Below are 72,089 nucleotides of genomic sequence, written 5' to 3'. Positions count from 1 at the left end.
AATCGCCAGCACCAGCCAAGCCTGGGGAGCCACTCTAAAGCCCAACATTGAGTGCTGAAAAATGCCTAGAAATGTGTCACTCTTTGTGTTAGGTAAAAAAATGACATGGGATACTTGTAGGCACTTTACATTATAGAAAGAATGCCCAGAGATGTACCAAATGTTTTGTTAGGGAAACAATAAATACATGGGAGAACAAATTCTCCATTACCAGCCACGCCCATGGACCCACTCTAAAGCCCAACATTGAGTGCTGAGAAATGCCTAGAAATGTCTCACTCTTTGTGTTAGGTAAAAAAATGACATGGGACACTAGTAGGCACTTTACATTATAGCAAGAATGCCAAGAAATGTCCCAAATGTTTTGTTAGGGAAAAGTACAAAACATGGTAGCAAAAAATCTCCAGCACCAGCCAAGCCCAGGTACCCACTCTAAAGCCCAACCTTGAGTGCTGAAAAATGCCTAGAAATGTCTCACTTTATGTGTTAGACAAAAAAAATAAAATACATGGGTCACTTGAAGGCACTTTACATTATAGCAAGAATGCCTAGAAATGTCCCAATTGTTTTGTTAGGGAAAAATGAAATACATGAGAGAAAAAAATCTCAAGCACCAGCCAAGCCTGAGGAGCCACTCTAAAGCCCAACCCTGAGTGCTGAGAAGTGCCTAGAAATGTCTCACTCTTTGTGTTAGGTAAAGAAAAAAAAATTCATGGGACACTTGTAGGCACTTAACAGTGTAGCAAAAATGCCTCAAAATGTCCCACAAGTTTTATTAGGGAAAAATACAATACATGGAAGAAGTAAATTTCCAGCACCAGCCAAGCCTGGGGAGCCACTCTAAAGCGCAACATTGAGTGCTGAACAATGCCTAGAAATGTGTCACTCTTTGTGTTAGGTAAAAAAATGACATGGGATACTTGTAGGCACTTAACAAATTCAGCAAGAATGCCTAGAAATGTCCCAAATGTTTTGTTAGGGAAAAATACAAAACATGGTAGAAAAAAATCTCCAGCACCAGCCACGCCGAGGGACCCACAGTAAAGACCCACCCTGAGTGCTGAGAAATGCCTAGAAATGTTTCACTCTTTCTGTTAGGTAAAAAGAAAAAATACATGGGACACTTGTAGGCACTTTACATTATAGCAAGAATGCCTAGAGATGTACCAAATGTTTTGTTAGGGAAACATTAAATACATGGGAGAACAAATTCTCCATTACCAGCCACGCCCATGGACCCACTCTAAAGCCCAACATTGAGTGCTGAGAAATGCCTAGAAAGGTCTCACTCTTTGTGTTAGGTAAAAAGAAAAAAATACATGGGACACAGTAGGCACTTTACATTATAGCAAGAATGCCTAGAAATGTCCCAAATGTTTTGTTAGGGAAAAATGAAATACATGGGAGAAAAAAATCTCAAGCACCAGCCAAGCCTGAGGAGACACTCTAAAGCCCAACCCTGAGTGCTGAGAAATGCTTAAATGTCTCACTCTTTGTGTTAGGTAAAAAAATGACATGGGACACTTGTAGGCACTTTACATTATAGCAAGAATACCAAGAGATGTACTAAATGTTTTGTTAGGTAAAAATACAAAACATGGTAGAAAAAAATCGCCAGCACCAGCCAAGCCTGGGGAGCCACTCTAAAGCCCAACATTGAGTGCTGAAAAATGCCTAGAAATGTGTCACTCTTTGTGTTAGGTAAAAAAATGACATGGGATACTTGTAGGCACTTTACATTATAGAAAGAATGCCCAGAGATGTACCAAATGTTTTGTTAGGGAAACATTAAATACATGGGAGAACAAATTCTCCATTACCAGCCACGCCCATGGACCCACTCTAAAGCCCAACATTGAGTGCTGAGAAATGCCTAGAAATGTCTCACTCTTTGTGTTAGGTAAAAAAATGACATGGGACACTAGTAGGCACTTTACATTATAGCAAGAATGCCAAGAAATGTCCCAAATGTTTTGTTAGGGAAAAGTACAAAACATGGTAGCAAAAAATCTCCAGCACCAGCCAAGCCCAGGTACCCACTCTAAAGCCCAACCTTGAGTGCTGAAAAATGCCTAGAAATGTCTCACTTTATGTGTTAGACAAAAAAAATAAAATACATGGGTCACTTGAAGGCACTTTACATTATAGCAAGAATGCCTAGAAATGTCCCAAATGTTTTGTTAGGGAAAAAAGAAATACATGGAAGAAAAAAATCTCAAGCACCAGCCAAGCCTGAGGAGCCACTCTAAAGCCCAACCCTGAGTGCTGAGAAATGCCTAGAAATGTCTCACTCTTTGTGTTAGGTAAAAAAAAAAAAATTCATGGGACACTTGTAGGCACTTAACAGTGTAGCAAAAATGCCTCAAAATGTCCCACAAGTTTTATTAGGGAAAAATACAATACATGGAAGAAGTAAATTTCCAGCACCAGCCAAGCCTGGGGAGCCACTCTAAAGCGCAACATTGAGTGCTGAACAATGCCTAGAAATGTGTCACTCTTTGTGTTAGGTAAAAAAATGACATGGGATACTTGTAGGCACTTAACAAATTCAGCAAGAATGCCTAGAAATGTCCCAAATGTTTTGTTAGGGAAAAATACAAAACATGGTAGAAAAAAATCTCCAGCACCAGCCACGCCGAGGGACCCACAGTAAAGACCCACCCTGAGTGCTGAGAAATGCCTAGAAATGTTTCACTCTTTCTGTTAGGTAAAAAGAAAAAATACATGGGACACTTGTAGGCACTTTACATTATAGCAAGAATGCCTAGAGATGTACCAAATGTTTTGTTAGGGAAACATTAAATACATGGGAGAACAAATTCTCCATTACCAGCCACGCCCATGGACCCACTCTAAAGCCCAACATTGAGTGCTGACAAATGCCTAGAAATGTCTCACTCTTTGTGTTAGGTAAAAAAATGACATGGGACACTAGTAGGCACTTTACATTATAGCAAGAATGCCAAGAAATGTCCCAAATGTTTTGTTAGGGAAAAGTACAAAACATGGTAGCAAAAAATCTCCAGCACCAGCCAAGCCCAGGTACCCACTCTAAAGCCCAACCTTGAGTGCTGAAAAATGCCTAGAAATGTCTCACTTTATGTGTTAGACAAAAAAAATAAAATACATGGGTCACTTGAAGGCACTTTACATTATAGCAAGAATGCCTAGAAATGTCCCAAATGTTTTGTTAGGGAAAAAAGAAATACATGGAAGAAAAAAATCTCAAGCACCAGCCAAGCCTGAGGAGCCACTCTAAAGCCCAACCCTGAGTGCTGAGAAATGCCTAGAAATGTCTCACTCTTTGTGTTAGGTAAAAAAAAAAAAATTCATGGGACACTTGTAGGCACTTAACAGTGTAGCAAAAATGCCTCAAAATGTCCCACAAGTTTTATTAGGGAAAAATACAATACATGGAAGAAGTAAATTTCCAGCACCAGCCAAGCCTGGGGAGCCACTCTAAAGCGCAACATTGAGTGCTGAACAATGCCTAGAAATGTGTCACTCTTTGTGTTAGGTAAAAAAATGACATGGGATACTTGTAGGCACTTAACAAATTCAGCAAGAATGCCTAGAAATGTCCCAAATGTTTTGTTAGGGAAAAATACAAAACATGGTAGAAAAAAATCTCCAGCACCAGCCACGCCGAGGGACCCACAGTAAAGACCCACCCTGAGTGCTGAGAAATGCCTAGAAATGTTTCACTCTTTCTGTTAGGTAAAAAGAAAAAATACATGGGACACTTGTAGGCACTTTACATTATAGCAAGAATGCCTAGAGATGTACCAAATGTTTTGTTAGGGAAACATTAAATACATGGGAGAACAAATTCTCCATTACCAGCCACGCCCATGGACCCACTCTAAAGCCCAACATTGAGTGCTGACAAATGCCTAGAAATGTCTCACTCTTTGTGTTAGGTAAAAAAATGACATGGGACACTAGTAGGCACTTTACATTATAGCAAGAATGCCTAGAAATGTCCCAAATGTTTTGTTAGGGAAAAGTACAAAACATGGTAGCAAAAAATCTCCAGCACCAGCCAAGCCCAGGTAACCACTCTAAAGCCCCACCTTGAGTGCTGAAAAATGCCTAGAAATGTCTCACTTTATGTGTTAGATAAAAAAAATAAAAATACATGGGTCACTTGTAGGCACTTTACATTATAGCAAGAATGCCTAAAAATGTCCCAAATGTTTTGTTCGGGAAAAATGAAATACATGGGAGAAAAAAATCTCAATCACCAGCCAAGCCTGAGGAGTCACTCTAAAGCCCAACCCTGAGTGCTGAGAAATGCCTAGAAATGTCTCACTCTTTGTGTTAGGTAAAAAAAAAAAAATTCATGGGACACTTGTAGGCACTTAACAGTGTAGCAAAAATGCCTCAAAATGTCCCACAAGTTTTATTAGGGAAAAATACAATACATGGAAGAAGTAAATTTCCAGCACCAGCCAAGCCTGGGGAGCCACTCTAAAGCGCAACATTGAGTGCTGAACAATGCCTAGAAATGTGTCACTCTTTGTGTTAGGTAAAAAAATGACATGGGATACTTGTAGGCACTTAACAAATTAAGCAAGAATGCCTAGAAATGTCCCAAATGTTTTGTTAGGGAAAAATACAAAACATGGTAGAAAAAAATCTCCAGCACCAGCCAAGCCGAGGGACCCACAGTAAAGACCCACCCTGAGTGCTGAGAAATGCCTAGACATGTCTCACTCTTTGTGTTAGGTAAAAAAAAAAAAATTCATGGTACACTTGTAGGCACTTAACAGTGTAGCAAAAATGCCTCAAAATGTCCAACAAGTTTTATTAGGGAAAAATACAATACATGGAAGAAGTAAATTTCCAGCACCAGCCAAGCCTGGGGAGCCACTCTAAAGCGCAACATTGAGTGCTGAACAATGCCTAGAAATGTGTCACTCTTTGTGTTAGGTAAAAAAATGACATGGGATACTTGTAGGCACTTAACAAATTAAGCAAGAATGCCTAGAAATGTCCCAAATGTTTTGTTAGGGAAAAATACAAAACATGGTAGAAAAAATCTCCAGCACCAGCCACGCCGAGGGACCCACAGTAAAGACCCACCCTGAGTGCTGAGAAATGCCTAGAAATGTCTCACTCTTTGTGTTAGGTAAAAAGAAAAAATACATGGGACACTTGTAGGCACTTTACATTAAACCAAGAATACCTAGAAATGTCCGAAATGTTTTGTTTGGGAAAAATGAAAAACATGGGAGAAGAAAATCTCCAGCACCAGCCAAGCCTGAGGAAACGCTCTAAAGCCCAACCCTGAGTGCTGAAAAATGCCTAGAAATGTCTCACTCTTTGTGTTAGGTAAAAAAATGACATGGGACACTTGTAGGCACTTTACATTATAGCAAGAATACCAAGAGATGTACCAAATGTTTTGTTAGGGAAAAATACAAAACATGGTAGAAAAAAATCGCCAGCACCAGCCAAGCCTGGGGAGACACTCTAAAGCCCAACATTGAGTGCTGAAAAATGCCTAGAAATGTGTCACTCTTTGTGTTAGGTAAAAAAATGACATGGGACACTTGTAGGCATTTTACATTATAGCAAGAATGCCTAGAGATGTACCAAATGTTTTGTTAGGGAAACATTAAATACATGGGAGAACAAATTCTCCATTACCAGCCACGCCCATGGACCCACTCTAAAGCCCAACATTGAGTGCTGACAAATGCCTAGAAATGTCTCACTCTTTGTGTTAGGTAAAAAAATGACATGGGACACTAGTAGGCACTTTACATTATAGCAAGAATGCCTAGAAATGTCCCAAATGTTTTGTTAGGGAAAAGTACAAAACATGGTAGCAAAAAATCTCCAGCACCAGCCAAGCCCAGGTACCCACTCTAAAGCCCCACCTTGAGTGCTGAAAAATGCCTAGAAATGTCTCACTTTATGTGTTAGATAAAAAACATAAAAATACATGGGTCACTTGTAGGCACTTTACATTATAGCAAGAATGCCTAAAAATGTCCCAAATGTTTTGTTCGGGAAAAATGAAATACATGGGAGAAAAAAATCTCAATCACCAGCCAAGCCTGAGGAGTCACTCTAAAGCCCAACCCTGAGTGCTGAGAAATGCCTAGAAATGTCTCACTCTTTGTGTTAGGTAAAAAAAAAAAAATTCATAGGACACTTGTAGGCACTTAACAGTGTAGCAAATATGCCTCAAAATGTCCCACAAGTTTTATTAGGGAAAAATACAATACATGGAAGAAGTAAATTTCCAGCACCAGCCAAGCCTGGGGAGCCACTCTAAAGCGCAACATTGAGTGCTGAACAATGCCTAGAAATGTGTCACTCTTTGTGTTAGGTAAAAAAATGACATGGGATACTTGTAGGCACTTAACAAATTAAGCAAGAATGCCTAGAAATGTCCCAAATGTTTTGTTAGGGAAAAATACAAAACATGGTAGAAAAAAATCTCCAGCACCAGCCACGCCGAGGGACCCACAGTAAAGACCCACCCTGAGTGCTGAGAAATGCCTAGAAATGTCTCACTCTTTGTGTTAGGTAAAAAAAAAAAAATTCATGGGACACTTGTAGGCACTTAACAGTGTAGCAAAAATGCCTCAAAATGTCCAACAAGTTTTATTAGGGAAAAATACAATACATGGAAGAAGTAAATTTCCAGCACCAGCCAAGCCTGGGGAGCCACTCTAAAGCGCAACATTGAGTGCTGAACAATGCCTAGAAATGTGTCACTCTTTGTGTTAGGTAAAAAAATGACATGGGATACTTGTAGGCACTTAACAAATTAAGCAAGAATGCCTAGAAATGTCCCAAATGTTTTGTTAGGGAAAAATACAAAACATGGTAGAAAAAAATCTCCAGCACCAGCCACGCCGAGGGACCCACAGTGAAGACCCACCCTGAGTGCTGAGAAATGCCTAGAAATGTCTCACTCTTTGTGTTAGGTAAAAAGAAAAAATACATGGGACACTTGTAGGCACTTTACATTATAGCAAGAATGCCTAGAAATGTCCCAAATGTTTTGTTCGGGAAAAATGAAAAACATGGGAGAAGAAAATCTCCAGCACCAGCCAAGCCTGAGGAAACGCTCTAAAGCCCAACCCTGAGTGCTGAAAAATGCCTAGAAATGTCTCACTCTTTGTGTTAGGTAAAAAAATGACATGGGACACTTGTAGGCACTTTACATTATAGCAAGAATACCAAGAGATGTACCAAATGTTTTGTTAGGGAAAAATACAAAACATGGTAGAAAAAAATCGCCAGCACCAGCCAAGCCTGGGGAGCCACTCTAAAGCCCAACATTGAGTGCTGAAAAATTACTAGAAATGTGTCACTCTTTGTGTTAGGTAAAAAAATGACATGGGACACTTGTAGGCACTTTACATTATAGCAAGAATGCCTAGAGATGTACCAAATGTTTTGTTAGGGAAACATTAAATACATGGGAGAACAAATTCTCCATTACCAGCCACGCCCATGGACCCACTCTAAAGCCCAACATTGAGTGCTGACAAATGCCTAGAAATGTCTCACTCTTTGTGTTAGGTAAAAAAATGACATGGGACACTTGTAGGCACTTTACATTATAGCAAGAATGCCTAGAGATGTACCAAATGTTTTGTTAGGGAAACATTAAATACATGGGAGAACAAATTCTCCATTACCAGCCACGCCCATGGACCCACTCTAAAGCCCAACATTGAGTGCTGACAAATGCCTAGAAATGTCTCACTCTTTGTGTTAGGTAAAAAAATGACATGGGACACTAGTAGGCACTTTACATTATAGCAAGAATGCCTAGAAATGTCCCAAATGTTTTGCTAGGGAAAAATTAAATACATGGGAAAAACAATTCTCCATTACCAGCCACGCCCAGGGACCCACTCAAAAAGCCCCACCTTGAGTGCTGAGAAATGCCTAGAAATGTCTCAATCTTTGTGTTAGGTAAAAAAATGACATGGGACACTTGTAGGCACTTTACATTAAAGCAAGAATGCCTAGAAATGTCCCAAAAGTTTTGTTAGCGAAAAATACAAAACATGGTAGAAAAAAATCTCCAGCACCAGCCAAGCCCAGGGACCCACTGTAAAGCCCCGACCTGATTGCTGAACAATGCCTAGAAATGCCTCACTCTTTGTGTTAGGTTAAAAAAAAAAAAAATGACATGGGACACTTGTAGGCACTTTAAATTATAGCAAGAATGCCCAGAAATGTCCCAAATGTTTTGTTAGGGAAAAATGTAATACATGGGAGAAACAATTCTCCAGCACCAGCCACGCCCAGGTACCCACTCAAAAAGCCCCACCTTGAGTGCTGAGAAATGCCTAGAAATGTCTCACTCTTTGTGTTAGGTAAAAAAAATATATGGGACACTTGTAGGCACTTTACATTTTAGCAAGAATGCCTAGAAATGTCCCAAATGTTTTGTTAGGGAAAAATACAATACATGATAGAAAAAATTATCCAACACCAGCCAAGCCCTGGGACCAACTCTAAAGCCCCACCTTGAATGCTGAAAAATGCCTAGAAATGTCTCACTCTTTGTGTTAGGAAAAAAAAACAAATACATGGGACACTTGTAGGCACTTTACATTATAGCAAGAATGCCTAAAAATGTCCCAAATGTTTTGTTCGGGAAAAATGAAATACATGGGAGAAAAAAATCTCAAGCACCAGCCAAGCCTGAGGAGTCACTCTAAAGCCCAACCCTGAGTGCTGAGAAATGCCAAGAAATGTCTCACTCTTTGTGTTAGGTAAAAAAAAAAAAATTCATGGGACACTTGTAGGCACTTAACAGTGTAGCAAAAATGCCTCAAAATGTCCCACAAGTTTTATTAGGGAAAGATAAAATACATGGAAGAAGTAAATTTCCAGCACCAGCCAAGCCTGGGGAGCCACTCTAAAGCGCAACATTGAGTGCTGAGAAATGCCTAGAAATGTCTCACTCTTTGTGTTAGGTAAAAAGAAAAAATACATGGGACACTTGTAGGCACTTTACATTATAGCAAGAATGCCTAGAAATGTCCCAAATGTTTTGTTTGGGAAAAATGAAAAACATGGGAGAAGAAAATCTCTAGCACCAGCCAAGCCTGAGGAAACGCTCTAAAGCGCAACATTGAGTGCTGAACAATGCCTAGAAATGTGTCACTCTTTGTGTTAGGTAAAAAAATGACATGGGATACTTGTAGGCACTTAACAAATTAAGCAAGAATGCCTAGAAATGTCCCAAATGTTTTGCTAGGGAAAAATTAAATACATGGGAAAAACAATTCTCCATTACCAGCCACGCCCAGGGACCCACTCAAAAAGCCCCACCTTGAGTGCTGAGAAATGCCTAGAAATGTCTCAATCTTTGTGTTAGGTAAAAAAATGACATGGGACACTTGTAGGCACTTTACATTAAAGCAAGAATGCCTAGAAATGTCCCAAAAGTTTTGTTAGCGAAAAATACAAAACATGGTAGAAAAAAATCTCCAGCACCAGCCAAGCCCAGGGACCCACTGTAAAGCCCCGACCTGATTGCTGAACAATGCCTAGAAATGCCTCACTCTTTGTGTTAGGTTAAAAAAAAAAAAAATGACATGGGACACTTGTAGGCACTTTAAATTATAGCAAGAATGCCCAGAAATGTCCCAAATGTTTTGTTAGGGAAAAATGTAATACATGGGAGAAACAATTCTCCAGCACCAGCCACGCCCAGGTACCCACTCAAAAAGCCCCACCTTGAGTGCTGAGAAATGCCTAGAAATGTCTCACTCTTTTTGTTAGGTAAAAAAAATATATGGGACACTTGTAGGCACTTTACATTTTAGCAAGAATGCCTAGAAATGTCCCAAATGTTTTGTTAGGGAAAAATACAATACTTGATAGAAAAAATTATCCAACACCAGCCAAGCCCTGGGACCAACTCTAAAGCCCCACCTTGAATGCTGAAAAATGCCTAGAAATGTCTCACTCTTTGTTTTAGGAAAAAAAAAAAATACATGGGACACTTGTAGGCACTTTACATTATAGCAAGAATGCCTAAAAATGTCCCAAATGTTTTGTTCGGGAAAAATGTAATACATGGGAGAAACAATTCTCCAGCACCAGCCACGCCCAGGTACCCACTCAAAAAGCCCCACCTTGAGTGCTGAGAAATGCCTAGAAATGTCTCACTCTTTTTGTTAGGTAAAAAAAATATATGGGACACTTGTAGGCACTTTACATTTTAGCAAGAATGCCTAGAAATGTCCCAAATGTTTTGTTAGGGAAAAATACAATACTTGATAGAAAAAATTATCCAACACCAGCCAAGCCCTGGGACCAACTCTAAAGCCCCACCTTGAATGCTGAAAAATGCCTAGAAATGTCTCACTCTTTGTTTTAGGAAAAAAAAAAAATACATGGGACACTTGTAGGCACTTTACATTATAGCAAGAATGCCTAAAAATGTCCCAAATGTTTTGTTCGGGAAAAATGTAATACATGGGAGAAACAATTCTCCAGCACCAGCCACGCCCAGGTACCCACTCAAAAAGCCCCACCTTGAGTGCTGAGAAATGCCTAGAAATGTCTCACTCTTTTTGTTAGGTAAAAAAAATATATGGGACACTTGTAGGCACTTTACATTTTAGCAAGAATGCCTAGAAATGTCCCAAATGTTTTGTTAGGGAAAAATACAATACTTGATAGAAAAAATTATCCAACACCAGCCAAGCCCTGGGACCAACTCTAAAGCCCCACCTTGAATGCTGAAAAATGCCTAGAAATGTCTCACTCTTTGTGTTAGGAAAAAAAAAAAATACATGGGACACTTGTAGGCACTTTACATTATAGCAAGAATGCCTAAAAATGTCCCAAATGTTTTGTTCGGGAAAAATGAAATACATGGGAGAAAAAAATCTCAAGCACCAGCCAAGCCTGAGGAGTCACTCTAAAGCCCAACCCTGAGTGCTGAGAAATGCCAAGAAATGTCTCACTCTTTGTGTTAGGTAAAAAAAAAAAAATTCATGGGACACTTGTAGGCACTTAACAGTGTAGCAAAAATGCCTCAAAATGTCCCACAAGTTTTATTAGGGAAAGATAAAATACATGGAAGAAGTAAATTTCCAGCACCAGCCAAGCCTGGGGAGCCACTCTAAAGCGCAAAATTGAGTGCTGAGAAATGCCTAGAAATGTCTCACTCTTTGTGTTAGGTAAAAAGAAAAAATACAAGGGACACTTGTAGGCACTTTACATTATAGCAAGAATACCTAGAAATGTCCGAAATGTTTTGTTTGGGAAAAATGAAAAACATGGGAGAAGAAAATCTCCAGCACCAGCCAAGCCTGGGGAGACACTCTAAAGCCCAACATTGAGTGCTGAGAAATGCCTAGAAATGTCTCACTCTTTGTGTTAGGTAAAAAAAAAAAAATTCATGGGACACTTGTAGGCACTTAACAGTGTAGCAAAAATGCCTCAAAATGTCCAACAAGTTTTATTAGGGAAAAATACAATACATGGAAGAAGTAAATTTCCAGCACCAGCCAAGCCTGGGGAGCCACTCTAAAGCGCAACATTGAGTGCTGAACAATGCCTAGAAATGTGTCACTCTTTGTGTTAGGTAAAAAAATGACATGGGATACTTGTAGGCACTTAACAAATTAAGCAAGAATGCCTAGAAATGTCCCAAATGTTTTGTTAGGGAAAAATACAAAACATGGTAGAAAAAATCTCCAGCACCAGCCACGCCGAGGGACCCACATTAAAGACCCACCCTGAGTGCTGAGAAATGCCTAGAAATGTCTCACTCTTTGTGTTAGGTAAAAAGAAAAAATACATGGGACACTTGTAGGCACTTTACATTATAGCAAGAATGCCTAAAAATGTCCCAAATGTTTTGTTCGGGAAAAATGAAATACATGGGAGAAAAAAATCTCAAGCACCAGCCAAGCCTGAGGATTCACTCTAAAGCCCAACCCTGAGTGCTGAGAAATGCCTAGAAATGTCTCACTCTTTGTGTTAGGTAAAAAAAAAAAAATTCATGGGACACTTGTAGGCACTTAACAGTGTAGCAAAAATGCCTCAAAATGTCCCACAAGTTTTATTAGGGAAAGATAAAATACATGGAAGAAGTAAATTTCCAGCACCAGCCAAGCCTGGGGAGCCACTCTAAAGCGCAACATTGAGTGCTGAACAATGCCTAGAAATGTGTCACTCTTTGTGTTAGGTAAAAAAATGACATGGGATACTTGTAGGCACTTAACAAATTAAGCAAGAATGCCTAGAAATGTCCCAAATGTTTTGTTAGGGAAAAATACAAAACATGGTAGAAAAAAATCTCCAGCACCAGCCACGCCGAGGGACCCACAGTAAAGACCCACCCTGAGTGCTGAGAAATGCCTAGAAATGTCTCACTCTTTGTGTTAGGTAAAAAGAAAAAATACATGGGACACTTGTAGAAACTTTACATAAAAGCAAGAATACCTAGAAATGTCCGAAATGTTTTGTTTGGGAAAAATGAAAAACATGGGAGAAGAAAATCTCCAGCACCAGCCAAGCCTGAGGAAACGCTCTAAAGCCCAACCCTGAGTGCTGAAAAATGCCTAGAAATGTCTCACTCTTTGTGTTAGGTAAAAAAATGACATGGGACACTTGTAGGCACTTTACATTATAGCAAGAATACCAAGAGATGTACCAAATGTTTTGTTAGGGAAAAATACAAAACATGGTAGAAAAAAATCGCCAGCACCAGCCAAGCCTGGGGAGACACTCTAAAGCCCAACATTGAGTGCTGAAAAATGCCTAGAAATGTGTCACTCTTTGTGTTAGGTAAAAAAATGACATGGGACACTTGTAGGCATTTTACATTATAGCAAGAATGCCTAGAGATGTACCAAATGTTTTGTTAGGGAAACATTAAATACATGGGAGAACAAATTCTCCATTACCAGCCACGCCCATGGACCCACTCTAAAGCCCAACATTGAGTGCTGACAAATGCCTAGAAATGTCTCACTCTTTGTGTTAGGTAAAAAAATGACATGGGACACTAGTAGGCACTTTACATTATAGCAAGAATGCCTAGAAATGTCCCAAATGTTTTGTTAGGGAAAAGTACAAAACATGGTAGCAAAAAATCTCCAGCACCAGCCAAGCCCAGGTACCCACTCTAAAGCCCCACCTTGAGTGCTGAAAAATGCCTAGAAATGTCTCACTTTATGTGTTAGATAAAAAAAATAAAAATACATGGGTCACTTGTAGGCACTTTACATTATAGCAAGAATGCCTAAAAATGTCCCAAATGTTTTGTTCGGGAAAAATGAAATACATGGGAGAAAAAAATCTCAATCACCAGCCAAGCCTGAGGAGTCACTCTAAAGCCCAACCCTGAGTGCTGAGAAATGCCTAGAAATGTCTCACTCTTTGTGTTAGGTAAAAAAAAAAAATTCATGGGACACTTGTAGGCACTTAACAGTGTAGCAAATATGCCTCAAAATGTCCCACAAGTTTTATTAGGGAAAAATACAATACATGGAAGAAGTAAATTTCCAGCACCAGCCAAGCCTGGGGAGCCACTCTAAAGCGCAACATTGAGTGCTGAACAATGCCTAGAAATGTGTCACTCTTTGTGTTAGGTAAAAAAATGACATGGGATACTTGTAGGCACTTAACAAATTAAGCAAGAATGCCTAGAAATGTCCCAAATGTTTTGTTAGGGAAAAATACAAAACATGGTAGAAAAAAATCTCCAGCACCAGCCACGCCGAGGGACCCACAGTAAAGACCCACCCTGAGTGCTGAGAAATGCCTAGAAATGTCTCACTCTTTGTGTTAGGTAAAAAGAAAAAATACATGGGACACTTGTAGGCACTTTACATTATAGCAAGAATGCCTAGAAATGTCCCAAATGTTTTGTTTGGGAAAAATGAAAAACATGGAAGAAGAAAATCTCTAGCACCAGCCAAGCCTGAGGAAACGCTCTAAAGCCCAACCCTGAGTGCTGAAAAATGCCTAGAAATGTCTCACTCTTTGTGTTAGGTAAAAAAATGACATGGGACACTTGTAGGCACTTTACATTATAGCAAGAATACCAAGAGATGTACCAAATGTTTTGTTAGGGAAAAATACAAAACATGGTAGAAAAAAATCGCCAGCACCAGCCAAGCCTGGGGAGCCACTCTAAAGCCCAACATTGAGTGCTGAAAAATGCCTAGAAATGTGTCACTCTTTGTGTTAGGTAAAAAAATGACATGGGACACTTGTAGGCACTTTACATTATAGCAAGAATGCCTAGAGATGTACCAAATGTTTTGTTAGGGAAACATTAAATACATGGGAGAACAAATTCTCCATTACCAGCCACGCCCATGGACCCACTCTAAAGCCCAACATTGAGTGCTGACAAATGCCTAGAAATGTCTCACTCTTTGTGTTAGGTAAAAAAATGACATGGGACACTAGTAGGCACTTTACATTATAGCAAGAATGCCTAGAAATGTCCCAAATGTTTTGCTAGGGAAAAATTAAATACATGGGAAAAACAATTCTCCATTACCAGCCACGCCCAGGGACCCACTCAAAAAGCCCCACCTTGAGTGCTGAGAAATGCCTAGAAATGTCTCAATCTTTGTGTTAGGTAAAAAAATGACATGGGACACTTGTAGGCACTTTACATTAAAGCAAGAATGCCTAGAAATGTCCCAAAAGTTTTGTTAGCGAAAAATACAAAACATGGTAGAAAAAAATCTCCAGCACCAGCCAAGCCCAGGGACCCACTGTAAAGCCCCGACCTGATTGCTGAACAATGCCTAGAAATGCCTCACTCTTTGTGTTAGGTTAAAAAAAAAAAAATGACATGGGACACTTGTAGGCACTTTAAATTATAGCAAGAATGCCCAGAAATGTCCCAAATGTTTTGTTAGGGAAAAATGTAATACATGGGAGAAACAATTCTCCAGCACCAGCCACGCCCAGGTACCCACTCAAAAAGCCCCACCTTGAGTGCTGAGAAATGCCTAGAAATGTCTCACTCTTTGTGTTAGGTAAAAAAAATATATGGGACACTTGTAGGCACTTTACATTTTAGCAAGAATGCCTAGAAATGTCCCAAATGTTTTGTTAGGGAAAAATACAATACATGATAGAAAAAATTATCCAACACCAGCCAAGCCCTGGGACCAACTCTAAAGCCCCACCTTGAATGCTGAAAAATGCCTAGAAATGTCTCACTCTTTGTGTTAGGAAAAAAAAAAAATACATGGGACACTTGTAGGCACTTTACATTATAGCAAGAATGCCAAGTAATGTCCGAAATGTTTTGGTGGGGAAAAATGAAATACATGGGAGAAAAAATGTTCCAGCACCAGTCAAGCCTGGGGAGCCACTCTAAAGCCCAACATTGAGTGCTGAAAAATGCCTAGAAATGTCTCAATCTTTGTGTTATGTAAAATTGACATGGGACACTTGTAGGCACTTTGCATTATAACAAGATTGACTAGAAATGCCCCAAATGTTTTGTTAGGGAAAAATACAATACATGGTAAAAAAAAATTCTCCAGCACCAGCCAAGCACGGGGACCTACTCTAAAGCCCCACCTTCAATGCTGAAAAAAAAGGCCTAGAAATGTCTCACTTTTTGTGTTGATTAAAAAAAAAAAAAATGACATGGGACACTTGTAGGCACTTTAAATTATAGCAAGAATGCCTAGAAATGTCCCAAATGTTTTGTTAGGGAAAAGTACAAAACCTGGTAGCAAAAAATCTCCAGCACCAGCCAAGCCCAGGTACCCACTCTAAAGCCCCACCTTGAGTGCTGAAAAATGCCTAGAAATGTCTCACTTTATGTGTTAGATAAAAAAAATAAAAGTACATGGGTCACTTGTCGGCACTTTACATTCTTGCTATAATGTAAAGTGCCTACAAGTGACCCATGTATTTTTATTATGCCTAGAAATGTCCCAAATGTTTTGTTCGGGAAAAATGAAATACATGGGAGAAAAAATTCTCAAGCACCAGCCAAGCCTGAGGAGCCACTCTAAAGCCCAACCCTGAGTGCTGAGAAATGCCTAGAAATGTCTCACTCTTTGTGTTAGGTAAAACAATTATATTGGACACTTTTAGGCACTTTACATTATAGCAAGAATGCCTAGAAATGTCCCAAATGTTTTGTTAGGGAAAAATACAAAACATGGTAGAAAAAAATCGCCAGCAGCAGCCACGCCGAGGGACCCACAGTAAAGCCCCACCTTGAATGCTGAAAAATGCCTAGAAATGTCTCACTCTTTGTGTTAGGAAAAAAAAAAAAATACATGGGACACTTGTAGGCACTTTACATTATAGCAAGAATGCCAAGTAATGTCCGAAATGTTTTGTCGGGGAAAAATGAAATACATGGGAGAAAAAATGTTCCAGCACCAGTCAAGCCTGGGGAGCCACTCTAAAGCCCAACATTGAGTGCTGAAAAATGCCTAGAAATGTCTCACTCTTTGTGTTATGTAAAAAATGACATGGGACACTTGTAGGCACTTTGCATTATAACAAGATTGACTAGAAATGTCCCAAATGTTTTGTTAGGGAAAATATAATACATGTTAAAAAAAAATTCTCCAGCACCATTCAAGCACGGGGACCTACTCTAAAGCCCCACCTTCAATGCTGAAAAAAAAGGCCTAGAAATGTCTCACTTTTTGTGTTGATTAAAACAAAAAAAAATACATGGGACACTTGTAGGCACTTTACATTATAGCAAGAATGCCTAGAAATGTCCCATACGTTTTATTAGGGAAAAATGACATACATGGGAGAAAAAAATCTCCAGCACCAGCCAAGCCTGAGGAGCCAGTCTAAAGCCCGACCCTGAGTGCTTAAAAATGACTAGAAATGTCTTACGCTTTGTGTTAGGTAAAAAAATAACATGGGACACTTGTAGGCACTTTACATTATACCAAGAATGCCTAGAGATGTCCCAAATGTTAAGTTAGGGAAAAATGAAATACATGGGAGAAAAAATTCTCCAGCACCAGCCACGCCCAGGGACCCACTCTAAAGCCCCACCTTGAGTGCTGAGAACTGCCTAGAAATGTCTCACTCTTTGTGTTAGGTAAAACAATTACATGGGACACTTGTAGGCACTTTACATTATAGCAAGAATTCCTAGAGATGTCCCAAATGTTTTGTTATAGAAAAATTTAATACATGGGAGTAAAAGTTCTCCAGCACCAGCCACGCCCAGGGACCCAGTGTAAAGCCCCACCCTGAGTGCTGAGAAATGCCTAGAAATGTCTCACTCTTTGTGTTAGATAAAAAAAATATAAATACATGGGTCACTTGTAGGCACTTTACATTATAGCAAGAATGCCAAGTAATGTCCGAAATGTTTTGTTGGGGAAAAATGAAATACATGGGAGAAAAAATGTTCCAGCACCAGTCAAGCCTGGGGAGCCACTCTAAAGCCCAACATTGAGTGCTGAAAAATGCCTAGAAATGTCTCACTCTTTGTGTTATGTAAAGAATTACATGGGACACTTGTAGGCACTTTGCATTATAACAAGATTGACTAGAAATATCCAAAATGTTTTGTTAGGGAATAATACAAAACATGGTAGAAAAAAATCTCCAGCACCAGCCAAGTCCAGGGACCCACTCTAAAGCCCCACCTTGAGTGCTTAAAAATGCCTAGAAATGCCTCACTTTATATGTTAGCTAAAAAAATAAAAATACATGGGACACTTGTAGGCACTTTACATTATAGCAAGAATGCCTAGAAATGTCCAAAATGTTTTGTTAGGGAAAAATTACAATACATGTTAGAAAAATTTCTCCATTACCAGCCAAGCCCGGGGACCCACTCTAAAGCCCCACCCTGAGTGCTGAAAAATGCCTAGAAATGTATCACTCTTTGTGTTATGTAAAGACAAAAAAATATACATGAGACACTTGTAGGCACTTTACATTAAAGCAAGAATGCCTAGAAATGTCCAACACGTTTTATTTGGGAAAAATACAATACATTGGAGAAAACATTTTCAAACCCCGGCCAATCCCGGTGACCCACTCTAAAGCCCCACCCTTAGTGCTGAAAAATGCCTAGGAATGTCTCACTCTTTGATTTAGGTAAAGAAAATAGATGGGACACTTTTAGGCACTTTACATTATAGCATAAATGCCTAGAAATGTCCCAAATGTTTTGTCAGGGAAAAATACAATACATGGTAGAAAAAATTCTCCAGCACCAGCCAAGCCCGGGGACCCACTCTAAAGCCGCACCCTGAGTCCTGAAAAATGCCTAGAAATGTCTCACTCTTTGTGTTAGGTAAAAACAAAACAAAAAATGCATGGGACACTTGTAGGCACTTTACATTATAGCAAGACAGCCTACAAATGTCCCAAATGTTTTGTAATGGAAAAGTACAATACATGTTATATAAAATTCTCCAGCACCAGCCAAGCCTGTTGACCCTCTCTGAAGCCCCACCCTGAGTGCTAAAAAAGGCCTAGAAATGTCTCACTCTTTGTGTTATGTAAAAAAAATAATAAATACATGGGACACTTGTAGGCACTTTACAGTGTAGCAAAAATGCCTTGAAATGTCCCACACGTTTTATTAGGGAAAAATACAATACATTGGAGAAAAAATGTCCAGCACCAGCCAAGCCCGGGAACACACACTGAAGGCCCACCATGAGTGATAAAAAATGCCTAGAAATTATCTCAGTCTTTGTGTTAGGTAAAAACAAAAAAAAAATACATGGGACACTTGTAGGCACTTTACATTATAGCAAGAATGCCTAGAAATGTCCCCAATGTTTTGTTGGGGAAAAATGACATACATGGGAGAAACAATTCTCCACCACCAGCCAAGCCTTGGGAGCCACTCTAAGGCCCAACGCTGAGTGCTGAAAAATGCCTTCAAATGTCTCACTCTTTGTGTTGTGAAAAAAAAACGATATGGGACACTTGTAGGCACTTTAAATTACAGCAAGAATGCTTAGAAATATCCCAAACGTTTTATTAGGGAAAAATACAATACATGGGAGAAAAAATTCTCCAGCACCAGCCAAGCCTGGGGCGCCACTCTAAAGCCCAACCCTGAGTGCTGAAAAATGCCTAGAAAAGTCTCACAGCTGAGTTCTTTTTTTAATTTCTTCCAAACTAGGCCCACACATGTATTTTGTTCTCCAACTCAATAGAGTTATAAAATAGCAGTTAAATGCCAACAGTTTTTTGTATTGTCGTTCTATTATTTAATAAATGCAACAAATTATAGTTTTTATATATATTGTATAACTATATATATAACTTTACAACCTGTGTTATCAAATATGTTGTGCGGCTCCAGACAGATTTAAATTGGGGGAAGAAGCGACGAAATGGCTCTTTTAATAGTCACAATTTGTGCCTTGGTCAAACCATGGTCTGACACTGCCCTCTGGTGACTTAATATTGCCGGTACAGGTGTAACGGCAATATTAATTCACTAGAGAGCAGTGTAAGACCATGAAACACAGACATGGTTTTTTCATTTTGTTTATCAAACTTAAAAGCCTGACCACGGTCACACGGATTGATGAAAACTTTAAATTTTGATAACTTTAGAACTTCATCTTGTTTTGTAGAGACTCATCTAATTATTAAGTTGGTCTGATGAAAGCTCTCCGACAAATACATCAAAGCGCAAGACATACCAAAAACAAGACATTTCCTGCTGCCTCCAGGGGGCGCTGTGATTTAAAGTCAATATTTTTGGGGTGATGTCTTCAGATCGCGACTCTTGTCTTACATGTCTAGTTTGGAGTCGATGGGACTAAATATGTATAAGATATAGAAGCTTGTGTTTTCATGGCGTTCATTCCAGTTTGCCGCCACGCCACAGTCAGACGGTGTGTCAGAAAGTTGTTTCTTTGATAACTTTTAATCTCCATCTTGTTGTGATGACACTCATCTAAATTTTTAGTTGATCTGATGCAAGCTCTCCGAGAAGTACATCAAAGTAAAACACGTACCAAAAACAAGACATTTCCTGTTGCCACCAGGGGGCGCTTTGATTTTAAGTCACGATTGCTGTGTAGATGTCTTCAGGTCGGGACTCTTGTCTTACATGTTTAGTTTGGAGTCGATTGTACCAAATATGTCTGAAATACAGATGCTCGTGTTTTCATGGCGTTTCATCAAATTTTAAGGCCACGCCACAGTCAGACGGTGTGTCAAAAAGTTGTTTCTTTGATACCTTTAGATCTCCATCTTGTTGTGATGACACTCGTCTAAATTTTCAGTTGATCTGATGAAAGCTCTCCAAGAAGTACATCAAAGTAAAAAACATGGAATATGGTCCAAATCAAAAATGGCGGGCTTCCTGTTGCGTTTTTCATAATGCTCCGGTGGCTTTTTTGTGCATCTGGTGATCATACACAACTGTCTTCAATTTCGTGAGGATCAGTGAATGCTAAATGAGGTGCTTCTCCGTAAATGAGGGGAAGCTCCATTTGTTGAGCCATTTTGCCACGCCCATTTCCAAATACCCCAGAATACGTACATTTTCACGATTTTCTAACCAACTGCAAACTTTTACAACTTTCTGAGCATTTTAAAGCCCTCAAAAAGGCAATTCACTATCGAAAAAAAAAATTATAACAACTAGGGCTACGTTGTAGCACTAACGAGCCCGAGCACAGGCAATTTCAAGTCTGTTGCGGTCGGGGGAGAGAGAATGTTTGATGACCAAGCGCTCGTCTCTACGTTGCCTGTGTTTGTGCACTGCGGCAAGGATTATCGCTTCACTTCCTGTAGCCAGCAGGTGGCTCTATGAACTAGAGGTAAGTAACCTTGAAACTATACAACAACAAAACCTATTGCTCTATCTATCATCATATGCTTACATGACTCAAGACTTTTTTAATTAGGGCCCGAGCACCGAATGGTGAGAGGCCCTATTGAAATTGAAAGGATTATTGTAACTGTTGCCACTATATTAATGTAATATGTTACAAAGGTTTGTAATGTTTATTTTGTATTTGTATATATCATTGCTGTAATTAGAAATAAGACTTTTATTTTGAAGCCTCCGCTGAGCTGCATGTTTTGAGAAGAACCATCTAGAAGAAACTCTGAGAAGTAACACGAAGAAGAGACACAGAGAAGCAGGCAGATGGAGTTACACACCTGTCTAACAGTTTGTTAAGTAAGAGAAGATAAGAGGATTCCTTTTCAGAACATGCAGCCAACGAGGTATTTTGTTTGTTATTTATTTTAACTTTAACTGTAATTAATGATACTGTGTTTGCTAGTTAGCTAACGCTGTATGTTGTGTCTTTTGTTGCCGTGTGTGGCGCAGTTTTCACGGTCTGATGTGGAGTACAAGACTTTATTAAAGACCTGTGGAGGAAACCATTTGCTGTTTGACTGTGGTTGGGAGGGAGTCACAATTGTTAGGGCCCGAACACCGAAATCGGTGGGAGGCCCTATTGAAATTGAAATGATTATTATTATTATTTATTTATTTTTTTCTCCTGCGTAAATGAATTGGCTTTTCGAGGGCTTTAACATGCTCAAAAAGTTGTAGGAGTTTGCAGTAAGTTAGAAAGTCGTGAAACTTTACGTATTCTGGGGTATTTGGAAGTGAGCGTGCCAAAATGGCTCAACAGCGCCACCAACGGGGCTTCGTCTCATTTACGGAGAGCCCCTCATTCAGCATTCACTGATCCTCACGAAAATGAAGACAGTTGTGTATCATGACCGGATGCACAAAAAAGCCTCAAGGAGCATTGTGAAAAACTCAACAGGAAGCCCGCCATTTTTGATTTAGTGGCCATTTTGGGCATATTCCATGTTTTTTACTTTGATATACTTCACGTACACCTTTCATCAGATCAACAAAAAATGTAGACAAGTGTCATCACAACAAGATGAAGATCTAAAGTTATCAACGAAACAAGCGTGGCCTCAAAGTTTGATGAAACGCCATCAAAATACGAGCTTCTCTATCTCAGACATATTTGGTCCAATCGACTCCAAACTACACATGTAAGACAAGAGTCGCGACCTGAAGACATCTACACAGAAATCGTGACTTAAAAACACAGCGCCTCCTGGTGGCAGCAGGAAATGTCTTGTTTTTGGTACATTTTACACTTGGATGTATTTGTCCTCATCCACTTTGTGAAAAACTGTGTCAAACTGTGTCAAATGGGTCTCAAGACATTGATAATATAGGCTTACGATTACTGTGACTTTTCATCATGCGGATTATTAATGGCGTGTCATCAAAGTTCAACTTGCTATGACACACGAAATTGCTGTAACTTCCGTGTTCACTGGTCCAGCTCCCTCAAACTACATGTGTGTATCTACATCCCACCCCTGAAGATATACAGATAGTTTTAAGGAATGGGCGTGTCAAAATAAAGGGCAGCACTAAGATTGGTCTACATCTACAAAAATCAATAGGGACATCTGTCTTTTCATGACAAGAAATAAGTATCTTGGACAGATATGCTAAACCACAAAGGAGGCCGCCATTTTGGATTTGGTAGCCATTTTGGCCATATTCCACACTTTTACTTTGATGTACTTGTTGTAGAGCTTTCATCAGAGCAACGTGAAATTTAGTTGAGTGTCATCACAACAAGATGGAGATGAAAAGTTATTAAAAGATCGATTTCTTGTCTCACGGTGTGACCTTGGCGTGACGTCAAAGTTTGATTACACGCCATTAAAACATGAGCTTCTGTATCTTGGACATATTTGGGCCAATCCAGTCCAAACCAGACATGTAAGACAAGAGTCGCGACCTGATGACATCTACAAAGACACCATGATTTAAAACGATAGCACCATCTGCTGGCTACAGAAAGAGAAGCGCCTGTCCTTGCTGCAGAGCTTAAAACGAACGCACGGCAGAGACCTGCGCTTGGTCATCGATCGCTCTCTCTTCCCCGACCGCAACAGACTTGAAATCGCCTGTGCTCGGGCCCGTTAGTGTTACAACGTAGCCCTAGTATGTAATTGTTATAAAAGTTACAGTTTATTTAACACGTCTAATGAACAGATTGAAGCAAGTTACCTGCAGAGTCGTGTGTGTGGTTGTGACTTTATGTTTTATTTTAATACGTTAATATCAATACGCTACACGTGTAAGTTGCATGTGATAGTAACTACATTTCACCATTATTCTGGTACAGGCTGGTATATCCACCATTACTTTTCCCACCTCATTTATTTAGCCTGTCATGGAGTTTTACAGTGAATTAGACAGTTTAGATATGATTATAATCTCCACACATCAGTGTTGTAAACAGTTCTGTTATGTTTTCACACTGAGGGAAGTGGAAAGACTTGATGTGGACTGTTATCAATAGCTCTGTGGGAGATTATCACCTTGAATATTACAGATGAGGTAGAAAGACATTTTATGTATTTGTACAATGTTGTATTTCTTTCAGTACTTTTGTCAAAATCGACTTAAAATTGTACATTTAACCATGATGATACAAACCCAGACCACAGTACATCGGTTCTATCTGAAATCTGTTGTGCTTCATACACAACACAAAACATTCTTTAACAGTGCGTTTCTTCTCTTCATAGATGAGGAACTGCAGCACCTGATGTCCTCAGCAGCAACATGGTGGAGATCTGCAGCTTCATGCTGGTAAACACGTGGACGACTGCATCATCATCATAATCTACACAACACTTCTAAATTCCTCCCTTAACTAAAGATGGCCTGCAGCTGTTTAGTGGAGGCAGTCATTGCTAAGTGTCATGGAGAAGAGTTAATTTCTATCTTCCTTATGGTTGGTTAAAAAAATAAACACTCATTAGAACATTGTGTGTCTTTTTCTCTGATTTGATACACTTTAGATAAGAACCCCATGTTTAATATTTCTTATTTGCCATAAGAGACAGAACATGGTCATCACAGCTGTGTCCTTCAGGCTCGTCTGTCCCTATTTAAATGATAGGAAACATAAAATATATCATTATTGTACAGGAAGTGTTACTTTTGAATAAGTGTGTATTCTCATTTTCTGTGGATATTCAACTATGTATTTGAATATGCTTTTGGATTAAAATGTGCACTAGCATGACAATGAATGTACAGTATGGAGTTATTTCACATTAAAAGTATTGCATTATAATGTAATGCATTATGTATTATGTGCAATACTTTGATTGTTTGTAAGTAATGAAAACAGGTCTGTACCTGGAGTCAGTGTTCAGTCTGGTTGGATTCAAGTTGTGTCTCAGAATGGACATCCTAGAGGAACATTGAACACAAATACACAGATATGTAAAGTCATACATGTGCCAGGTTAACTGCTTAACAGACTTTTACATGGTAAAAATAAAATATTACTTCAAAGTTAATCAGATCATAATCATTTCAGCTTAGGAAATAGGTAGTGCATATTAGCCTACAATTCTGTATGACACTGTCTGTTCTAGTAAAGTTACAAGGCTATGATTTATTCATATTTAACAAAAGAATTCAGTGAAGTCTGTCTGAGATTAACGATTTAAACACTAAAGGTGACAGACACGGTTACTTTTCACTGTAACGCGTTACAACACTACTCTGAAGAAAGAGCTTTAGGACACGTAATGCTCCTTTGAACAGCTGCTCTTGCAATGCAGATGTGACTTTAAACACTCAGGTTTCTCAGGTTTCAGTTAGCTTTGCTAGCCCGGGGGCTAAATAGCCTCCGGGCTAGCGAAGCTAACTAACAAGCCAACACACAGTCTCCTGTCTCAGAGTCATCCTCATAAAGTAACGCTTATATCTGCTGGGTGGACCCGCTCATGTCGTTTCATGTCGGTGTTTGTCGGTAATAGCCCCAATCGGATCGAAGGACAGTTACTGTCTTGAAGATATTGTTTAGCCTCGGGGCTAGCGCAGCTATGCTAACAAGTTGCTTTAACACAAGCTGTGAATCACTTCTAACACATCGAAATAAAATAGTTCACTTCACTTACCACGGAAACGGGAGCGCAGTCGCCGTTAACGTGTCCGTCAGATCAACAAGCAGAACACCGAAATCGGTGGTAGGCCCTATTGAAATTGAAATGATTATTAGGGCAAAAGCACCTCCGGTGGGAGGCCCTATTGAAATTGAAATGATTATTAGGGCAAGAGCACCTCCGGTGGGAGGCCCTATTGAAATTGAAAGGATATTCCTGAGAATTTTTAAACATGCTCAAAAAGTTGTAAAAGTTTGCAGTAAATTAGAAAATGGTTTAAATTTACGTATTCTGGGGTATTTGGAAATGGGCGTGGCAAAATGGCTCAACAGCACCACCTACGGAAAACCCCCTCATTTAGCATTCACCGATCCTCACGAAAATGAAAAACAGTTGTGTATCATGACCAGATGCACAAAAAAGCCTCAAGGACCATTAGGAAAAAATTTACAGGAAGCCCGCCATTTTGGATTAAGTGGCCATTTTGATCATTTTCCATATTTTTACTTTGATGTACTTCTCGTAGAGTTTTCACCATATCAACTTAAAATTTAGACGAGTGTCATCACAACTAAATGGAGATCAAAAGTTATTGAAAGATCAACTTTTCGTCATACCGTCTGACCGTGTGGCGGCGTCAAAGTTTGATGAAACGCCATCAAAACACAAGCTTCTCTATCTCAGACATATTTGGTCCAATCGACTCCAAACTACACATGTAAGACAAAAGTCACGACTTGAAGACATCTACACAGAAATTGTGACTTAAAATCACAGCGCCTCCTGGTTGCAGCAGGAAATGTCTTGTTTTTGGTACATTTTACACTTGGATGTATTTCTCCTCATCCACTTTGTGAAACCATGTCAAACTGTGTCAAATGGGTCTCAAGACATTGATAATGTAGGCTTACGATTACTGTGACTTTTCATCGTGCGGATTATTAATGGAGTGTCATCAAATTTCAACTCGCCATGACACACAAAATTGCTGTAACTTCCGTGTTCATGGGTCCAGCTCCCTCAAACTACATGTGTGTATCAACAGCCCACCCCTGAAAATATACAGATAGTTTTAAGGAATGGGCGTGTCAAAATAACTGACTAGCGCCCCCTAAAGGGCAGCCCTGGCACTACGATTGGTCTACATCTACAAAAATCGATAAGGACATGTGTCTTTTCATGACAAAGAAATAAGTCTCTTAGACAGATATGCTAAACCACACACCAAGCCCACCATTTGGGATTTGGTTGCCATTTTGGCCAAATTCCACACTTTTACTTTGATGTACTTGTTGTAGAGCTTTCATCAGATCAACGTGAAATTTAGTTGAGTGTAATCACAATAAGATGGAGATGATAAGTTATTAACAGATCGATTTCTTGTCTCATGGTGTGACCTTGGCGTGACATCAAAGTTTGATTACACGCCATTAAAACATGAGCTTCTGTATCTTGGACATATTTGGTCCAATCCAGTCCAAACCAGACATGTAAGACAAAGAGTCGCGACCTGATGACAGAAAGTCACGCATTTATCCTTGCCGCAGTGCGCAAATGCATGTAACACGGAGAACAGCGCTTGGTCATCGAACGTTCTCTCTTCATCGACCGCAACACAATGGAAATTGCCTTAGCTCGGGCCTGTTAGTGCTACAACGTAGCCCTAGTTATAAGGGCCCGAGCACCGAAATCGGAGGGAGGCCCTATTGAAATTGAAAGGATTATTATTAGGGCCCCAGCACCGAAATCGGTGGGAGGCCCTATTGAAATTGAAATGATTATTATTATTATTATTATTATTATTATTATTATTATTATTATTTTTCTCCCGCTTACTAGAATTGGCTTTTTGAGGGCTTTAACATGCTCAAAAAGTTTTAAAAGTTTGCAGTAAGTTAGAAAGTCGTGAAAATGGACGTATTTGGGGTATTTGGAAGTGGGCGTGCCAAAATGGCTCAACAGCGCAACCAACGGAGCTTCCCCTCATTTACGGAGAGCCCCTCATTTAGCATTCACTGATCCTCACGAAAATGAAGACAGTTGTGAATCAGTTCTTTCACATGATGAACGTGAGTGAACGTAGCGTTCACGTTCATTTTTTAAATAATCATCATATCAGGCCATCATGAAATACCAGGAGCGGGTGAATGTGTGTGTGTGTACGGGCAGAGCCGGGGCTCCGCCCCCCGCTCGTTTTCCTATTTTGTAACAGGTAAAAATAGCAGTTAAATGTCAACAGTTTTTTGTATTGTCGTTCTATGATTTAATAAATGCAACAAACTATAGTTTTAATATATATTGTATTTTTATATATATATTTAACTTTATAACCTGTGTTATCAAATATGTTGTGCGGCTCCAGACAGATTTAAATGGGGGGAAGAGGGGACGAAATGGCTCTATCAGCAGTCACAGTTTGAGCCTTGATCAAACCATGGTCTCACGATGCCCTCTGGTGCCTTAATATTGGCGCTGCAGGTGAAATTCAATATTAAGTCACTAGCGAGCAGTGTAGGACCATGAAATACAGACATGGTGTTTTCATTTTGTTTATCAAACTTATAAGCCTCACCACGGCCACACGGTATGACGGAAAGTTACAATTTTGATAACTTTAGATCTTCATCTTGTTTTGAAGACACGCATCTAAATTTTACGTTGATTTGATGAAGGCCCAACGACAACTGAATCAAACTGTAACACATACCAAAAAGAAGACATTTCCTGTTGTTACCAGGGGGCGCTGTGATTGTAAGTCACAATTTCACAAAGTCACAGGCGTTTCGTCAAACTTTAATGCCACGCCAAGGTCAGACGGTGTGTCAGAAAGTTGTTTCTTTGATAACTTTTTATCTCCATCTTGTTGTGATGGCACTCATCTAAATTTTTAGTTGATCTGATGAAAGCTCTCCGAGAAGTACATAAAAATATAAAACGTACCAAAAACAAGACATTTCCTGTTGCCACCAGGGGGCGCTGTGATTGTAAGTCACAATTTCTGCAACGATGTCTTCTGGTCGCGACTCTTGTCGTATGTGTCTAGTTTGGACTCGATTGTACAAAATATGTCTGAGATAAAGAAGCTTGTGTTTTGATGGCGTTTTCATCACACTTTGCCGCCACGCCACAGGCACACGGTACGACGAAAAGTTGATTTTTTTGATAACTTTCAATCTCCATATTGCTATGATGACAGTCATGTACATTTTAAGCTAATCTGATGAAAGATGTGCGACAAGTACATCAAAGAAAAAATTAAGGAATATGACTAAAATAAGCACTAAATCCAAAATGGCGGGCTTCCTGTTACGTTTTTCATAATGCTCCAAGAGGCTTTTTTGTTCATCTGGTGATGTTACACAACTGTCTTTAATTCCGTGAGGATCACTGAATGTTAAATGAGGTGCTTCTCCGTAAATGAGGGGAAGCTCCGTTGGTGGCGCTGTTGAGCCATTTTGCCACGCCCATTTCCAAATACCCCAGAATACGTACATTTTCACAACTTTCTAACCAACTGCAAACTTTTACAACTTTTTGAGCATGATAAAGCCCTCAAAAAGCCAATTCATTAAAGCAGGAGAAAAAAAATAATAATAATAATAATAATTTCAATTTCAATAGGGCCTCCCACCGATTTCGGTGCTTGGGCCCTAATAATGATCATTTCGATTTCAATAGGGCCTCCCACCGATTTCGGTGCTCGGGCCCTAACTAGGGCTACGTTGTAGGACTACCCAAGCGCTCGTCTCCGCGTTACATGCGTTTGGGCACTGCAGCAAGGATAAACGCCTCACTTTCTGTAGCCAGCAGGTGGTGCTATCGTTTTAAGTCATGGTGTCTTTGTAGATATCAACAGGTCGCGACTCTTGTCTTACATGTCTGGTTTGGACTGGATTGGACCAAATATGTCCAAGATACAGAAGCTCATGTTTTAATGGCGTGTAATCAAACTTTGACGTCACGCCAAGGTCACACCGTGAGACAAGAAATCGATCTTTTAATAACTTTTCATTTCCATCTTGTTGTGATGACACTCAACTAAATTTCACGTTGATCTGATGAAAGCTCTACAACAAGTACATCAAAGTAAAAGTGTGGAATATGGCTAAAATGGCTAACAAATCCAAAAAGATGGGCTCCTTGTGTGGTTTAGCATATCTGTCCAAGAGACTTGTTTCTTTGTCATGAAAAGACACATGTCCCTATCAATTTTTGTAGACGTAGACCAATCGTAGTGCCGGGGCTGCCCTTTAGGGGGCGCTAGTCAGTTATTTTGACACGCCCATTCCTTTAAACTATCTGTATATCTTCAGGGGTGGGCTGTTGATACACACATGTAGTTTGAGGGAGCTGGACCCATGAACACGGAAGTTACAGCAATTTCGTGTGTCATGGCGAGTTGAACTTTGATGACACGCCATTAATAATCCGCACGATGAAAAGTCACAGTAATCGTAAGCCTACATATCAATGTCTTGAGACCCATTTGACACAGTTTGACATGGTTTCACAAAGTGGATGAGGAGAAATACATCCAAGTGTAAAATGTACCAAAAACAAGACATTTCCTGCTGCCACCAGGAGGCGCTGTGATTTTAAGTCACGATTTCTGTGTAGATGTCGTCAGGTCGCAACTCTTGTCTTACATGTGTAGTTTGGTGTCGATTGGACCAAATATGTCTGAGATAGAGAAGCTCGTGTTTTGATGGCGTTTCATCAAACTTTGACGCCATGCCACGGTCAGACGGTATGACGAAAAGTTGATCTTTCAATAACTTTTGATCTCCATTTTGTTGTGATGACACTCGTCTAAATTTTAAGTTGATATGGTGAAAACCTCTATGAGAAGTACATCAAAGTAAAAATATGGAATATGACCAAAATGGCCACTTACTCCAAAATGGCGGGCTTCCTGTTAATTTTTCTCACAATGGTCCTGAGGCTTTTCTGTGCATCTGGTCATGATACACAACTGTCTTGATTTTCGTGAGGATCGGTGAATGCTAAATGAGGGGGTTTTCCGTAGGTGGCGCTGTTGAGCCATTTTGCCACGCCCATTTCCAAATACTCCAGAATTTGTCAATTTAAACCACTTTCTAATTTGCTGCAAACTTTTACAAGTTTTTGAGCATGTTTAAAATTTCTCGAAATAATCCTTTCAATTTCAATAGGGCCTCCCACCTGAGGTGCTCGGACCCTGATAATAATCATTTCAAATTCAATAGGGCCTCCCACCAATTTCGGTGCTCGGGCCCTAATAATCATTTCAATTTCAATAGGGCCTCCCACCGATTTCGGTGCTCGGGCCCTAATAATCATTTCAATTTCAATAGGGCCTCCCACAGATTTCGGTGTTCGGGCCCTAATAATCGTTTCAATTTCAATAGGGCCTCTCACCATTCGGTGCTCGGGCCCTAATTAAAAAAGCCTTGAGCCATTTAAGCATATGATGATAGCTAAAGCAATAGGTTTTGTTGTTGTTTAGTTTCAAGGTTACTTACCTCTAGTTCATAGAGCCACCTGCTGGCTACAGGAAGTGAAGCGATAATCCTTGCCGCAGTGCACAAACACAGACAACGTGGAGACGAGCGCTTGGTCATCGAATGTTCTCTCTTCCCCGACCGCAACAGACTTGAAATTGCTTGTGCTCAATAGGGCCCGAACACCGAAATCGGTGGGAGGCCCTATTGAAATTGAAATGATTATTAGGGCCCGAGCACCAGATCAACGTAAAAATTTGATGAGTGTCTTCAAAATAAGATGAAGATCTAAAGTTATCAAAATTTTAACTTTTCGTCATACCTTGTGACCGTGGTGTGGCTTAAAAACTTGATGTGCGAAATGAAAAGACTTGTTTTCATTTCGACCATGTCTGTGTTTCATGGTCTTACACTGACCTCTAGTGGCTTTATATTGCCGGCACACCTACTTGTACCGCAATATTAAGTCACTAGAGGGCAGTGTAAGACCATGGTTTGCTCAAGGCACAAATTGTGTCGCCTAAGGCAGGGGTAAGCAACCTTTACTATTGAAAGAGCCATTTCATTACATTACATTACATTACATTACATTACATGTCATTTAGCTGACGCTTTTGTCCAAAGCGACTTACATTTTTAGAACACCCATCATTTTATGAGGGGCCATCTAGGGGTTCAGTATCTTGCCAAGGACACTTAGGCATGCAGATGGGATAGAGTGGGATTCGAACCGGCGACCTTCTTGATGCAGAGCACCCGCACCCTTCTTGATGCAGAGCACCCGCTCTATCCCCTAGGCCACGCTCTCCCTATTTCGTCCCCTCTTCCCCCAATTTAAAGCTGTCTGGAGCCCCACAACATATTTGATAACACAGGTAATAAAGTTATACATATATATATATATATATACACTATATATAAAAACTATAGTTTGTTGCATTTATTGAATAATAGAACGACAATAAAGAAAACTGTTTACATTTAACTGCTTTTTTTACCTGCTGCAAAATAGGAAAACACCAAACTCTGACGTGGCGTGGAGTCAAAGTCTGATCACACGCCATCAAAACACGAGCGTCTGTATCTTGGACATATTTGGTCCAATCGACTCCAAACTAGACATGTAAGACAAGAGTCGCGACCTGATGACATCTACAACAACACCATGACTTAACAACATAGCGCCACCTGCTGGCTATAGGAAGTGAAGCATTTATCCTTGCTGCAGAGCTTAAAACCCACGCAAGGCAGAGACATGCGCTTGGTCATCGATCGCTCTCTCTTCCCCCACCGCAACATACTTGAAATCGCCTTTGCTCGGGCCCGTTAGTGCTACAACGTAGCCCTAGTTTTTCTTGTTGCTGTAATGACCAGTTAAATAAAAATGTGGGAAAGAATATTGTACAGTAAATGTATCTAATATTGTGTTGGTCATATTTAAATCAATCATTAAGGTTTTTTTGGGGGGGGAAAAAGAGGATAAAATAAAAAAAATCGCATTTTAAATCGCAATCGCAATATTTGGGGGAAAAAAAGCAATTAGATTGTTTTCCCGAATCATTCAGCCCTACTATTTAAGACAACTGATTGAGTGATTTTATTTTGGAAGTGGTGGTTGTGTTTTTGTTTTTTTTTGTTGAAAGTTTGTCAAACACTTGATGTATTTGTAGTTTCTTTTCCCCGTTAGTGAAAGTCTCTATTATATCTCTAGGATCCAAATGTCAATTAGAATCCGAACTACAAGCAGTGCTGCAGCAAAGGATTTTGTGTCCTGGATGGCGGTATGGGAACCATGATCCAGCAGCAACAACTTGAAGAGGAAGATTTCAGAGGGGACGAAAGACAGAGCTCCAGCTTCCACTGAAGGGCAACAACGACCTTCTCAGCATTACACAGCCCGATATAATTTACAAAATACACAAGGTATTCAGTCAAGGAGAAAAAACGATGGCTCTGCTCGACCAAACTACAGCCATGCAGTTCATTTCCCTTTAATGTGCCAAGAATTGAAGTGAAATTAATCTTTTTGTGTTGTTTAAAAGCAGTATAAAGAAACTTCTGGTTAGAGACCACGCTGTGAACTACAGAAAAAATTATCCACAGCATTAACTGTCCAATGTGAGGTCTGTGGATCCTTGTGAGTAACGGTGACTATGTTTACATGGACGCCAATATTACCATTGAACTTATTCAGTATAGGACATTTTATTTTATTATGGTGTTTTATACCCTTATCCTAAAACAGTTTAATACGATGCTACAATGATGTAGGAAACGATTTCACGATGCTACATTTTGGACGTTTTCTGATTTTGCGAAAGCTTGTTTACACCGAGGGCGTGAATTTTAAAGAAGTTGGTCACTGATGTATGACTCTCACAAAATGCTGTGAAAACCCCAATAGGACTTAAAAAGTGATTAAGACTTGCATATCTACATAAATGTGACTAAGGTCATAATAAGCCACATGTCTTGATTCAGTTATTTCTAATCCCAAATTTGACAAAAGGTAATCAGAAATGGCTGTTTACGTGGCAATCTCTTTTTCAGACTACAGACTTTATTAATATCGGAATATTGGTGTCCATTAGGGATGGGCGTTCGATTAAATAGTCTTCATCGATCGTCGGGAGAATTAATGACGAATTTTCGATTTATCATTCATATTTTCAGGTAAAGAAATTCAATATTTATAGGCTATATTAAAATGAAGTGAAAAAACAAAGCGTGTTTCCTCATTGAGATCTTTATTACAAGATGAACAAAATATGCGCTGCCGTAATCTAAAGCAGCGGAGCCGACAGCTAGAAGCCGGTGCTAAAAAACTCAACTGACCCTCGTCTTTTTTTCTCCAAAATAATATAAAAATAATAATAATATAAAAAAAATCATGTTAAACAACAACTTCTAAATAATAATACTAGGTCTGACTGGTTTTGCCAAATGTAACTCAAAACTATCAAACAAGGCACTGAGTTGAGAAAGCTTCATAAAACTAACCAGTAACTCTCATACAACCTCAGTACCAGCCTACGGATTTGTGTTGAGAAAGATGAGCATGTTAACATTCCCCGAGGTCAGACACGAGCGCAGCCTGGTGACCGTCAGTCCAGCCGCCGAAAAAACTCGCTCTGAGGGTCTGACGTCCCCGTGATACACAGGTAGCTCCGTGCTAACTTGGCTAGCCTTGCCGCGGCTCCGGTTTTTGCGCTCCCCTCATCCGTGTCAGACAACCAGGCTCCTCTTCTCCCCAGTCTCTGGGATAGCTTCGCAGTATTGGCAGTGAACCAAGTCATTTTTTAATTAAAAATGGTCCCACTCTACACTTCTCCATGACCTCTTCATGTTTACTTTGGAAATGGAAATACACGTTAACTCGCAGCCAGTCGCAGGTAACTGAGTAGGACTGTGGTGTTTTTTTCAAACACTGCCCCCCGTGGTCAAATGTGTAATTAGTGAATTTCTCGATGAAAAAATAATTTCCTCGAGGAAATTCTTAATGATCAATTAATCGATCGTCGATTAATTATGCCCATCCCTAGTGTCCATGTAAACATAGTCAGTGCCTTTGTTTAAATAGGATTGTCCTTGAATGTGTGAGTTTTTTAGTTATTTGACCTGTGCTCTCTTCTGTGTGTGAAGGAAGACCTGAATGCTGGTGCGGATATCATAGAGACTAACACATTCAGCAGCACTTCCATCGCTCAGGCAGACTATGGTCTGGAACACATGGTATGATGTTTACCTCTGATGCTTGGCCTGCATAGATGACCGCAGTACAAATAAATGTCAAGTACACAGACTGTGATGTTAACTTATTGACCACTAATGAATCGCTTCTGAAAATGAGACCTGCCCCCGTTACTACAAACAGCTGGCCGCTCTTCACTTGTTCCGTGTCCTTGATCCTCCCAGCATTCAGCAGACACAGCTCAGACAGTTTATCTCCATAAACACTACATCTTTATCATTCACCAGGAAAAACACTTTAAACCATTTTAATGTTTTTCTATTCTCACAACTAGGTTGAATTTGGAAAGGATTAATGTAATATCTAGTTTCATATCATACATATGGTCACACAGAGCCCTAAGGACTTTTTTAACACCTGTAAACATACTAATTCATGGAGCACTGCAATATCCCATCAGCCAATCATGCTGCAGCAGTGCAGTGTAAAGACTCCTGCAGATACACATCAGAATCTTGAGTGAAAGTTCACATCAAGTATCAGAATGATAATGATAAGACAAATGTGACTTTGATTGGTTGTTGATGAGGTAGCTCAGAGGAGAATGGTCTGACCAGTTGGAGTTGATTGAAACTGCCTCAACTGGTTGAGAGCAGAGAAATGGTGGATCAAAGATAAAGCGGGGGTGAGAGAGACCAGGAACAGTTTTGGAAAGTTCTGTTTAGAGAGTTTAAAATTGTGTTCTGAACTTCATATTGGTTGTTATAATGACTACCCCCCCCCCCCCCCCCCTTTTACCAAGGCTCTGGCATGTTAGCTGGGTAAGTGGTGGTGTCTGAGATGTTACCATCAAACCATGTTTCTGTCAAGACAAATATCCAGCGTTCCTTTAAGTATACCTCAGAAGACAAGCAGCGTTTTTTTATTGTCTGTGGCACTTGGCTTAGTGAGCAGGATGGGTAGCAAAGTTAGTCTGTTTGAGTTGGCGCGTACCAAATTAAAATAAATGACAATGAAAGTGTAACACAATACAGTTGTAGTATGCCTTCATAGCATAGTTACACCTTTGGACAAATACTTCACATTCACAAAGTACTACCTGTTTAAATCATGTTTATGAATACAGGGGCATAAAGTAGAGTATAAGTTACATGTGTGATTGAATTACCAGTTTGTCACAGGCTCCTTTATCTCTTTATAATGTAATGTATGTTGTGCGATTGTGGTGCAGGCCTATCGTCTCAACAGGATGTCAGCCGAGCTGGTGAGGAGAGCTGTTGACGATTTCACCAAACAAACTGGTAAACTGAATCTTTAGCACTCTTGGGCAATTTCTCAGATGCGCAACATCAACCGTAATCTGCTTGTGTTATCAGGTTCCAAACGCTATGTGGCCGGTGCGGTGGATCCCACAAATAAAACCCTGTCTGTATCACCGTCTGTGGAGAGAACAGACTTCAGGAACGTCAGTAAGATGATTACGTTTTCTTAAGATCTTGGGATGCAGAAAGACGACTCCTCTCCCTCAGGGAATAGAAGTATTAATTACATTGTTCCCTGTGTGTCACATAAAGAAGGGACATGTTTTCAGGCACATTGCAGCCCCCAACTAGGGTCAAACCTCCAGAAATCTATTGTATTATAGTCTCATTATATGCAACACCATGTCCAAATGGTAAAACCTAATATTCTATTTTAATTCTATTTCTATTTATTTATTTTTTGGTTGTAATTACTTGAGTATTGCTAGAAGAGAGCCTGTAACTCAAGCATTTCATTGCCAGCGACTATTTAATTGTTACCTCTGTTGTTGGAAGCCAGAGCGATGGCCCAAGATGCATGGAACATAACTTCCCCTGCTTCTCTAATGCAAAAAATAGGAGGATAAAAGCTTGACAAAATATTGCAACAATAAGCTTCGGCAAATCCGCCACATATCAGCCTAATGTAACTTTTGAGCCTCCAGAAGTGAACTTGTCACAGAATGGGTGCCCTGACAAAGCAAAGGTCACCCACCTGCTTTGCAGGTGTTTAAAGAAGAACCATAGACTTAATGGGCTCAAAGGAAGGACCTCTAGCACAACTGACAAATCCCATGAGAGAATGCTGGATTTTTTATTTAGATATTTGTCAACTGAGAAAATGTGCTAAGGGTGTATCAGTAATTTGTGTCTGTGTGTGTTTCTTCTTCAGCATTTGATTGGTTAGTAGAAGCCTACACAAAGCAGGTCAGATGTTTACTGTCACACCACGGTGAGGTTTGTCTTGTCTTGGGGTTTCTGTCTCGTAACTTCCTGTTTTATTTTGAAATCCTAACTCTCCTCTCGTTTCAGGTCACTTGCCATTCCTCACGTGTCACTGATTCCGGATTGTTTCCACCTGTTTCCTTCACCCTCATGTGCTTATAGTGTGCGTCTCCCCTTTGTCTTATGCCGAAGTGTTTCGTTCTTGTTCGTGCACCTAAGCCCTTCCACAGCCATAGTCGTATTTACCTTGATCTGTGCTACGCCGCGTAAGTTGTTTTCTGTTTCCTCCATGAGAGTGATTTTTGGTTTGTTAAAGTTTTCTAGTTTAGCTTCTTTTTGTGTTGTTTTGGTAATCTGTTTTTCTTCCTCCCTTTTGGAGTGTTTTATGTTTAGAGAGAGTTAGTTTATTGAGCCTCCTTTTTAGGTGAGCCTTTTCTTTTGTCCCATTTTCATAGTTTGGTTTTCCTCCTTCGGGAGCGTTTTTGATTTCCCGCCCTAGCCTTTTGTTTGACCCTCCGTCTTGAGCGATTTATGTTTTAAGACCTCCTTTTCCTAGAGAGTGTTTTGAATAGATTAAGCAAGTTTTTTCATAGCCTGATCTTTTGTCACTCTGCATAGAGGAACCAATTTCAATAAAGTGTGCTGGCACGTCAACCCTCTGCATCTGAGTCCTCATTCTAGTCCAGGCCTGACATTACACTTTGGCCAGTATGGACTCAGCAGGGATGGACAACTCACGGCGGTCCTGCGAGCCCAAGAAGCCCGGCATCCCAGGAGGAATTCCAGACCGCCATGGCATCCCAGATGGGGCTTCTCGCTACAGAATTTCAGGGCCTGCACGATCTTCTAGTGCAGACGACTACAGCACCCGAGCCTCCGGTAGTAGCGGCTGCTACACCCGTGGTACCCGTCCTGACTGGGCCGGCCGTTGGAGCAGGATGCAAGCTAGCCCCACCAGCACGATTCACTGGGGTTATGCAAGACATTTCTCATAGACTGCTCCATACACTATGAACTAAACCCCCATGCTTTTCCGTCTAACCGATCCAAGATCGCCTTCATGATTTCCCACCTTACCGGAAGAGCCAAGGCATGGGCCTCTGCAGAGTGGGCCCGGGATTTGCCAGTTTGCCACTCCCTCACAGAGTTTGAAGCGGCGCTGCGGAAGACTTTCGACCCGGTAACGACCGACCGGGAGAGGGCTGGGGAGCTGAGCGGGCTGAGACAGGGCAGCGACTCCATGTGTGATTACGCTATCCGTTTCCGAACCTTGCCGGCGGAGAGTGGCTGGAATGCAACGGCCTTATACGACGTGTTTTTGTAGGGGGAGTCGGAGCCTCCAGAGTTTCTGCACACTTTCTTTGTGCGGCCCATTGTATAAAGTCAGCAGAGGTCGTTGTAAGAACAAAGTAGGTGTTCCCAACAGGATTCACCACGAGCGAGTGGAGGGGTTGATGATGCTTCTAACACGCAACATGCCAAAATGAAAAATAAATAAATAATATCTCCGGGTGAAAATGAGGTGCCATAAACATAGGTAACACAGACGAAGATCCAACTCACACTGGAATTGGTGAGCTGTAATCAAAATCACGTGATCCCTGCAGCAAAATAATACCTGCTTTATTATATTGTATTATTAGAGACTTGAAAGTAACACAACTTTGTTTCTATTACGTCTTATTAATCTCTCTGAGGCTCACTGGCTGTTCCTCTCTGTGTTTCAGTATTGGTCTCAACTGTGCCTTAGGAACGACAGAGATGACCATTCATTGAGGCCTCAGTTTCGTTTCTGACCGAAGAAGCACACACACCATTTGGTGTGTAAAAATATATCTCATCATACCGTCTTCTGTTATGCATTATAGAGAGGAACTATGTGGCGACTTTGAGGATTGGAAACGGGAAAAGTCCACAAAGGCCAAAAGGAGCAGCAGGATCAAGCTGATGTATGTCAAGTTTCCTTTAAATATCTGAAACTAAGCTAATTTACCACTGCTGTTATATTTCTGTTTGGTTAGTTTAGTTTGCATATCAACATTGCCGAGTTAAAACAGACGGAATGTTCCAGTGGTCTGTTCCATGGTTGAACACTAAAAATACCTTGGACAATAATATACTCTCTTACCCCAACTCGTCTTGTAATTGTACAACACTATCATCCAAACCATCATGTTCCTTTACCATGCTCTCTGTAACAAACCAGACAAAACTAACGCGCATAACCCGGCTAAGGCAGATGGCCGCCCACACTGAGTCTAGCTCTGGCCGATGTTTCTTCCAGTTAATGAGGGATTTGTTTCTCTCCACAGTTGCCGAAGTGCTGCTCAATTTGGGAACTCTCAAGTTTCTCTATAATATTTAAAGGTCTCGACCTTACTTTGTGCCTTAGATAATGTGTGTTATGATTGACACTATACAAATCTAAATGAAAAATATGTCCCATATTGCTGCCACAATAATCGGTCCTCCCACACCCAACCTCTCTGAACTTACTGTAACTAATTTGTGATTGTAATATAATGCCCTTATATTCTACATTTACATAAGGGAAAAGTATCTCAGACTTGCCTTAGGTAAATGAGCTGTGCTTTACAAGGCTGTGCTGGTTGACATTACATGAGACACTGACTGAGAGGATTTTCGGCTGTAAAAACGTTAGAGGCTGTTTCCAGCCACATCAAGCGACACTTGAGGAATTGGAGTATTTTTCTTGGTTCTATGTATATAAGGTTATCGAGTGGATGTGGATGTTAACCCTCAAACTGAAAGTCACTCACACTGCATGAAAAGAAGAAATTGTGCCAGTTAATGTCATAGGAAATTATTGGTGAAATTTCTGTTATCAGTGTCTTGCCGTTTTACAAGCCTGAAAATGTTTGGAGGTGACCCCCCTTCTCCTAAGCCTAGGGGAGGCTTTCACATGCAAATGCCAAAGCTCTGCACTTTACAAATGCAAATCAGGATAGTTTCCCTCGGAGCAGATAACACCTTTTTCTAAACTGTCTGGCGTTAGTACACCAGGCTTAAAATAGATATAAAACCTGAAATTGTAAATTGATCTTAAGTCAAGTAAGTGTGCTATAATTAATTACATTGTATACCACGAGCAAAATCAATGCTATGAAAAAGCACATTTCAGCATTTCATTATTATCCAAAACACAATCCTAAATCTCAACCACTGTACAGAGTGGCATGATTACAGTCACTTTTCAATTGTGCTGGTTAAATGCACAGTGGATGTGCTAGTTGAACTGGTCAGCTAGTTGTTTCAAGTGTTTGGCTCCTCCTCCATCTCATTTGTGAATATTCTCTTTACCTCAGCTACTGCACCCCAGGCTACTGATTTTACTTTCCCTTTCTCTTTTTTCTTTATGAATCTTTTGAGGGTTGTCTTGTCAGTATTTCTATCCCTTCCAGCTTTTCTTAAGGACTTCTTTCCTTGCATGACCTCAGCAGCTACACTCTCCATCTCTGCGAGGGGTGTATGGCTCCAGGTTGTTTTCCTGGTGTATAGTTTCTTGGCATGATGGCTTTTCTACAGTGTTCATGACATTAAAAATAAAACATTTATAATGTAATATAACACTAAAATACGTTTTAAAATAAACTTAACTTGTGCTTCATGGTGGGGTAAAGTGAGACACTGTCTCAGAGTAACACCCAGTTTTTGAACTTTTTTTGAAAACATCTCTTAGCAATTCAGGTTAGCAATTACATGGTTTTATATGTTGGAGTTTTTCTACCTTATTCAATTTGTTTTGACAGAACAGTTGATTAAGTTCAAAGCAAGATTTTTTTTTTTAAAAACATACTTTCCACAGCACCAGCACCAACCTCTCCTTCACGGCAAGGGGGGGAAACGGGAGGGGCTTTTAAACATAATGGTCAAATGACCACAAATGTGTTCCGTTGCCTAGATACAGGGGTGTCTTACATTACCCCGCTCTCCCCTACTGGCTTTCCATAAAGATGGAACTACTACTGGCTGTCCTCCCAAAATACTGGAAATTCCCTCATAATTTGAACTTCTTATTAAACTTTCTCAGTATTCAATTAAAACACTCAACGACTTACAATATGTGCATTTAACTATGTGGGTACAAACACAGAACAGCAGAAATCATGTAAGTACAATAACTTAAAAGCAGATAACATAAACGGGTCCTCTCAGTCACATACTCATCCCATATAAAATGTAAATTTAAAAGCTGTTTTAACCGCTGCTTTAAGATGAAAAGGACAGTTTTGAAGCTTTACTCTGAAAAGCGGACGTCAGTCGTTTGCGTCATCACCTGATCGGCATGTCCAATCACAGCGACTCGTGAATACAGAGTATGTCTGCCTCAGATATGCGAGGCTGCTGTTGTTTGTTCCGTACAAGTGACTCTGTTTTCGGTTTTAATAACTTGCTGAAGTCGACACGACGCTGTTTCCCTGGAGGAGAAGATGAGTGCGTGGGAAAGCAAAGCCGAGGGCCCGGTGTGGAGGAGTCGAAGCGGAGAAGACGGACGCACAGTCCCTGAACAAAGGTGATACCCAGCCTACGAGCGAAGCCATTGCTAACTGCTAAGCTAACTCAGATTTGAAAAACGTATGAACATTAGCGCGACAGTTGTTAAAAGTGAAATAAAGCATTGGGTGCTTTAGCGGAACTAATGCATGTTTAAATATGTATGAACTACTTGAATCGAACAGTTTGTTGTCTGTAAGATTTTTCATAAATGTGTTTTTTGTTTGTTTGTAGGAAGCTCTCCCTCTTCACAGCTGTGAAAAAAATGGCCGGCGGAGCGAGGGTATGAATAAAGAAGAGCTGTTCTGTTTAAAATACATCCTCCAGGTTTACTTTATCTGATCCATTTCATAGTTTTGTTTTCACTGCCGGATTCCTGAACACAATGACGCAGTCACTGCCCATTACGCCGAGACTCGCTGAAAGTCCGCATTTGCAGTGCGTAAGTATGGGTTTAGGATTTTTGCTGTGGATCTTCCAACGGTGATGCAGCAAGGCTATTTCCGTTTATTAATAATAAACTCATGTTACTCATATTGTTTTACAGCTGCCTGTACTATGACGTCCTAAGACCCACTGTGAGCCGGTATGAAGGAGCTTCCACTGCAACCAACCGGACCTTGCCTCAGCATTGAGGAGTTCAGGAGACGGCAGAGAAGAAAGAGGGTAAGGTTAGATTCATTAAATCATTTTTCAGATGCATGTAGGTGTATGTTGTCATTGAACTGTGCTAATTGTACTGATTGTGTCTACAGCTGATTGAAGCGGGACAGATGACATCGATCCATCCTTCCACAGCCAGGAGCTCAACAACCTGTGTGCCACACTTCAAATAAGACACTGGATCTCACATCTACACACCACAGACGTCTACATACTGGGGGCAGATTCGGACAGAGTCCCACAAAGAACATATGACCCAGAGGCTGCAACGAGACATTTCAAGCTTCACCTGATTAGCTTTTCACTGGCTAGGCCAGTTGTGTTTGTACAATATCTGTGCTGTATGTAAATAAAGCTTTGACTCAAGATATACCTTGTTCATGTTTTTTTTTCCCTGTACAATATGTTCACATACTACATCAAGCATCACATGAATGTCTTAATTAACTGCTTTGCTTTTGGTAAAGGCTTACAAATAAATTATTAAATATTATATATATTATTAGTAACAACTATAAATTAATTTTTATTATAAATGTTGTGTGGGAGGGGTTTACCCCACGTGTGTGCTGCAATGACCCAGGGTGACCAATGGCAACACTTCTACCAACCAATCACGAATGACTTTCCGGGTTGGTTTCCTCCAATGGGGAATCGAGAGCGGCCCAGCAGCGGCTTCGCCCGGAGTCATATGCTAATTAGATAACACCTTCGCTCCTCGGCTCCGCGCACCCCCCCCCCCCCCTTTGTTCTCCAGACCCCCTCTCCGCTTCACTGTAGTTACTGTCGAAGGAGAACTCGGTGCTGACGTGCTATGAATAACTATTAACTTCAGGGGATCATGTAACTTCCATAGGATTTCCCATGACACTAATTCTGCTTTTCGTGTAGTGTCAGTTCATCTTTTGAATCCTACATAGAAGTGATTTAATTTACTATTTTACTTAGAACCTTGATAGAGTGTGGAACACACTGTGTCTGAGTAGCTACAATTTACTATTACATTTCTAGAATGTATAAACAAATGGTTTCCAGCCACTGGAATCTCAGGAATACCTTTTTTCCCAGTTTGATGAAATCCTTTCATGTGCACTTTATGACTAACAGAATGGTGAGGAGGAAGAGGAGGAGGATGAAGCTGAGGAGAGTCTGGTGAGGGTCGATGATGATGAGCTCCTGAAGAACAAGCGCCTGGAGAAGAAATGCAGACTGAAAGAGCGATTTAATGCAGAATACGATGATGAAGACGCAACTTACTTTGATGACCTGAGGGAGGAGCTGCAGAAACAGGCTGAGGTATCATCACTTCAGGTATCATGCTACACTGAGATGCTTTTTATTATCTGTCAGTTACTGTTACTGTCTTAATGTACAGGTATGTGATTTATCATTTAACCATGTGTCTGTTTGTATGTTTTATCTTATTATCTCAGCTGAACAGGGCAGAGTTTGAGTATGTGGACGATGAGTGCAGTACGAAGGCTTCAGGCCAGGAATGTAAATCAGATTAGAAATCTCCTCCCTCCCCCGTGAAATTGTCAACAACTTCGATCCCCATTACCCCATCATCCTCGGAGGTCTGGGCTTCAGTGAAGGCAACATAGGATACCTGCAGGTATGTGCAGTGGTTTGCACATCACTAATTGTGCTATGAAATTGTTGACACTATTAATTAACCAAGTTTGGGTTTATTTAAAGGTGCACTCTTCAATATTAAGGTGATAGTCATGAATTCTCTTCAAAGATTTGAAGTCCCTTAATATATAATTGCTGGTTGTGAAAACATTTGGACCATTTGGACACTTATTCATCAAACAAATTTAAAAAATGGGTCTTATGGGTCATGCATTTTATTTGATACTTTGGAATTATCTGTATTTTTTAAGCCAGTTTGGCTATACATACGTTTCCATTGATCGTCCACCTGTGCTTGTTCGTGTCAGTTGCAACTAAAGAAACAAAGCTGGTATAAGCGCTTCCTGAAGACACGGGACCCCCTCATCCTGTCCCTGGTCTGGAGGCGCTTCCAGACCATCCCCCTCTACCACATTGAAGATCACAACGGATGCAACCGCCTGCTCAAATACACACCGGAGCACATGCACTGTGGAGCCTCCATCTGGGGTGAGATGCAGTTAAAGCACTGGCGACTGTTTGTGTATTGTGATGAGTGAGATTTGAATCTATATGAACCTTAATTTGTTCATGTACTTTCCTGTCTTTATCCATTCACATAACTTCAATCAGCTGAAACGTGTTAGACCTGTGGTTCATTAGAATTAGTTATATCAATTACATGGAAATTCCAGACCCTAAAACAAGTCTTTTATTTTGATTCCTGTTAAAGATTATCCCTTGTATGATAATGACCATGATTTTGTTTTCTTGTGTCTCATTGAAGGTCCCATCACACCACAGAGCACCGGTTTCCTCGCTCCGCAGACAGTAGCAGGAGTTAAAGTAAGTCACTAAATCACTTGGTACAGTTCAAATATTAGAGAATAACCTCATTTAAATTACAGTTGTAACACACGTGAGAACATTGCCACCTTCACTGTGACCTGATGATTATTTTTTGAAAATAGATATCATTCTTCTTAATATCAGAATGTTGTGGTGTTTTTTTATTTGACAAACATCTATACGTATCATTTCTCATAGAATTTATAGAGTTCTATATAGACCCCTGCCTCATTCATTGTAGTATTAATGTGTTTGAATAAGTCAGGCTGCCGATTATCAGCTACTGATTTGAGTCAAACATCTATTGCTATCCTCTGTGTTAATTTCTTTAATGTTAAGAATGTTTCTCATAAGACCTTATCAGATTGCATTGTGAAACATCTGGGTCACCTAAATTTAGTGTAAACAAGAGAGTGAACTCTTGACTAATGACGGTATGTATTTTGCACTGATACACAAACTTAATGTTACACATCTTAAACAATATGATATGGGTGTCCCTAGACAACCAGACCTGTGTGCTTAGCTGTGACTTTAAATGACTGGAACCTCAGATAAAGAAAGTTATTATCTGACTTCCATAACTGAGGCATTCTCTACAGAATGTAATGTGCCCATTCTAATTCAGATCCATTGGATCATTGTGTGTTTATGTTGCTTAAAGCAGAGCATTCACTGCTTTAATGTAATCAGCATCTTATCTGACAATATCATGGTGTAGAAGTGCAAGGAAATACCAATATGTGATGATCAATGTCATTTATTGTGCACAAACATTACCTTAAGGCATCTGCTGGAAATGTTATGATCAACAATTCTCATGCAAATAAGACTTTAAAAACGCCACAAAAAGTGTTTTGGAGAGGGGGGTTTCAGAGGGAGGGGGCAGCTCTGGAGAAAGGTCTGTCAATCCAGGCCTGCTGCTTGGTGTGATGGAGACATGAGGTTAGCATCAGGAGCGGAGGCTGCAGGAGGGGCCGTGGAGCTGAGGCACACCTGTGCTGCTTCTCTTGAGAAGAACTGAAGGACACACAAACAAACCATAGTGTTAAATTATGAAGATGGTTCTCTCTGATTTTTTTTTAAAACATAAACGTCAGACAGGCCGCTAAAAACTAAAAATGCTGAAGCTAACAGCTACCCAACAGCAAGCTAATGGCTTCCTAAGGCTGCCAGGGAGTAGCAAGAGTAGCCTTGTAGCAAGAGAGTGTAGCTATTCACAGCCCTCACAGTTTTTCATCAGTGGAGAAGTACCTTGCCATGTTTTCATCTTCAGAGGAGTCATCCAAAGACTGTGCTGCTGTTCCAGAATATGTCAGGCCCGCTGCAGCCTGCTGGGCTTGAACTCTGAGCATGCAGAGTAGGCCCTCACGTCCCGTCTCAGTACATGCATCAGTCCTTCCTGAGAATATATGATAAAAAACAAAACGTCTCAATAGTGTGTATGTATACATGCACACGTACAAGGCTTTCTTTTCTACAGAAATATTTTTCCTGAGTTGATGTCTCTGCTTATGCCATCTAGAAATGTGAAACCAAATATATTTTGGCATAACTGTATGTTTTCGGATTGTCTAACTGTGTATTTGTGTTAAAGTCAAAAGGTCAATGCCACACTGAACTCATCTTATGGTTTCAGTTGTCAAGAGACACAGTGTCATATATACGAGAGAAAATATGTAGAAATATGTAGACGGACACTGCTCTGGTAAGCGGAGTCATACAACGCAGTGCGGTAATTCTAGTGTAGTTTTTTTTTAATAAATGGGTTATCTTTTTTACAATCTACAAAAAGTTATCTTTACATTTGGTCACAGAATGTTACACAAATAAATTGGCATTAAAGTTGGCATCTTGCTGTCTCGCCAGTCTGACGATGCATCTGAAGCGTCCATCAAGGACGTTCTGCAGGTAATTTGGATTGTTTGTTTCTTGTGAAGAGGAGAATAACATGAATTCATACCAATATCAGTTTACAATCAAACCTTTTTGTGTTAACCTTGTGTAAACCGAGTCAAAGGACATTGTACAACAATGACACACATTTTTCCACAGTACCTGTCGTTCACTACTGAACTTCTGACACCCATTACTGGACTGTGTCTTCCTGTGGAGTGGTGATGTTCTCAACGTTCTTTTTACAGTCTGTCAAAACAAAATTAGAGTTACAAATGTTAATGCCCCACAACCCATTGCCGATACGGTTGTATTTGTACACCACATCGGATCAAAACAAAACTGCAGTCTGTGAAACAAGCAGTTTTGGTAGATATAAGGGAAATGCTAATATTTCTGCATGAAACATATTCAGTCCCTTAAGCAAAATAACAATGATGGCAGGCCGCAACCTCAATGCCTTCGTCTACTTTGCTTACAGACAAAATTCTTTCAGTGTTATATTAACTTGTATGTCAGCAAGCGTACTTTGGGGATTTTATAAAAATGTATATTTGGCACATTATATAAAATGGTGTTTCTGGTATGTAACTTAAAAGTACCTCTTTAATGGTAGGATCATTTCTCTCCCTCATCTTCCTTTTGGTACGTGGATGATGGTAGTGGGCTAAACCCGGCTTCTCTTTCTCTCCAGGCTGCCCTTCCTGCTCTTCATCAAGCAAAACAAAGTGTTCGGTCCATGTTATTGACGTTAATGAAACTCCTTTTGCTTCACTTGGATCCTCCTTGATTAAAAAACAGAACATAGCAATTGTTTTATAAAATGAATCGCAACTCCATAACATGGAAACATTATTGTCATATTGCATACTATACATTAAACCAAATTGACCTGATATTGTGGAGTAATGATAGAGAAATACACTCCTTATTAATCTAAAGTATTCATAAATCAAATTCATGTTTATATTTATATTGTAGCGTCCCTCAATGATGAGCTAAGCGTCTTGAACTGGTTTCAACAACCATGTATTCACCTCCCAGGTAGCACAGGCTACCGTGGGCTGAACCATGTGGCTAACAATGGCGTATTAGTTGAAGAATAGCATCCATTGTGTGTATCAACGGACTCTGCATCCGCTGTCTCAGCACTCGGACTGTAAACCTAGATCGTAACAATCTTTAAAAACAATAAACTACTTACCTGACAGAAGGAAGATGACATCGTGGCCTTCCAAGGGCACCAGCTATTCGGCTCAGCACTGAGTTAAATGGACCGGATGTTTACAATCCACACGTCTGGTCCGCTCACCCAGTCCGGCGCAGTCGGTCCCCCTTCGGGATGAATGGTCTCGCAGGATCCTTCGCATTAGAGGTGTAATCTAGCCTCAAATATTAATATTATATAACGTGAATAACATTCATGATCCCTGAACGACACCACGCAGGGACGGTGATTTTAACAGCACGCTGCGCTGTGCTGGCATGGCAGCGTCTTGGCAACCCTCATAGCAACGATAAAAACATTCGTGATAACTATTCAAATATTTATCATAAGCACGTACTGGCTGAAGACTGTGGAAGCAAAGAGCACATTTCTCGCTAGAAATGGTGTCAGAATGTATTTTTATGCCCAAACTAAGTTACAAAATTATATTTTTATCTGAAAAAAACAAGGAATATCTGCCATGTTTTCCTCTCCGCAGACGGGAGCTTATGAGTCACGTGACGTGAGAACACGCCAATGCAAAACAATGGGCTGACAAAATGTTACCATCTCACACTCTGAGAGGCCAGATTGTGAGATGGTAACGTCGTTCCAAGTGGACCAACGTTGCCACTGAACGTTTTCTGATGAGACTGGGTTGCCATAGACAGGGGTCTGCAACCGACGGCTCTGAAGAGCCTCCCCTCCGCAGTGGCTTCCGGAACAGTGTTGTGTGTGTCGTGGACAGCACACACACATAGGCGCTGGGGCTCCGCCCCGCTCTGCTCACTCTCTCAGGGACAGACACAGTGTTGTCATCCTGTGGCGCACATCATCCTGCAGCGCACATCATCCTGGGGGGCACATCATCCTGCGCCTCACTTCATCCTGTGGCGCACATCATCGTGCAGCGCACATCATATTGCAGGGCACATCATCTTGCAGCACACATCATCCTGCAGCGCACATCATCCTGCAGCGCACATCATCGTGCATCGGCGCACATCGTCCTGCAGCGCACATCATCATGCAGCGCACATAATCCTGCGGCGCACATCATAACCTCACATCAACATGCAGCGCACATCATCCTGCAGCGCATATCATCATCGCCGCACATCATCTTATGGCGCACATCATCCTGGGGCGCACATCTAAGGAGGAAGGTTGGACCTAGAGCTAGAAGTTCCACCCCACATAACAGCCTTCTGATTAAATTTGATATTCTACCATTTTTCAGTACAGAACAAAATGGATTTATGTACGTGGGTGTACGTGTGAGACACACAGGGGTAGGAGTGAAGCTACCTAGAAGAAACAGAGACTAGCGTGAGTATCAGAATAAAACAGGAAGTGACATAGAACATGCAACAGGAAATGGTGTATCAGTGTAACCTTTTATTAGGACCTTGCTAAACAGTATTTACACAGATGTATGCCCAACTTAACTGTCCAGTCAACTCAGTACAGGTTCACTCCAATAAAGTTGTAGAGACATTTTAAGGCCCATTAAAGCTTAACTGAATTGTAGTACCACAATATGGTCTGAATATATTGTAAAGACAGGGTCATGAAAAAAATGTTCCAACCAATTTTATTCCCCACAAATTTTAATCTCTTTAAAAATACATTAAAATGAATCCAACATGGTGTAGCAAACAGATAAAGGGAGGCAGAAGACGTTATCTTTCAGTCAGCAATGCACACACTGCTGCTCCAATAGCCTACATTTCACATGTTTAAAATAAAAACTTGAATGAACCTGTGTATTATTTGAATAGCTTAGTATTGAATGTACAATAACAGGGGTAGCTATGTGTATACATGGCACTAGGCCCAGTTTAATATAAAACACAATTGTATACAATATATATAGTAGGGGGGGCTGCTCCATCTTTCCATCAGTTTGGGGGTCCTTAACCTGAAAAAACGTGGAAGACCCCTGGTTTAACCCTAAACTGAAACCATATTTTCTCAGGACGTGTCATTCGCTTTTAAACGGGAAACGTCATCATAATTGTCAGCGCTCACCTCAGAGTACTGCACATTTCGTGCGTATCTTCTGGTATAAATAAGGTTATTTTAACAATGAGTGTCAGTAGAGTCGGATTGACTCCGAATAGTTGCTTTCCTTTCCTAACTCCTCACAGCTTCTTCTTCACATCTTCCCTAGTAGCGGTTAGTGAACGAGGTTATTCGGACTTTCTGGACGCAGCCAGAGTCTCTGAGCACAGATAAGGCTGAAGATAGTAAAACTGTGTCCATAACGGGAAGCGCTGTTCGTTATTTACACCGGGACACTGAGGTTCAAATAACGGAGTTAGCCATTAGTCACTCCGTCGTGGAAATCGTCTCCGCCCGTTCGGGAGTTAATCGGCCTAGCTCGGTGTTATTTACAGGTCAACCCAGAAGTTGAGAAGCGCATTGCGTCGAGCCACCCTATTGGCCAGTCGGTCACATTGTCAACATTTCAATGAGCCGCCATGTTAGGAAGCCAAACCCCCTTTCATTCTGTGAAGAATAGAAGACATTCACTTCCAGGGTAGTTTTCGGAAGTGCCGGTTGTTTACCGCCGAAATACAAATTGTTATACCAGCACAAGTTGTGCCCTGGTCTGGTTCGGTTCCTTTGTATCTTTTATTCAGTTTTTTTTTAGCTCCTCTTATACAAATGGCGACCGCGGCCGCAACTCCGACCGGCCAGAGAAGCACGTGCGGTAGCGGCACACCGCTTAGTCCGACCAGGATCACCAGACTGCAGGAGAAACATCAACTCAGGGACCTCAACGACCGCCTGGCCCACTACATCGACACTGTCCGCAGTTTGGAGTCTGAAAACAGCCTACTCCATCAGCAAATTAGCGAAAAGGAAGACATCCGGAGCAGGGAGGTAACTGGATTGAAAGCCCTGTATGAGACCGAGCTAGCCGACGCCAGGAGGTGTTTGGATGACTCGTCCAAGGAGCGGGCATGGCTGCAGATTGAGCTGGGGAAATTCAAGTCCGAGAATGAGCAGCTTCTGCACAAGTAAGCCTTTCAACACTTGAATTGTGCCATACGGTCTGACACGAACAGGTACGCCTGCAGACGAGTGTGAAGCTGCAGCTGACCATGAATTTCTAGCCACAATTGATCCATCACGCACAGAACTCCGTTCAGGGGAGAGAGTGTCAGTCCGACTCCACCCAAACAATAGTTGAACATTCAACGGCAAATGTAGATTTGATGTTATCACAACATTGATCTTGTAAATTAACGAACAATTCTCAATGAATAAAAGATCCAATCAGTTGTTGGTATCAGTTTCGTTTGGAGTAATTGACCCGTGGTTTAATCAGAATGAGTCCACTCCCTAAACGGTTAGTCACATGGAGCCTTTAGGGTCAAACAACCGGGATCTTTCTAGAATAAGAAACACCAGCACAAGATGAAGTGATTCTGTTGTTTAATTAGAAAAATATGACTAATTGTTTTTTAAAACAGTATTTCGGTTTTACTGTGTACACAGGAAACCAATCGTCTAAATTGTCTAAATGTTACATTGTATAGAGACAATACCCATGTATTAATAAACATGACTAGAGACCATAGACTGTACATAAAAAGGTAGAAACACTCACATGGGTATGGTGAATTTCTGTAAATCCTGGAGATCTTGGCAGCAGCAACTGTCACAGCTGTCAAACTGCATGAGGAGACAATGTCCAAAGTTTCCTCCGGGAATCAGTGGAGATTATTCTGTGTTCCCTGAAGTAAAAGATCTGCTAGTTGACCAACTGCACAAATAAGCCGAGTAAAAACTGAGCAAGTATTTGTTATTATCGATGGGAGTCACAGGATTTGGACTTTGCAGCTCTGAGGCTAAAAGTGTCACTTCATAAGTAACTGTATGCTGTGTTGTACTACTTGGTTGTGTCTTGCTTGAATCGATGGAGTGAAGTATTTTCTGACTGCACCGTAGGGCTGCACAAGTTCTAAAACTATTGTACCTGCTGGGTTTACTTGGCTTTCAGAGGCCCATGACGATCTCCAACTGAACAGCTGTTTGGTTAACACAGGCTGGAGATTGAACCGCTGGAGTTGCAGTATTGCAATTATACATTATTATTAATTACATGCTTCGAACATAATGCATACAGAAGAGATGAACTGTTTAAAATGGACACACTCCTGCTCTGAGTTAAGATGCATGTACTGGTGCTACTGGGCTGGCACCTGGCAGCATATTTTGTGAGTATTTTAGCATCTTCCGGACATTTGTCCCAGTTGAGCAGGTGTTTCCAGCAGCTGCAACAACACCAGCTAGAGTGGACAATACAACGATTCTGATTCTGATCTGATTCTGATTATGTAGATAGTGTTGGACATTATCTTTAAAACAGGGCAGGGGCTGTTTTTTTATTCAATAACTTTTGGTTATTTGCTGTTGAAGGCTACAGCGCACTTTCATATTAGAGTGACTGAATGAAACTGGACTTTGTCCAACTGGTTTGGTCTATATCAGAAAACATACTCTATATCGTATGTTTTCTGATAAATCCTGGAAGCTGTGCAGTGTACTCTGTTGTGTTTAAAATGATGTATTGTGTCTGGTCAGTTTGATGAAATAACAGATAGTTATGTGTTTGCTCATCATCAGAAGACCAGTCAAAGACATTTTTAATGTACTGTTTAGTTTAATCATTCAGTTAAAATTGTTATGTTGATGTTTTCATCAATACATGGAACCCATTTGGCCTCTCCTATACTCTTTTTTTTTTTTTTTTTTTTTTTTTTTTTTTTAATGTGCAGGCATGCAGTAAAAATGTTACCATAATACCTGTGTGAATCCTACAATTTCTCTGGCCAATTTATAATTGTCCCTGTGTTGACTGAAAACTTAAGATGCAATAAGATATACAATAACAGGAGCAGTTTTGGAATATACAGCTCTGATGTTCTTCTTGACAAATCTGTATGATCACTTTCTAAAGTATGTTTGTTTGGTAGCTGCTGTGTTCTCATAATGTTAACTGAGTGGTCTGTGAAGTGAGAGCCTGGCCTCTCCTAGCTAATGTTTTTCAGTAACAAGTGAGAAAGTGGACATACCATTCTACATTCCAATCATAGTTTGTACACTTTAGTGGCAGTCCAACACCCTTTTAACCTAGAGGCACACCATGACAAAAAAAATTCCTCTTTGCTCACAAACCCACTGAAAGACTTTATATAGTTAACCCAGGCTTATGACTAGGAAATAGAAATCCTGTGTGTCTTTTATAAATAAACATTTTCAAAAAAAGTTCACGGAGAAAAATATTTCAAACATGAAGAAATAATGCATCTAGATCAGTCACAGTAAAGCCATCAGCAGCATAGTCACCTTCAAGTCAATATGTCAATGAAAAAAATATATATTCTGGGATGGGGAATACTTTTTCTACTTTTGACCTGGTTCTTTGCTCGCTCCCTTGTTGTGTGTATGTGTTTTGTCAGGAAGGGAGGATGATCTGCAAGTTTTTTATGAACATCCCCTACTTCTTTGTGTTTGTCCATACTTGTGAGATAGAGGAATATCTGGTGACATCTAATGACCAATTAATGCAGAAAACCAGGTCAAGCTAAAAAGGGTTTACATATCTTTGATTGCCATTGTTCAGATGTGGCTTAGGTCCTTGATGGCAATCTTTTTGAGTTTTAGGTATCTCAAGCCGACACCAGCATCACACACTATCATCTACACAAACTCAAGGTGCCTTTGCCTCGTTCCAGCTACCACAAGAAGGACTCGGAGGCAGCAGGAGCCCAGGCCAGGTTGAAGGACTTGGAGGCTCAGCTCAACTCCAAAGACGCTATGCTGGCTACAGCATTGTCTGAGAAGAGGGGCTTGGAGGCCACCATGACTGACATGCGAGAAGAGCTGCAGGAGGTACTACACTACTGACATAAATATGCAGACTCTAAAGAACTGTGTGTCTTAACTGTTCGTTTGGACACTAATGGAGTGACTCAGAAAAATGAATTGTGGCTATTTAAAGTGTAGTTGTACGTGTTGTCTACTTCTATCTGATTCTTTCGCTAGTGCTTCCCTGTCATGTTTAGTTTTTTTGAATGCTATTCTGTCCATATTAAATTGGAGAACCATTTTACATTCATCCAGACTTATTTTTAAAGCACTGCCTTTTTGTGTGTGTCACCAGCTGAATATAGGTCTCACTCAGACCAAAAAGCACCTTTCAGATGAAATGCTTCTGCGCGTTGACTTGGAAAATCGCTGCCAGAGTCTGACTGAGGACAAGGACTTCCGTAAGAGCATGCATGAAGAGGTAAGTACCGGAGATTAATTGATAAAACATAACAGACAACCTCTCCCACAACAGCAGAAGCATCATCATTTTCTAGAGGACTGCAACAAATGGTTATCTAATTCATTAGAAAAAAATATTAATTTATTTTGTTTTTGCAAACTAACCTCAATTGACTTGAATCAATTAGGACAGGGTGAAACAGTGCTGACTTTGTGCTGTGTTACAGGAAGTCAAAGAGGCCCGGCAGCGTTACGAGATCCGACTCGTGGAGGTGGACTCTGGGCGGAAAGAGGAGTATGAATATAAACTGACTGAGGCCCTGACTGACATGAGGGCTCAGAATGAGGAGCAGATCAAGATATACAAGGAAAACATGGAGGGCACCTACATGGCCAAAGTAGGAAATCACGCACTCAATTTATAACTTTGCTTAACTTTAAAAGTTTCAGTACAGTAGAATCTCCATTCATTTGCTAATCAATTACATGTGAAATGTGATCGTTCATGCCAGAGGAATAAGGGTTGAGGTCAGGGCTTTGTGCAGGCTGGTCAAGCTCTGTGACAACAAGCTCTGAGCTCAGGGTCATTGTCATGTTGAAGTACAAAGCAATTCTTCTGAATGGCGGTGTTGTATGCAGACACAGCTGCTTCTCTCTTTTTTTTCGTTTTGTGCTAGTATCTGTTATACTATTCTCTATTAGGGTAGCTGCACTTTTCCAGCTATGATTGATCCCGGCTGCTTTCCATCTTTAATCACTACACAGGGCTTAGTTTCAACACGTTTAGTCCCCTGAGATCATACATACTCTAAAGACCACTGACATTGCCATCAGATCAGCGTAATGACACAGTGGAGGGAGAGGAAACAGAAAGCGGGGATGGCAGCTGGGCTACGTGCTTGGGTTGAGCATGTTAACAAATATCCAATCTTCAACCGTCAGCCCAACAACTTTCGATTTACAATATATTGTCGTGTATGGTGTGCGCGGATCTCCCCCATATTCTGCCCTCTACATGCCTTCACATTAACCATAAATGGTCAAGAGTCATACACTTGCTACAATGTTAAATGACCTGGGTAATCGATGGATTTCTGTTGTGAATAATTTCATTAAGTAATATGATGTACAAGTTTGTGTGTGTTATTTTGTGTTAATTTTGGCAGCTATTTTTGATTTAGTCTTTTGCGGAAATGCATTTTAGTTTCACATTTAGTCATTTTTATCCTTCTTAGTTTTAGTCTAGTTTTAGTCGACTAAAACAAATTACATTTTAGTCTAGTTTTAGTCGACGAAAACGAATTCCATTTTAGTCTAGTTTTAGTCATATTTAATAGCCAAATTAAACTCCTTTTTCTATAAAAACATATAGCTGCAGCCTAATAGCTTAAAAATATATATTTAGTTTTAAATGTGAAAACAAAAAATAAGAGCAGGTCAGACTGGAGGCGAACACAGAAACTGCCGCTCGGTAGAAACCAACTGCAGCTTCCCTACAGTGAATTTTACACACATGCTTTATGTAAATTAGTGTGTCCTGACTGTCCTCTCTCCCCACTCTTCCACTGACCTCCACTCCCTTTATGCTTTTAACAATTAAACACCAATACTTATCAGTAATTAGGACAAGTAAAGTAATTGAAATTTACATTGCCTACCTAATCTTAGCTCAATTTGCAGGAAGTTGTTTTACAATTGAAGGTTCTTATGGAACAGTTATGTTTTGTGAGCACATAACAGTGCTGGTTTAATGTCTATGATCAAGTGGAGCCATAATCTGGCTTCAATTCACCACCTTAAATGTGCATCAGCATTTTGCCATCTCCAATGTATGCATGGGTCAGAGTTCGTGCAGAGGTTGGTGTATTCTCCTGTCAAGTTTGATTTTTATAGATCCCAACCTTGAAAGAAACTTTTCTTTCATAGTTGCTTTGGCTGCTGTAAAGACATCACAGGGCATGAACTGAGTGTGACAAGATTGGATTTAGTTAGACAAAGAATTATTAATCATTTGTCTGACAAGGTGTGACGTAAACTGATGTGGATGATGAGCAACATATATAGTGCACATGTGAAATAACTGCATCTGTTAACTTAAGCTCAACAGTGAATTAAAAAAGATTGGTTCATTTTGCTGTTTGAATGTTTGTCTAGTCCTTCAGAACATGAATAAGAGATCATTAATACTGATGACTGAAAAGATGAATGCAAAAATACAACCATATGCTGTCCTAATTCATAGTGTGCATGTAAACAAGTCTACTATTTAAAATTGAGTAAGCCAACATTGCAAACACAACATGAGCAACTTCCTGTATGTCAGGAAGTGACTGACTGCTCAGTTCCCTTAAGTGTGATGAGAAGGAAACAACGTTTATGTTGCTGACTAGAATCATCTGTTTGTTTCCAGCTGGAGGATCTGCATCGGTTGTCTGAGATGAACGGAGCTTCAGCCAACGTGGCTAGAGAAGAGCTCAGAGAGTCCTCTGGGAGGATTGAGAGCCTCTGTGCCCAGCTGACAGGACTGCAGAAGGAGGTTAACATTTTATCTTCCTTATTAACTATCACTGGGGGCATGTTGCATCAGCTACTGGTGAGACAAATGATAATGCAGGAAGTCTACCTCAAGTTTCTATGACGGACATGGCTGAAGTTAGTTTGATTGTCATATCATCAATATGCCATCAATTATGTTTCCATTTGTAAAGCTGTGAAAACCATATAAAAAAATACAGGAAAAACTCAAGATAACAAATACAACTTCTGATTCACTGATGCTTCATTGGATAAATATTTCATCTCTGCTATTATCGAATTGAAGCATGTTAAACACATGATTAAGTGTTGGCATGACCTGTGACACATGCATTACTGCTACCTCCGTCTATGACCATGTTTGTATTCAGACCCGTGGTTGGCGTGAACGTATTATGGAGCTGGAGTCTGCATTGTCTCAAGAGAAAGACAAAAGCCGCAAGTTGATGGCAGACAAAGAACGCGAATTGATGGAGATCCAGGCAAAGATGCAGCAACAACTCAATGAGTACGAACAGTTGCTTGACGTTAAACTTGCCCTCGACATGGAGATCAACGCCTACCGCAAACTTCTGGAAGGAGAAGAAGAAAGGTGAGGAACGACAAATGTTGCAAATTGTGATCACATCAGATAAATTTCCTCTCGGTTTCTGACACCAAATTAGTTCCTTCTGAACCAAGACAATAAATAATATCTGGTATAGATGACAAGTTAAGACAATGCCGCAACACTTTTTAAAGAAATGGTCATATGGAATATAAATAATATATTTCATCAAATATAGCTTATTCACTTCAGACTGTCTTTAAATAATGGCAAGAATTATAATATTATGTTATACTCCAGTGTCTTCTACCTAATTTCAGCTAACGTGCCATATACAGTGCCTTGCATAAGTATTCACCCCCCTTGGACTTTTTCCCATTATGTACTGTTACTAACTGGAATTCAAATAGACTTAAATAAACGTTTTTCCGTTTGATCAACAAAACATGCATAGTACTTTGGAGGTGCAAAATAAATTTTATTGTGACACAAACAATGAGAACAAAAAAGTTGACATCTGTTGGGTGCATAAGTATTCACCCCCCTGTGTCAATACTTGGTAGAACCCCCTTTCGCTGCAATTACAGCTGCAAGTCTTTTGGGGTATGTCTCTACCAGCTTTGCACATCTAGAGATGGAAAGGTTTGTCCATTCTTCTTGGCAAAAAAGATGAAGCTCAGTCAGATTGGATGGAGACCGTCTGTGAACCGCAATCTTCAAGTCTTGCCATAGATTCTCTATTGGATTGAGGTCTGGGCTTTGACTGGGCCATTTTAAGACATTAACATTCTTTAATCCAAACCATTCCTTTGTAGCTCTGGCTGTATGTTTAAGGTCATTGTCCAGCTGGAAGATGAACCTCCACCCCAGTCTCAAGTCTTTTGCGACTGCATCAGATTTTCTTCAAGGATTTCCCTGTAATTGGCTCCATCCATCTTTCCCTCTATTCTGACCAGTTTCCCTGTACCTGCTGAAGAGAAGCATCCCCACAGCATGATGCTACCACCACCATGTTTCACTGTTGGGATGGTGTGCTCAGGGTGATGGGCAGTGTTGGGTTTTCGCCACACATAGCGTTTTGCATTGAGGCCAAAAAGTTCAATTTTGGTCTCATCTGACCAGAGCACCTTCTTCCACATGCTTGCTGTGTCTCCCACATGGCTTCTGGCAAACTCCAAACGGGATTTTTTATGGATCCCTTTCAACAATGGCTTTCTTCTTGCCACTCTTCCATAAAGGCCAGATTTGTGGAGTAGATGACTAATAGTTGTCCTGTGGACAGATTCTCCCACCTCAGCTGTGGATCTCTGCAACTCCTCCAGAGTAACCATGGGCCTCCTGGTTGCTTCTGATTCATTTTCTCCTTGTCCGACTCTTCAGTTTGGGTGGACGGCCTCCTCTTGGTAGTTTTGCGGTTGTGCCATATTCTTTCCATTTTCTTATGATGGATTTTATGGTGCTCAGAGAGATGTTCAAAGCTCTGGATATTTTTTTATTACCTAACCCTGCTTCATATTTCTCCACAACTTTATCCCTGACCTGTTTGGTGAGCTCCTTGGTCTTCATGATGCTGTTTGTTCAGTAATGATCTCCAACAAACTCTGAGTCCGTCACAGAACAGGCGTATTTATACTGAGATTAAATTGCAGACAGGTGGACCCTATTTACTAATTATGTGACTTGCAAATGTGACTTGTGAATGCAATTGGTCGCACCAGATCTTTGTTAGGGGTTTCACAGTAAAGGGGGTGAATACATATGCACTTAACACTTTTCAGATTTTTATTTGTAAATAATTGTGAAATCCATGTAATATTTCCCCCCACTTCCAAATGATGCACTATTTTGTGTTGGTCCATTACATAAAATCACGATGAAATAAATTTTAATCTGTGGTTATACCATGACAAAATGTTGAAAAGTCCAAAGGGGGTGAATACTTATGCAAGGCACTGTATCATCGCTCAAGAAGTTAAAGGGCCACCATGAAAAACACAAGTAACTATTGGTTGCCACTTTTCTAAATTGTAGCAAGTGTATGACTTAATGATAATGTTAACTTGCATCTATTTCTAGAATGTTAACTTGCATCTATGACTAATTAAACTTGCCAATATGCACAGCACACTTATCAAAGTACAAAACCTCTTTCAAGTTCATCTCAAGGCTAAATAAATCAAATTGAAACATGTCCTCACTTTATCCTCATTTATAAAGTTTACCAAAATGTATAAAGACACTGTGTTCTGTGCAATTTTCCCAACTTTATATTCCTAAGTAAATGTACTTAACACTGAAAAAATGCTACTTGAATTGCAGCATTCTTTCTTTTTCTTTTACCAAGATCAGCGTTTCTTTTTTTTTTTCAAAATATTTTTATTAGATACATTACAATACTTCCAATGAAAGAGATACAATTTCCTTTCCTTTTTTCTTTTAAACACATGGACATGCACACGAACACATAAACACATATGAATATAGAAGAAGATAATCAGATTGATTTAAATTAGTACAGAGTACCGTGTAAAAACAATGAACAACCCCCCCACCCACGTCCACACTCAGCACCTCATGATCAACTCACATATCACTTGTTATTGATGCAATAATAAAAGATACAACAGTAACAGGCACACATTCAGATGGGAAGTACCCTCAAATTAGTGAAATAGGAAATAAAGGGTTCAAGATAAGCATTTCTGCTTGCTTGCATAGGATCCTATTTTTCTTTTCTTCAACAACTTTTACTTAATCAGAGAAGAGTATGATATACATGAAGCTGAGAGGTACTTGCGTGCTGCTTTGGCTAGGATAGAGAAGCGGTACATGTTGCCTCTCCAATACAGCAGTGGACTCTCATTCCAGAGGACGGTATGTTCACTCAGATAGCCATGCACCTACAGAAATGGAGTCAAGTCATGCAAAATAACAGGAATCAGGATATTATAAAATTACCCTCCTTGTGTTGTTGTTAGGATCCACTGATGACCCATCAACCCAATGATGCTTTTTGTTTCCAACTATATCCATATAGGAATTAAAGTTGATTTAATCTGTATTGCTGCAGCTCTACTCTCCTCCAGCTTGATGTGTCATTCTGTGAGCAGGATGACACAGAACAGCAGGAGGATCAACCAGCCTCACTGTCACTTCACACAGAGTTACCGTGCTGAAAACGGTGTCCTATTTCCTTCATAGTCAAAATAATGTTACAAATGCCATAACATACAGAGGGCCATCAGCTATCTAACTGTGGTGTCTGTGTGTGTTTCTAGACTGAAACTGTCTCCCAGTCCTTCATCACGCGTCACAGTGTCAAGAGCCTCGTCCAGCAGCCGCAGCCTGCAGACCACTCGAGGAAAGAGGAAGCGTGTTGATGTGGAGGAACAAGAAGCCAGCAGCTCGGTGTCCATTGCTCACTCTGCTTCAGCGATAGGATCCATCTGCATTGATGAAATTGATACTGATGGCAAGTTCATTTGCCTCCAGCACAGTGGAGATGAGGTGAGTGAGTGCACTGTTTTTTTTTTTCTTCGATGTAACAGTAGAATATAACACATTTTATTATTGTTTGTCTCAGGACCAGGCCATGGGGGGGTTTGAATTGATCAAGACTACTGGAAATGCTACAGCCAATTACAATTTTACTCCAAAATATATTCTGAAGGCTGGCCAGAAAGTCACGGTAAGTGTTTGTACTAAGTTCCAATCCTTTTCAGCTGAATCTAGAATTGCTTAAAACTTATAACATGTATATGTATTTGTCTTATGAAGAGCATGTGCTCATACCTGACCTTACAAGACTTAGCCCTACCCTACTGCAGGACTTCTAATTCTCTGAGAAAAACTAAGCCAGACGTAAGCTGAGCTCAGGAAAGCCATTTCAATGTTGTAGTTTAACTCGTAAACATTATGCCTCCTCCTGGCTAAATCTAAACCTTGTCTGTGAAACTGGCCATGGATTCATGTTAGAAGCGGTCTGTCCAGTCAACAGCATTCTGAATCTTTTTATTTAAGGATGGGATACATTTATCAAACCAGAAACGTATATCTATTTTTGTCCTTTTTCTGGCTTGCTTTTGAACCACTAATACAGGAAAGAACTGACTGATATCAGTAGTGTATGTTCTTCGTCAGTTAATGTTATATTGGGTTGAATATTAGGAGGTTTCTTGGGGCTTTTTGAAGACTAATGTACTTGTTTTTGTGCAGGTGTGGGCGTCTGATGCTGGTGTGAGCTCCAAACCTCCCACAGACTTGCTTTGGAAGAACCAGTCCTCCTGGGCTTCAGGCGAGGACGTCAATGTGGTGCTGATCAACCCTCAGGGAGAGGTACGTACAAACACACACACACACACACACACACACACAATGCACTGTATGGGTGAATGTCAAACTGTACTGTAAAGAGCTTTGAGTGGTCATCAAGACTAGAAAAGTGCTATATAAATACAAAACCATTTACACACTCGCATTCATTCATTCACCACCTACAGGATTGTAAGATTTAAAGTTTACTGGAAATAAAGTTCAGGGCAAAAAATAAGCTCTCTGCTAGATTTGTGAAAAACGATTTGCCCCTTGAGATATCCACTTTTTCACTTAACAGGTTTTAGTAAAAGTTAAAAACATCAACGATCTCATTAATTCCATTCTATCTTTTGTATTTAATTGTCATCTTTCTGATGATCTGAAACATTTAATTCTGACAAATATACAATATAGAAGAAATTAAGAAAGGGGCTATTTCTGATTGCAACTGTATATATATGTACAGTGCCATGCATAAGTATTCTGAATAAAATCTGAAAAGAGTTGAGTGCATATGTATTCACCCCCTTTACTGTGAAACCCCTAACAAAGATCTGGTGCGACCAATTGCATTCACAAGTCACATTTTCAAGTCACATAATTAGTAAATAGGGTCCACATGTCTGCAATTTAATCTCAGTATAAATACACCTGTTCTGTGATGGACTCAGAGTTTGTTGGAGATCATTACTGAACAAACAGCATCATGAAGACCAAGGACCTCACCAAACAGGTCAGGGATAAAGTTGTGGAGAAATATGAAGCAGGGTTAGGTAATAAAAAAATATCTAGAGCTTTGAACATCTCTCTGAGCACCATAAAATCCATCATAAGAAAATGGAAAGAATATGGCACAACCGCAAACCTACCAAGAGGAGGCCGTCCACCCAAACTGAAGAGTCGGACAAGGAGAAAATGAATCAGAGAAGCAACCAGGAGGCCCATGGTTACTCTGGAGGAGTTGCAGAGATCCACAGCTGAGGTGGGAGAATCTGTCCACAGGACAACTATTAGTCGTCTACTCCACAAATCTGGCCTTTATGGAAGAGTGGCAAGAAGAAAGCCATTGTTGAAAGGGATCCATAAAAAATCCCGTTTGGAGTTTGCCAGAAGCCATGTGGGAGACACAGCAAACATGTGGAAGAAGGTGCTCTGGTCAGATGAGACCAAAACTGAACTCTTGGCCTCAATGCAAAACGCTATGTGTGGCGAAAACCCAACACTTCCCATCACCCTGAGCACACCATCCCAACAGTGAAACATGGTGGTGGTAGCATCATGCTGTGGGGATGCTTCTCTTCAGCAGGTACAGGGAAACTGGTCAGAATAGAGGGAAAGATGGATGGAGCCAAATACAGGGAAATCCTTGAAGAAAATCTGATGCAGTCTGCAAAAGACTTGAGACTGGGGCGGAGGTTCATCTTCCAGCAGGACAATGACCCTATACATACAGCCAGAGCTACAAATGAATGGTTTGGATTAAAGAATGTTAATGTCTTAAAATGGCCCAGTCAAAGCCCAGACCTCAATCCAATAGAGAATCTATGGCAAGACTTGAAGATTGCGGTTCACAGACGGTCTCCATCCAATCTGACTGAGCTTCATCTTTTTTGCCAAGAAGAATGGACAAACCTTTCCATCTCTAGATGTGCAAAGCTGGTAGAGACATACCCCAAAAGACTTGCAGCTGTAATTGCAGCGAAAGGGGGTTCTACCAAGTATTGACACAGGGGGGTGAATACTTATGCACCCAACAGATGTCAACTTTTTTGTTCTCATTATTGTTTGTCACAATAAAATTTATTTTGCACCTCCAAAGTACTATGCATGTTTTGTTGATTAAACGGGAAAAAGTTTAAGTCTATTTGAATTCCAGTTAGTAACAGTACATAATGGGGGAAAAAGTCCAAGGGGGGTGAATACTTATGCAAGGCACTGTATGTTTTTGCTGACCGTAATGATTTCTGAAGAGCAGGTCAATTTAAACATATGCCTGCAATTTTCTAAATGTCAGTCTCACCCAAGAAGTATAGAACTATTAGATTAATAAGGCTGCCTAGTGGACAAAACAAACTTCATGGATGTTTTTCACATGCATTTGCGTAGGAAGTGGCAAAGAGAACCACAACGTACCAGACAGCCATAGAAGAGCAGGATGAGGACGAGGAAGATGACGGAGTGGAGGAGGAAGAGGAACTCTTCAACCAGCAGGTGAGACTACACATTATCAGATTTAGGATCCAAGTCCAGTTGCTAGTTCTCGCTGCTGGGAGAAGAGCTGATCTGCCTGAAACGCACCTGTCACGGCAAAAGTTGGGCCTTTTTAGAAAAGTTGGGCCTTTTTAGAAAAGTTGCGCTTTTTAGAAAAGTTGTGCTTTTTTAGGGTTTCAATTTTCCTGCAATGCTTGACTCTTTGCAGTTAATGCAATGCATCGAGTAGGTCGCTTTTCATAGTGCAGCTATTCTTAAGTAGGCTCTGGATCTTGATCTGGCTCTGAATCAGATGTAGCCATCTTCACGGAAGATGGTAAATCATGATTAGGAGTCGGGTAGGTGTAAAAACTGGAACGAAAATCTTAGATAATGTTGGGTCTGCGCCGGGCGTTTCAACCTTGGGGACAGGTGTAACGAGCACCAAAGCATATTTCTTGAAGGAAAAAATGATCTATTGTTATTATATCCTTTTTTACGTATTTCCTTTCGTTTTATCGTTCTTTTTGCGAACAAAGTATGTGGGTGTCGTCGACACAGGGTGCTCTCATCCCTTAATGGTTCCTCATCCCACATAATGGGGTCTGTTTCTGACCGTTTGGTCAAAAGTATGCACACCAGTAGCAGGCTGGAGGTCATTTTGTAGGGCTCTCGCAGTGCTGCTCCTGTTGCTCATCACACAAAGGAGCAAATGCCCGTACCATGACTGTTTGTTGTCATTTTGCAGGGAGACCCTCGCTCTGCCAAGAGAGGCTGCTCTATCATGTGATCCCAATGCTCCCAACAAGCCACCATCACTCCTCCTCTGTGCCCAGCCAGTCTGCTGCCAACTGTAATACTAGAACTATTTTTCTATCTTTTGTGGTAGTATTTCAATAAAGTGTTTTAAATTTAAATTTCTCATTAAATACAAAACTGCTATGCTCACAGTATTTTTTATGTATTGGTATTGAACAGAATATGTAGTTCACTGCCTTTTTTTTCCTTTTTAAAACCAAGCAACAGGTAGCTAAACTCAAGGACAGACTGTCTTTAAGAAAAGACTAATTTTACAATAAATTTTAATTTTTTTATTTTATATTTTATTGTGAATGCTATACTTAATGCCTTTAAATTACAAGAACTGCCACAAGATGTCAGTCATGAGTTTAGGTCATGGACTGGTTGAGCTTGCTTTTTCAGAAAGAAAAACCAAGTATACTGCATGAACAGGAGTTATTATGTCATGAGGTTTCTCCCATCAGTAATGATCTTAATGGGGGAAAAGCCAGCAGTTGCATAAGGAAACTTGTAAATGGCATTCTTCTAGTATCTTTGCAAAACAATGGAAATGCCATGGTTAAATGATTGTATTAAAGTGTCTGAGCATTTGCTGAGTCACCTTAAAGCCCTGTGTAAAATGAAACTAAATCATATTTGTAGTATGAAAAATTCAGACCCGAGTACATTACAAAAATGGACTGAAAGAAACCGCTTCAGCTATTTTTTTACCAGCTTACCCACATAGACTAATCCCATCTGAATAATTTGTCAGATGTATCATTGTGTTCTATCAGGGGGCTTTAATGTGATGCAGCAAACCTGACTTTCTCTTCTCTGAATAAGCATTGCAACGCTAATTGAGTGAACGTATTCTGAACTTTTGATATTTGAAGTGCTTTTGTGTCTGTGTGTTACTATGCATGCTATTGGCTGTGATCTTTATAGTTGAACAATTAAATGTTTTCTCGTACTTGTGTTTGCATTTTCATTCAGTTAATCAAGAAGTCAATTAAATAATAATTCCTCCATAAGAAAATTATGAAATGTATATATATCCTGTATGTCATTGACTCACTGATCAGTTCAAAGTCTTTACTTTTAGACTCCTACACCTTTTATGCACTGAAAAGTACCTGTAGTAGTACTTTTGATAGATATACATACATTCTGACAATCCAGCTTGTGACAATGGATCCATAACAACATCCTTCAAAGGAAGCCAGAAGCCATAAATAATGGGTCGGATTGGTTCTGTTCTAGACAAGTACTCAAATGGATTTTACAGATATGGTTTGGACGTTGGACAGGAAAATACCAAATGTTGTGTTCTTTCTGGCCTGTGTCCCATCCTTAAACCAGGAAAATCCACTCTGTAGTTGTGGGGTAATCCCGCTAATAAAGGGGCAAGAACCAAACCTACAGGCATGATTCATAGTAGTACTACTTTCATAGTTCCCCAAATGGCATAATGCCTGGGAAATGTATTCAAATCTTCTTAGCAGCTAATTTCCTCTGCCAAAGTATCTCATAATGTAATGTAGAATACTACCAATGGGTTACAAAGTATCCATAACCTTTAACCTGTAGCACACAGTCTTTTGCTGCAGCGTCTTACATGACACAGACTCTCAAGCTCTGTCAGTTTGGATGAGACGTTTGTCTCTCTTCTCAGATGTTCAGTGGAGTACATGTCTGAGCTTTGTCTGGGCCAGAGTCAGAAACGTGACCTGAAGTCACTCCAGCGTTGTCTGTGTGCTTCACTGTTGAATTTAAAATTGACCTGCCGCTCCTGTCTGCGGTGAGTCAGGAGCAGGTTTCTACACGGTCCTCTCTTGGCTGCATTCTATCCTCAGATCAGATCAATCTCTGTCAACCAGGGGACGAGCAGTGCTTGTTGTTCTCAAAACATACTGTTTGGATACAATTTTTGACTCATCAGACCAGTGAGTCAGTTGACGTTTTTCTATCTGTCTTCTCTACCATTAAGGCTGATGGGAGGTCACTGAATTGGTTCTCCATATTTAAAATCAAATATACTCGTGCAAAACATGAAAGGGTCTTGATATTGTCTGTAACCACTGAACATCTTCTGAGGTAATTGAATTAAGGATCATGAACTTTTGATATTTCTTGTACATTATACTTAAATAAATAAGTTTGTTATTTCAGTAGGATTTAAATAAGACTTACTTCTTTTTTTTTTATTCTGTTTTAGATTAATATGAGATTCCCTTCACTAAATTACAATAATATATAAGCAGATAATTATAATCAGAGTGTGCTCATTGAAATTTTGATAATTAAACATCCAGTGTGTATGATTGATGGGATCTGTTGGTAAAGAGGGAATATAATATTCATAGCAATGTTTTCATTAGTGTATAATCACCTGAAACTAAGAAAGCAGCTCGGCCTATTTTTTCTATTATTCATTTCAGCCATGACTGTCCCATTATTCAAGAACTCTCCACCTCTCCTCTCTTCCCCATTTCTCCCTGGCCGCCCCAACCGTTCGAGGCAGATGGGCGCCCACACCCATAGATTTTAAGTACTCGACCATCTATGTAAAGTGCCTTGAAATCATGTACATCATGAATACACATAGAATTTAATGGAATTGATTGTGCAAACTCAACACACAAAGGCCCCGGCCATCCAATAATTGTCTTGCTCTGACTAAACACTGCAATCACTCCTGCACCATGCCATGATGTGAAAGGTATCGTGGACCATTATACAAAGGTGGGACAGTGATGACAGAGAATGGCATTTTCGCAGCACTCACATCAGGGAGGATCTCGCCAGGTCTAACAACACACACATCAAGAAATCCCAACTGCGACTGTACTTACTGAATAGGTTTAGGATATTTGCCAGAGGTGTAAAGTAACGAATTACATTTACTCAAACCCTAACCCAAATGCACAGATGATGTGACCCACACAAAGACCATCATCACTCGGGCTAACAAGAAGCCATGGCTGACAGGAGCTGTCCATCGGCTGCTGAGGGCCAGAGACAAAGCCTTCAGAGCCGGGGATAGAATTGGCTTGAGAACAGCGAGAGCCAGCCTGTCCCGTGGCATCGGAAGAGCAAAACAGGACTACTCCAAAAAGATAACCAGCCACTTCAAAGACAGCAGAGACACGCACAGCCTGTGGCAGGGCATCCAGACCATCACGGATTACAAACCTGCATCACAGACCTGCGACGACAACATCTCTCTGCTTAATGACCTCAACAGCTTCTTTGCACGGTTCGAGGCAACAAACAACACAAGCCCACAGAAAACTCCACCCCTCCCCCCCACGACCAGGTTCTGTGCCTGTCTGCCGAAAGTGTGAAGAGGGCACTCTCCACTATCAACCCCAGGAAAGCAGCAGGCCCAGACAACATTCCAGGCCGTGTACTGAGGGACTGCGCAGAGGAGCTTAAAGACATCTTCACGGATACACTTCTCTGAGTCAGGCTGCTGTTCCATCACATCTCAAGACCTCCATCATCATACCTGTGCCAAAGAAACCGGCTCCATCCTGCTTCAATGACTATCGCCCTGTGGCACTGACCCCCATCGTTATGAAGTGCTTTGAACGGCTAGTCATGTCTCACATCAAGTCCATCCTCCCCCCCACCCTGGACCCCTTTCAGTTCGCATATCGGGCTAAACGTTCCACAGAGGAGGCAATCTGCTCTGCTCTCCACCCAGCCCTCACCCACCTGGAAAATGCAGACTCACATGTGAGAATGCTTTTCATAGACTTTAGTTCAGCGTTTAACACCATAATCCCACAACAACTCATCTGTAAACAGGACCAGCTGGGGCTCAACACCTCCCTTTGCAATTGGATTCTGGACTTCCTCAGTGAGAGGCCACAAGCAGTACGGGACGGCAACAACACCTCGAGCAGCATCACACTCAGCACAGGGGCCCCACAAGGATGTGTGCTCAGTCCCCTGCTCTTCACCCTGCTGACTCACAACTGCACATCAACCTACAGCACAAATTACATGGTGAAGTTTGCGGACGACACAACTCTGGTGGGTCTCATCACCAAGAACGATGAGACCCACTACAGGAAGGAGGTCAACCTCTTGACCGCCTGGTGCAGTGACCACAACCTCCTGCTGAATGTCAGCAAGACAAAGGAGATGGTGGTCGACTTCAGGAAAAGCCTCACTTTGCACCCCCGACTGACCATCGATGGTGCTGCTGTGGAGCGAGTGAGCAGCACCAAATTCCTGGGGGTGCACATCAGCGAGGAGCTCTCCTGGGCCACCATCTCTGCATCACTGGTGAAGAAGCCCAGCTGCGCCTCTACTTCCTCCGCAAACTCAAGAAAGCGAGAGCTCCCATACCCATCCTGAAAACATTCTACCGGGGCACCATTGAAAGCATCCTGTCCAGCTGCATCACTGTGTGGGGCAGTAGCTGCACTGCACACAGCAGGAAAAGACTGCAACGCATAGTCAACACAGCTGGTAAGATCATTGGTGCCCCACTCCCTTCGGTGCAAGACACTTACACCACCCGCCTCACCCGGAAAGCCACCTCGATCGTGAGTGACACCAGCCACCCCGCACATGGTCTGTTCAGCCTCCTACCCTCTGGAAGAAGGTACAGGAGCCTCCGTTGCCGCACCACCAGACTCGGAAATAGTTTCATACACCAAGCTGTCAGGAAGCTAAATTCTCTTTTAGAGAACCTTATGCTGCTGTACTTAAAACATTCTGTATGTTTACTTCTGCAACAAACTGTCTTTTGTACTGTTTGCACTTTATCACTTTAATCACTACGTTTACACTTTTAGAGAACCTTATGCTGCTGTACTTAAAAAAACACCAAACACCCTCCAGTAAGCCGCAATCAATAATGGAAACGCACTTTACAACATGTTGCAATATTGCATATGCACCCTATGACTGCTGCTGCTCTTTGCGCAAAAATGCATATCCACCTTGCATATTTATATCCTGTGTATATATTCATATAAAGTTGATATAAAAAGTCTACACACCACTGTTAAAATACCAGGTTTTTGTCATCATCATCATCATCATCATCGTCATCCGCTTATCCGGGGTCGGGTCGCGGGGGGAGCAGCTCAAGCAGGGGGCCCCAGACTTCCCTTTCCCGGGCCACATTGACCAGCTCTGACGGGGGGATCCCGAGGCGTTCCCAGGCCAGTGTTGAGATATAATCTCTCCACCTAGTCCTGGGTCTTCCCCGAGGTCTCCTCCCCACTGGACGTGCCTGAAAAACCTCCCAAGGCAGGCGCCCAGTGGGCATCCTTACCAGATGCCCGAACCACCTCAGCTGACTCCTTTCTAAGTAAAGGAGCAGCGGCTCTAATCCGAGTTCCTCACGGATGACTGAGCTTCTCACCCTATCCCTAAGGGAGACGCCAGCCACCCTTCTGAGAAAACTCATCTCGGCCGCTTGTACCCGCGATCTCGTCCTTTCGGTCATCACCCAGCCCTCATGACCATAGGTGAGGATAGGAACGAAGATCGATCGGTAGATCGAGAGCTTTGCCTTGCGGCTCAGCTCTCTTTTCGTTACAACGGTGCGGTAAAGCGAACGCAATACCGCCCCCGCTGCTCCGATTCTCCGGCCAATCTCACGCTCCATAGTTCCCTCACTCGCGAACAAGACCCCGAGGTACTTGAACTCCTTCACTTGGGCTAAGGACTCATTTCCTACCCGGAGTAAGCAATCCATCGGTTTCCTGCTAAGAGTCATGGCCTCAGATTTAGCGGTGCTGATCCTCATCCCAGCCGCTTCACACTCGGCCGCCAGCCGATCCAGTGAGTGCTGAAGGTCATAAGCCGATGATCCAATGAGGACCACATCATCCGCAAAAAGCAGTGACGAGATCCTCAGACCACCGAACTGCAACCCCTCCCCACCACGACTACGCCTCGATATCCTGTCCATGTATATCACAAACAGGATTGGGGACAAGGCGCAGCCCTGGCGGAAACCAGCACCCACTGAAAACGAAACTGACTGGCTGCCGAGGACCCGAACACAGCTCTCGCTTTGGGAGTACAGAGATTGGATGGCCCTGAGGAGAGACCCCCTTACCCCATACTCCCGCAGCACCTCCCACAGTTTCTCCCGGGGGACCCGGTCATACGCCTTCTCCAGATCCACAAAACACAAGTGGACCGGATGGGCATACTCCCAGGCCCCCTCCAGGATCCTTGCGAGAGTGAAGAGCTGGTCCGTAGTTCCACGTCCGGGGCGAAAACCGCATTGTTCCTCTTCAATCTGAGGTTCGACGATCGGCCGAACCCTCCTTTCCAGCACCTTGGAGTAGACTTTACAGGGAGGCTGAGAAGTGTGATACCCCGGTAATTGGTACACACTCTCTGGTCCCCCTTTTTGAACAGGGGAACCACCACCCCGGTTTGCCACTCCTTTGGCACTGTACCCGACACCCACGCGATGTTGAATAGGCGTGTCAACCATGACAGCCCCTCAACACCCAGAGCCTTTAGCATTTCTGGCTGGATCTCATCAATCCCTGGGGCTTTGCCACTGCGGAGATGTTTGACTACCTCAGTGACCTCCACCAGGGAAATTGACGACGAAACACCATCAACCTCGAGCTCTGCCTCCAACATAGAGGGCGTGTTATTCGGATTCAGGAGTTCCTCAAAGTGTTCCTTCCAACGTCCGACGACCTCCTCAGTTGAGGTCAACAGAGTCCCATCCTTACTGTACACAGCTTGGATGGTTCCCCGTTTCCCCCTCCTGAGGTGCCGGATAGTCTTCCAGAAACACTTTGGTGCCGACCGAAAGTCCTTCTCCATGGCCTCTCCGAACTTCTCCCACACCCGCTGCTTAGCGTCCGACACGGCAGCAGCTGCAGCCCTTCGGGCCTGTCGGTACCCTGCAACCGAGTCCGGAGTCCACCAGGATATCATATCCCGGAAGGCCTCCTTCTTCAATCGGACGGCTTCCCTGACCACCGGTGTCCACCACGGTGTCCGAGGGTTACCGCCCCTTGAGGAGCCTAAGACCCTGAGGCCACAGCTAGCCACCGCAGCTTCAGCAATGGAGGCTTTGAACACCGCCCACTCTGGCTCAATGCCCCCAACCTCCACAGGAATGCCAGGAAAACTCCGCCGGAGGTGTGAGTTGAAGATACCTAGGACGGGGGCCTCCTCCAGACGTTCCCAGTTCACCCGCACTACTCGTTTGGGCTTACCAGGTCCATCCGGAAATTTCCCCCATTCCCTGATCCAACTCACAACCAGATGGTGGTCGGTTGACAGTTCCGCCCCTCTCTTTACCCGAGTGTCCAAAACATGCGGCCTCAGATCAGATGACACAATCACAAAATCGATCATTGATCTTCGGCCTAGGGTACTCTGGTACCAGGTACACTTATGAGCACCCTTATGTTCGAACATGGTGTTTGTTATGGATAATCCATGACTAGCACAGAAGTCCAATAACAAACGACCGCTCGGGTTTAGATCAGGGAGGCCGTTCCTCCCCACCACGCCTCTCCAGGTGTCTCCATCGTTGCCCACGTGGGAGTTGAAGTCACCCAGCAGAACTACGGAGTCCCCTACTGGAGCCCCATACAGGACTCCATTCAGGGTCTCCAAGAAGGCCGAGTACTCTGAGCTGCTGTTTGGTGCATACGCACAAACAACAGTCAGAGTTTTCCCCCCTACAACCCTTAGGCGCAGGGAGGCGACCCTCTCGTCTACCGGGGTAAACTCCAACACCGCGGCGCTCAGTTTAGGATTTATGAGTATCCCCACACGGCGCCTCACGCCCTCGGCAACTCCGGAGAAGAATAGAGTCCAACCCTTATCCAGGAGTACGGTACCAGAGCTGAGACTGTGCGTGGAGGTAAGCCCCACCAGATCTAACTGATAGCGCTCCACCTCCCTCACAAGCTCCGGTTCCTTTCCCCACAGCGAGGTGACGTTCCACGTCCCCAGAGCCAGCTTCTGCCGCCCGGGTCTGGTCCGTCGAGACCCCTGACCTTCGCTGCCACCCATGTGGCTGCGCACCCGACCCCAACGGGTCTTCCCACAGGTGGTGGGCCCATGGGATGAAGAGAGGGGGGGTGCCACGTAGTTTGTTCGGGCTATGCCCGACCGGGCTCCGTGGCAAACCCGGCCACCAGGCGCTCGCCATCGAGCCCTCCGTCTGGGCCTAGCTCCAGACGGGGGCCCCGGGCTTCCTCCGGGCCGGGTCACATCTCCTCTTTTTCCGTTATTCATTGAGGTTGTTTGAACCATTCTTAGTCTGGCCCCTCACCTGAGACCACTCTGCCATGAGAGACCCTACCAGGAGCACAAGGCTCCAGACAACACTGCCCTCAGGTTCATA

General features: G+C 41.4%; 1 protein-coding gene and 2 long non-coding RNA genes across 3 annotated transcripts; all 3 read left to right on the top strand.

Moving 5' to 3' along the window:
• The first annotated feature begins 40,651 nt into the window (after positions 1–40,651).
• Positions 40,652–41,881, top strand: LOC133975477 (uncharacterized). Its single transcript, XR_009924759.1, has 4 exons — positions 40,652–40,869; positions 41,085–41,292; positions 41,398–41,516; positions 41,606–41,881. It is a non-coding gene; the product is annotated as an uncharacterized LOC133975477 (long non-coding RNA).
• Positions 41,882–42,642: 761 nt separating this feature from the next.
• Positions 42,643–44,066, top strand: LOC133975474 (uncharacterized). The gene is made up of 4 exons (XR_009924758.1): positions 42,643–42,824; positions 42,947–43,128; positions 43,457–43,637; positions 43,915–44,066. It is a non-coding gene; the product is annotated as an uncharacterized LOC133975474 (long non-coding RNA).
• Positions 44,067–49,574: 5,508 nt separating this feature from the next.
• On the top strand, positions 49,575–64,703 carry lmnb1 (lamin B1). Its single transcript, XM_062412931.1, has 11 exons — positions 49,575–50,105; positions 52,830–52,986; positions 53,258–53,383; positions 53,592–53,762; positions 55,775–55,900; positions 56,271–56,491; positions 59,725–59,953; positions 60,030–60,134; positions 60,662–60,781; positions 62,867–62,971; positions 63,699–64,703. Exons 1-11 carry the CDS (start codon positions 49,750–49,752, stop codon positions 63,738–63,740), a joined length of 1,758 nt encoding a protein of 585 aa, XP_062268915.1. The 5' UTR covers positions 49,575–49,749; the 3' UTR covers positions 63,741–64,703.
• The last annotated feature ends 7,386 nt before the right edge of the window (positions 64,704–72,089 follow it).

This window comes from Platichthys flesus, chromosome 19, assembly GCF_949316205.1.
Source record: "Platichthys flesus chromosome 19, fPlaFle2.1, whole genome shotgun sequence".
Classification (NCBI taxonomy): Eukaryota; Metazoa; Chordata; class Actinopteri; order Pleuronectiformes; family Pleuronectidae; genus Platichthys; species Platichthys flesus.
Note: the sequence above shows the minus strand (reverse complement) of the source record. Positions and strands in the feature narration are given on the sequence as shown.

What these genes read in the sequence shown, in the direction of transcription:
- lmnb1 (XM_062412931.1), top strand. Translation starts at nt 49,750, where the DNA reads ATGGCGACCGCGGCCGCAACTCCGACCGGCCAGAGAAGCACGTGCGGT. An exon ending in AGGGCACCTACATGGCCAAA is followed by an intron (nt 53,763 to 55,774) that starts GTAGGAAATCAC and finishes GTTTGTTTCCAG; the next exon opens with CTGGAGGATCTGCATCGGTT. An exon ending in TGACAGGACTGCAGAAGGAG is followed by an intron (nt 55,901 to 56,270) that starts GTTAACATTTTA and finishes GTTTGTATTCAG; the next exon opens with ACCCGTGGTTGGCGTGAACG.